The sequence below is a fragment of the Hesperophylax consimilis genome, chromosome 24 (genome assembly GCF_061612785.1).
Source record: "Hesperophylax consimilis isolate HC1 chromosome 24, BYU_Hcon_1.0, whole genome shotgun sequence".
NCBI lineage: Eukaryota > Metazoa > Arthropoda > Insecta > Trichoptera > Limnephilidae > Hesperophylax > Hesperophylax consimilis.
This window is the reverse complement of record NC_142859.1, coordinates 20,508,052-20,561,814: the sequence shown is the minus strand read 5'-3', so window position 1 is coordinate 20,561,814 and position 53,763 is coordinate 20,508,052. Positions and strand designations below refer to the sequence as shown.

General features: G+C 34.1%; 1 protein-coding gene and 1 long non-coding RNA gene across 3 annotated transcripts; one reads left to right on the top strand and one right to left on the bottom strand.

Moving 5' to 3' along the window:
* Window positions 1-2,818: 2,818 nt before the first annotated feature.
* LOC149412050 (uncharacterized) lies at window positions 2,819-38,883 on the bottom strand. The gene is made up of 6 exons (XM_089646589.1): window positions 37,849-38,883; window positions 9,621-9,764; window positions 8,205-8,300; window positions 6,896-7,038; window positions 5,323-5,462; window positions 2,819-4,659 (listed from the first exon to the last, which is right to left on the bottom strand). Exons 1-6 carry the CDS (start codon window positions 37,933-37,935, stop codon window positions 4,073-4,075), a joined length of 1,197 nt encoding a protein of 398 aa, XP_089502715.1. The 5' UTR covers window positions 37,936-38,883; the 3' UTR covers window positions 2,819-4,072.
* Window positions 38,884-50,361: 11,478 nt separating this feature from the next.
* Window positions 50,362-52,611, top strand: LOC149412049 (uncharacterized). 2 transcript variants are annotated; one of them, XR_016304701.1, is made up of 4 exons: window positions 50,362-50,985; window positions 51,777-51,903; window positions 52,149-52,295; window positions 52,480-52,611. It is a non-coding gene; the product is annotated as an uncharacterized LOC149412049 (long non-coding RNA). The 2 variants fall into 2 exon arrangements; XR_016304700.1 differs by having other exon boundaries at window positions 52,149-52,574.
* Window positions 52,612-53,763: the final 1,152 nt, after the last annotated feature.

Sequence of the window (53,763 nt, the reverse complement as noted above, 5' to 3'; positions counted from 1 at the left end):
AGTTTACTCGCATTCTTGGCCGTGCCCAGCAGGCCAGTCATTCTGCCGGTAATTACAACGCTGTAACAGCGGCTAATCGTGATAAAAGCATTGTCGAATAAAAAAACTTTTTTCGTTTATTTACTTTACCCAAAACGCTGTAAAACTAAATGTATCTTTAAAAAATAATTATTTAATACATATTTTTCAATTGTAAAAAAAAAATATGATTAAAATATAAGAAAATATCTCATCTCGACCAAAAAATTTAAAAAGTATCTGAAACTATTTTCGAAACTGATGATTTGTGCATTCGGCTCCTGGCGTCATTATTATGGTGATTAAGTTTTAGTTATAGTTTGAAAGTGCATGACAAAAGTTTTATGAATGCAAAAATTTTGTCATTACTCTATTTTACCTGTACAGGGTTTTCCAATAAGAGGTGTTATTTTGATATTCAATCTTAAATGATCAATGGTTTTGTTGCTTGTGTGGCACGTAGCGCCGTCTTGTTGAAAGTAAACGTTATCCAGATCAATACCATCCAATTCCGGCCATAAAAAATCATTAATCATCTCTCGATAGCGCAATGCATTCACCGTAACTGTTGCTCCAGCCTCATTTTCGAATAAGTAAGGTCCAATGACTCCGCCGGACCATAAACCGCACCAAACAAGTCACACGTTGAGGATAGAGAGGTTTTTCAACAATAACTCTTGGGTTTTCCGAGCCCCAGATGCGACAATTTTGCTTGTTGATGAAGCCACCGAGGTGGAAATGGGCCTCATCACTCAAGATGATTTGCATTTAATTCACTCAAGTGAATTTTAATAATTTCAATGTGTTGTTGAAGCGTGTATCGTTCCATTTTTATTAATGGCGTAGTTTCTATTTGTCAAATGACAGCTTCAAAAGTAACATCTACCGAAATAGCAGGCTATTCAAAATAACACCTCTTATTGGAAAAGCCTGTACTATTCCTAGATGTGGGGTAGTTGGAAGCGAGGTTGAAAAGGACATCTTGAAGTGTAAATATTTAGTTTTAAAGGAGTAATAAAAAAAACAAACATAATTTCTTATGATAAATGGTAACCATTTTATTTCATAAATAATATCGTCAACGGCAATCCATCACCGCTTAAATTTTCCTGCAATGCCAATTGACGGTAGCAATAAACCTAGATCGGTTGGATTAATAAGGGATTTTTTCAATGTAAGGGTAATGTGATGTTTTTAATGTCTTACAATGAAAAGGGAATCACCGCACATCTCAATTGTCTTTCTTTGGGTATTATCATCTGCAGTTTTTTATCTCTCCCGAAATGTGGCCAAATATGATTTTCTCAGTGATGAATTGCTGTCAATGATAAAAAGGATATTTTTACAAAACATTTCATTGCATTGGGTCTTTGGTTTGCATTAGTGATGCAACGGAAGTGTCTTAACGGAAGCAGAAACGGAAACAGATGTCAAAAGTAAATCTTAGCGGATGCGGAAGCGGAAGCGGAAGTGTTAATACTATGAAGAAAAAGCACAATTTTATATTTTAAGATTTGTTTAATTAAATTTGTATTTTGTACTTTTAGTACTCGAAATTAAACAGTGGTAAATTATATTTTATAAAAAGTAATTTGGCTGCCTTTTCACCTTTGAGTCTGTTTCGGTGTTCTTCATATATTAAACCAGCTGCACAATTTTTTTTTTTTTTATAGTGAATACCTCACAAGAGTCCCAACTGCTCCCGTCTGGAGCCAGTGAGACTATGGCATCCCCAATTGGGGGATGTTGTGAGGCTGAAGGTAAGTGGGGAAGGGAAAGAGGAAGGTGGGGAAGTACCTGGCTATTCAGATCTAGTCACTAAACACGGCTAAAGCCATTTGGAGCAACGTTTCAATTCTGAATGGTGGTCTTACACCAGGGCGATACTGGTAGTATCTTACACTCTGGAACGTGCCGCAAATATACATTATTTTAATATATATTATTTTAATTAATTAATTGTGAAATAACACAAATCAATCAAATAAAATTTATTTGCGCACGCCGGGTTCGAACCCGCGACCTTCGGAATGGCAGTCCAATGCGTTACCACTGGACTATGCCAGCCGTCTAAATAATTGCTCACTGGCTACACTGCTGGGGGGAGCTGATAAGTATTGGCGAACTATTGGCAACAGATGGGGGTATTTGTGCGCATTTACTTTCCACCACATAAGGGGATCCTCATTGAGAGGTAGTCTCTTCTCTTTCTTGTAATCACAAACATGTGACTTTATCTCTAAATATAAATTGTCACCATCGTCAGTTGTAGAAGAGTTCTCATTCTGGTCTTCATTTACACTTAACATCGATTCCAATATTTGTTTCCAAGTTTGACAGCATCATCTAACTTCTCATACTCTGCAAACTGTTCGGCATGAATCGATTTTAGGTGACTCGTTGTCGTGCGACCTTTTTGCGAATACACTTTTTCACAGAGTTTGCATTTGGCACTTGAGTCATCAATCTCAACAAAATAGTTCCGATTGCACTAAATACAACATTAATAAGTAGAGTAGAATAACAGAAGATTTACTAAACGTCACGACTGTCACGAGGTGCGATGATGCGCAGAATGCAAATAAACCCAGTGTTGCCAAAATACATAAACTATAAACAAACCAACTCGTTGTGTCCCGCCCCCTGTCCAGTCGTCCCCGCGCCCCCCGCCTCCGCGCTCCTCGCTGTATTCTCCGTTTAGAGTTCTGTTATAAAGTTTGCGGAACCAGAAACGGAAACGGAGGTGAAAAACTTGCGGAACTTCTGCAGAAGCGGAAGCGGAAGCAGAGCTCTGTTGCATCACTAGTTTGCATGATGCATAAAATGATTACACCTTGAAATAAATATTTTACGAACAATCTTGAAAACATTTCTTGCCTTGCTGTACACAACAATATATTTTTTATGTCTAAAAATTAATATTATTATTTCTTCATATGATATAAAAATTTTATAATGTTTTATTAAAATCAGAATACATCTATTTATTCTATTTAAATGCTTTTAATGGTAACAAAACATAAGCCATTGGTAGCATCCTTGCTTATTAAAAACGTCATGTGCCATCGGAAATAAATTTTATAAATAACTTAAAATGAAATATAACTAATATGCCACACATTCATTGAAAATTTTCACAGTTAGACCACGCCTCTTTAGTTTTAACTAATGGTAAGACAGTTTCTCTTTTTACTAGGTTAGTAAAAAATTTTGTAAACTTATAAATAATTTGATTAAAATTATACAATGACTTCAATCTGCTATGCTGGTAACAAATGAAAATAATATAATTAATTTATTGACTCGGAATGGTTTGAAATCTAACCAAACCACAAACATTACAACATTATGCAAAATATAGTTTATGAATCTTCAATCAAAACGTAAAATATTAAAAATTATAACAACACAACCAAATATTATGACTAGAGAACGGAAACTGCATGAATGCATATTTCGGCAATTATTTTCTCTTTAGTGCATGTTTTAAGGACGGGTTGTTTCGGAGAATTTGAACAATTCATCAAATTTCAACGTTCATTTTCGGGTTCTGTGAAAGTCCAATTCAAGTTCTGTTATTTTATCATTATAGGCTAGTTGCTTGACAAAACTGAAATAAAAAAAAACTTGAAAAAATCTTTCACAGTACTTGAAAATGAACGTTGAAATTTGATGAATTGTTCAAATTCTCCGAAACAACCCGTCCTAAGTGTTTCTGTAATAATTTTAAGCATTCAGTGCGTACAAAAAGTCAAACAGTTTGCAGAAAGCTGGAAGAAATTTATCACATCAAAGTCAAGTAGTAAATACTTTGAAGAGATATCCACCAATGTATTATATCAAACAGCAATTTAGCAGCGCCGTTTGAAATACATGCGCCCATTTTTAAATAATACTGTCCAGTAACATCAGTAAGTAGTTGTTATCAAATGTAATTTTCGGCAAATTGTAAGCTTTGTAACTCACATTAATCCGTTCCCTATTTATGACACTGTTAAATCCACTGAATTTAACACATCAAATCATTTCATATTGTCCTTTCATAACACCAAATCTATAAAGCAACATCTCTGTACTTCGTTAAATCGTCTGATTCGTTTCCCATTGACGTCTTACTCGAGCCATATCTACTGTCCATATACTGTCTTCGATTAATCAAACCTTCAGGTCCGTACATCATCGGTCCATAGAAAACGTGTTCCCTAGAAACGCCCAAATTAAACGGATCATGTTTGACGTCTTCAAATGAACGAGGGGGTAAAAGATTGTTACCGTACGCAGAGTACATGTTCCTATTGTTGACTTCGTGCAATTGTTGAAGTTCTACTAAAGATCCCGATCGTCCTGGAACGTTCTTTCTACATCTTCGATCGAGACTTCTTGTGTAGTGCGGAAAGACGTAGTTGGGCGGTAGGTTCGGTAAGAACATTTGATGCTGATGGAGTTGTTGTTGGTTTTGCTGCTGAAGTTGGTGTTGGAACTGCTGGTTCTGCTGGTGCAAGATCTTCTGCTGCTGATGGTGGTGATAATGCATTTCTTCCATGGAGGGTTGCCAGTATTTTGACATCTTTCCGGAGAAATCCTGCGGCGCTTTCTGGATGAACTCGTCGCGGAGGTCAGGCATCGAGTGAGCAAATTTACCTGGAATAAGTTATAAAAATATTGTTAATTACTAATAACATTTTTTTAATGATACAGAAGTCGCATACAGATGAAATCGGTTGACAATAACTATGAAACTGTAAACCTGCCAACTACAGATGGATGAGAGCTGCCAAGAATTTGTATAACTGGACACATTTGACCTGTGTCCAAAGCTGGATGCCAGAAGGCTAAAGGAGAAGAAAAAGAATACTAAATAAATAATAACCTAAATAATAGAAGAGTTATGGATACAGCGTCGTTTGGCGAATGAACAGTTCCGTTTTTGGCTAAACATAGTCATAGTCATAGTCAGTTTGAGGTACCCAAAATGAAACAAATTAATAAAATGGCTGGTAGGTATCCTAAAAGCCAGTTGATGTCATGAAAATTATGAAAGTTTGGTGAAAAAAAAAGAATGAAAGGATTGAAATGAATAAATACATTAATGAGGATGTATTCTTCTAGCAATGGATGCAAAACTTTGAAAATGTGATGTTGTATTGTACTAAATTCCATGATCAGAATTATTGCACAAAAGAATATAATCATAAAGGAATTTTGTAGCAACTATAATATATATTTATTTATTTAAAAGAATACATAACGTAGGAGTAGAAAAATAGGGTTATAAAATAAATCAGCAATAACATGTTTACTTACTTTGTTCCTTGATCATTCCATAGTTAGTATAGGCATACAGTGAAGGAGCATCAACTATATCCTCTCCAGGAACAAATGAACTGGCGTTGAATTCACTTTCGGTTAGGGCGGGCTGCAAATTGTTCACTATCTTTCCATTCCTGAAAATCAAAAAGACAGTTCATTTTACATCTTCTTCTTCTAGTGTCTAGCTGTGGACCGAGGCCTCTCTCAAGTGTCTCGAGTTTTACTGATACTTGACAGCTCTCTAGGCAAAACAGATAGTTTTCTTTATGTTTTCAGTAAATCTCATCTACCTACGGGTGACCTATGTTTGTCAATATCATAATTTATTAACTCTTCTAAGTGCACATAGATTGTGATGAAATTGTCTCCTACTACAAATTGCTTGTAATTCACTCATTTCACAAAACTTGAATTTTAACTTTGAAAATAACTGTTCAAATTGTGTGAAAAAACTGGTTCTTAGGACGGGTTGTTTCGGAGAACTTGAACAATTCTTCAAATTTCAAAGTTAATTTTCAAGTTCTGTGAAAGATATTTTTAAGTTCTGTTTTTATTTCAGTTTTGTCAAACAACTAGCCTATAATTATATAATAACAGAATTTGAATAGGACTTTCACAGAACCCGTAAATGAACGTTGAAATTTGATGAATTGTTCAGATTCTCCGAAACAACCCGTCCTTAGTTTTAATCTATATGGCTCTTTGTGGTAATATTATTATAAACTATCATCATCTTTTAAACATATTTCAATCGAGACGAATAGCCTGATAATGTTTTAATTCCTCCTACTTCCATCATTATAAGCGGAAAACATTCCCTGTGCAATGAAGAAGGACTTAGCTAGCAAAGAATTAAACCCACAATGCTTGGGTGGTAACCCAATGCATTTGTCCACTGGGCACTGACCGGTCAATCAACCTAATGTTTACCTATTTATTTCAGTTCTTAGAATTCATAATCAGTTATTTTCAAGATAAACATCAGATGTCTACATGTTTTTTTTTAAATAACATTATCTTCATTGCATGTTTTCATTAGTTGTGAGTATCTGTAGCTCAGTTAATATACATGTAGTGAATGGTATTTATAACTTTTCACATTTACAAAAGTAAAGTATTGAAAAATAATTTTTAAAAATGTGGAAGTATTTTGCAATTTATGAGAACAGTATTACGGCTAGCAGATAAAGTTTTTGAATATGGTTTCTTCGGTTTGTTTATGTAGATAGAACGGATCAACAAAGAAGTGCAAGTGCAAGCAGTATTAGAGGCGGCTTGGGAATAAAATTGCCAGAATTTTTATATTTGATGACATTTTCCACGCTCGACATTCTAATTAAGAGGAAAATCATTGTCTACATCTGATTTCGAAAAACTATGTGTAAAACACGGGCAACGCCGGCTACTCCAGCTAGTTGTAAATAAAAATCTTAAAAGGATATGAGATCTGGCACAACTTATGAAAACATATAACATAAGACGACATATAGAAACATCTGATTCCAGCAAATTGGTTATAATTAATTATTATTGTAGAAAATGCATAATGAACGTAACATTGACTTACCCATGCAAAGCTTGCTTCTTCATAACACTTTCAATAAGTTTCGAAGCATAGTAGGATTGAATGATCACTATTCCTATGACAATGGCCAATAATCTAATCAGGTAAAATATCAGTTCTGTCATCCCATAAATCGATTGGAGACCCTGAAACAATAATAATATCACATCATTATTACTTCATATTCCAGCAATCAACTAAGAACCTGCCCACGTATTAATGTTTAGATCCACTCATAAATAAACCAATCACGATCCACTGATGTTATTCTAAATGCATAGTAATTTCATAGATCATTTCATTATCTGATAGTATTGTTCTATGAACATACAGGTACAAAGTGCAAGATATAAAATAGACCCATGTGATACTGAAGTTAGTTTGTTAAATAGTGGATATAAACTTATGGTTTTTTTTCAAAGCAAAGTTCTTTGTTTTTGTTATATTGAAGGAATTTTACAAATAATCAGCTCAATTTACTCAATGCGCTTGGAAACCATTGGTTTGAAAATAAGAAGCAGTAATAAGCATCTGAACATGTGAAATTTGCACAGATCTTTCTGTTACAATTTCTGAACCCAAATGAATGCTGAGTAGATGGCATGTGAAGAAAGACAATAGAAACAAGGGAGACAAGGAAGTATATCCTATATCGATAACCATGAACCATTATTAGTACAAAACTGTGCACGCAAAAATGACATCGTTCAATCATTAGCTCTGCCGGTTTCTAGTTACCATGACGCATCTCTCTTTCATTCTATTATCTATGTTGGAATCAGAATCTCAGCATTTTCCTATGGCTTCATTAATTGGTTCTGAAGAATCTTGCTTCACTGATACACCAATTTAAAAAAAATTATGTTTTAATAGGATAATAGCAAATGAAATCATGTTTTGTCTAAAGCTTAATACCTACGCACATTTGTTCTTACTCGATCGAGAAATCGACGAGTAAGAATGAAGGCTTGAGGTGATGTCAAAACATATGGTTTTTCTCGCCAATATTGGCTCGACGTTAGCATGTCTACAGCATGAAAGAAACAGTGGCTCAAAAAAGCTCAGCACTGTGCCACTACCAACTTACTCCAAGAAACGTACATACTCTAGAATCGGGCTCAATGGCTCGAAGTAAGAAATTACAAAAGAAATTAGGAGTTCCAAATCTCTTTGTGCTGGCTCGAAGCGAACCATCGAGCCATGAGTTTTGCTGTCACACTATGATTACCGGATATTTAGTAAAACCATCGAGTAAGAATGAATTTATTTTTATAAAAAACTATTTGATTGTGTAAAAAAAACCTTTACTTACCCAATGTCCAATGCTCATGTAAAACACGAAACAGCATTCTGGAATCAATATGAGAATGACCGCTATCAGCCAGCCCAGAATACATCTTAGATTGTCCTGGAAATAAGAAGGAAGCAATTCAAATTAATGAAACTATTCATAAACACCACGTCTAAGTATTCAATTCCTTTGATCATGCCAGGTCTAACAGGGACATCTTCAACTACTTCCTACCATTTACACAATCTGTAGGTGGGCAATGGTGGCATGGCGAGAGAGAGTCAGGGAGAGTGAGGAGAAGGGGGGTGGGGGATGAGGAGAGGGAGGATGAAGGAGGGGGGGGGGGGTTAAAAAAATGTGAATGCCGCACGAGAGTCCCAACTGCTCCCAACCATCTAGAGCCTGTGGCATCCCCAATTGGTATGGAATGCCATCGGCGCGACCTTGCTGGAAGGCAAATTTGCTTCATGCAGACCAACGAAGGTAAAAATCAACGACTCTTGCTGTTTTTTGACGGCGAGATTTTTTCTTTATTTCATCATTTTCTTATTGAATTTTTTTTTTTAAAAGCAATATGTTTAACGTCAATTTTAAATCCAACCATCAGTTTCGAATGAGTTTTGGTTATTTTTTTTTTATATTAACTCCACACAGGAGGCCCTGAAGAAAATAATTTCCCTCAGGGCCTATGTCATCTTTGGGGATGCTGTGTGGAGGGTCTTTTTGTGGAGAGGAAGGAGTGAACATGGGTCTTGAAGAGTCCCATGTTGTAGGAGGGAGGAAACACAGAGGCCGGCAGTTCGTTCCACAGCCGAGCTGTTGAACTTAAGAACGAATCGTAGAAGCGACCCGTTCTCATGTGACAAATGTCAACCGTGTACAAATGTTAAGCGCGCGTTTGGCGTGTATCCCGACTACGCACCGGTGCCGAAGGGATCAATGACGCTAGTTCCTCAGAGCATCTTCCATTGTAATACCGATAGAACAAGGACAGCATACCTACCTGACGCCTGTGCTCTAAAGATTGCAGTCCGTTTGTTAAGATTGGGGAATCTATCAAACGGACCGCCCGTTTTTGCACAGAGTCAAGGGTTTTTTCAGGTATTTAGGGGCTCCGGACCAGAGATGGCTGCCAAATTCGACAGTAGGGCGCACTTGCGATTTGTACAGGGTCAGCAGTTGTGTATTATTAAAGTATCTGCGGGCCCTGTACAGTACGCCCAGCTTCTGAGAGGCCAACTTTACTCTGGCTTCGATGGAGCCCCCGTACCTGAGCTGGTCACTTATAGTTACACCAAGCATATCAATGGAAGGGAGAGTGAATCGCGATTTGTTACACAGGAAATAATCTAAATTATGTGGTAAATATAGGGTCCAGTAAATATAACGAATATGACTCAGGTGACCGCTACGCCAGACAATAATATTAGTACTCACAGTGGCTAGGCCATGTATGAGCACAGAGGTGGCCACCATGATCCCGAGGTAGCAGATAGCCAGGAAGTAGGCCGGGGGAGGCAGCCCCACCTCCGACTCGAGGATCCATAGCAGCTCGTAGGCGAAGGCTATCGTGTAAGCTATCTGGAAAACAAAACAATACATCATTTACTTTCTTTTATTTGTAATTTACACAACAAACAGGGGTTGACATAAATAAATTATCAAGAATAAATAATCACTGTCCAATAACTGTTTACAATAACAGCAAACAACGAGAAACAATAAAGTTTGGATCAAGTGAAAACAAGAGATTCGAAAAATTTAGTAAAAGTTCTTGGGTTATTGCTAAATATATCCGAGCCCGTGTAATGGCAATATGCTGTATCTCCAAAAAGTGTGCCATCGTCAAGTCCTTATGAAGTAACCACAATAACAAATAAAAGTAAGTTCATATGATGTAACTCGACGAATGAAATTGATTTAGAGCTTTAAACCAAACTGCTGTATCTATAGATACAGCATATTGCCATAACATGGGCGCCCGGTATCTTGCCACTTCAGTGGATGGTTATATAAAGTGAACACATTTGTACAAGAGGTTGGGAGAAGATTAATTTGGTACTTTGGTAAGGAATATGGATATTTTCGGGGTTTCGTAGTAGACCGTGATTGATTTTGATTTTGATTGTGGCCAAGGGGGAAGATACATGCATACAATATAAATAAATTAAAAAATTTATTTTTACATTGTAACAAAGATTGCAACCATTCAAAATTCACCTGTATTTCCGGCAAACATTTAAATCTAAATTCTAAATAAATAGTAATAAAAATCTTTTGTGGAGCATGATTAGGCCAACGTGGAGTTGATTCTCGATTCCTATTTAATTATTGATTTATTGAGCATTATTTTCAACTTGAACATCAAAACATAACGGAAACATTAACCTTTCAAAAACATACCAACCAAAATAATATTCAAGGCTGTCCCAATAAAAAGATTGCTGTTAACACCTCTTGCATGTTATTAGTTCATGTTCTAAAATTGGTCTCGATCGGTCTACTGAGCAGTCTAAGCACTCATAAAAGGAATATTGATCGAGATTATGATCTTTAAGTTTGTACCTGCGGAAATAAATCTTATAGGGTAATTCGTTTTACCTACGGCAACCTTTAACGCACATTAAAAAATATACATTTGATTCAACTCATTCAACTTAATGGCAATAAACAACAACTTTTGCGTTTACGATCATGGAAAATATTACCATTTAATATTAATTTCGTGAATACTAAACACATGCGAAAATCTATGACACACCATTTTGGAAACGGTAGTTGTAAGTAAAATTTATCATAAGTAGTAACTTATACTAGGAGCTCCGTTGTAACCTTATTTTTTTATGGATTAGATAATATCTAGGTACTTACAACGTGAGTGGTTTATTTATGCTTACACCGTTACAACAGATTGAAACCGTAAGTCAGAATCAGTAAAACTAATATATTATTGTGTGCTATTTACCAGGATGTTGAGAGAATATAATATGTATGTTAATAGTGTACTAAGGTAGGACATTTGATAAGATTGTCGAATTCCGCTGCACGCTCATACGCAAAAAAAAATAGCACATGGTTTCCATTTAATTACTATAAAAAATAAGTATTTATGTCGTGGGAGATGGTAAAAGATGCAATAACGTTCCATTTTTCTCAATCAAAGTTAAGTTTGAAGGTTAAGAAATACGCATAACTTATTAAAATAACGCAAACTAACACCCTGAAAGACTATTTTGTGCATGTTTACTCAAACCCCAGACTTAAATAGTTGTCTCCATTAGATATTAAGTGATGTTTTTTTAAAGAGCCTTTGCATGCAGCGGAATTCGACAAGGATATTTGTGTTTTATGTATGTCTTCAAACTATGAATATTACGATGACAAAGTGTGAAAAAATATGCGGTTTTTTACAAAGGAAACTAACCTCGAGTTTTGACCCGAAAGGAAATGACGATAAATAAACCACTCACGAAAATAAATTTACTATTTTTAAATTTACGGCGACCTCTATAGAAAAAAGGTAGCCACAAAAAACTCTGTTACAACAATTGAGTAGGAACCTACTTTGTTAATATAATTATGTATTTAAAATACAGAAGTGCGAGAATTAAGTGTTTATAGTAACAACTTGTCCGGGTAAGAACTTATCTAATTAGGTACTCACTTGAGTAAAGCGAAGCAGGAAGCAAACGAGAATCCTGTTCTAATCATGTGGGATTATAAATTATAATATTTACTATCTGGCACTCACTTGTAACCTGTGAAAGGGGAAAATCACTTCAAAGTATGATTATTCACTGGAATAAATGATAATGTATTATTTTAAAGGAATGATGGAAATAAATTAGGGTACCTACCTATTTATCCCCTACGTACTTTTTAATATTTTTCCTTATAATATTATTTGAATAAGTTCTTAAATTGTTCTAAATAAGATCAACTTAGTTGGTCACGGAAAAAAAATAAAAGAGTGAAAAGCCACATAAAAAATTAAGTTCGTTTTGACAGGTGGATAATTATCGGCGGGAAAGCACCCAAACACATTCTCAAGGATATTATTTTTAGCATTTTTACTGAACAGTTTTATTGCACTAACATTATGACATTAAAATGATATATCGCTCGGAATTACTGATTATTGCGGAAACACAGGAAGTTGTACAAAAACCGGGAAAATTTACATGACACTTTGATAATGCAACATTCTAACATACATAAATTTTACATTTACATTTTTGTACCCCTACCCACTTCATCCAAGATCCGAGTTAGAGCCGGTATTTCAGTTATTCTTGCTTTGCTTGAGATATATTTACGTTCGCCAAGTTGCCCCCTGGTAGGAGTAGGAACCCTGACAAGATAACCCGACCCGGTCTCTCACTTTAAAAATATATTTATATCCGTTGCATAAAAAAGTTAAAACATTAATTATCATGTTTGTTTCGAATGAATGATTTTCTTTAATATTTTGGCTATTGGCACACAAAATAATGTTAATTTAATCAGTAGTCAGTCGGAAAGGGATGATACAATTGTGGCAGGTTATACGAAACATTATTCGATTTTTTTAATTTAAATGTTTCCAATATGCGCATCACTAATATATTCAGTAGGTAGGTACTGCAAATTGCAATCGATATTAGCATTGCTATCGCACGCCCGCGTTAATAATGTAACGGTTATTTCTCAACAGGACAGGTTAACCGTTATTTAGTTGCCACCTTTCTGCATTAGGTTGACTGCCTTGCATTTGATAATAGCGACTAGTACTTCAGCCAGGATTCAATATAACTCTTTCCAATTAATTATGGAGCTACAGTTAGGCAGGTGACCGCGATGTATCAAAGGTGAGGCGATATTGAACATGGCAATGTTACGAAATCAGTTCGAAACCGTTAACGAGCTTGTTCATTCAATTATCTTAACTTATGGTTATAGTGTCTATAGTTAAAGAGATATAACATTGACGTTAGAAATGTGCAATGAGGATCGCATAAAGTTAAATAAATAATAAAGGCAATCTGCTGAACGCACGTTATAACCTTTTTCATTTTATAAAAAAAAGAAGCATTTTTGTAGGTTAGAGTTGAAGAGTTGAAGTTGTAATTAGAGTTGACCTAGGCCAAACAACACAGTACAGTACAGTACAGTACTAATGATTGTATGTTGGTATGTTTCCGACAGTGATGTGCTTGCCAAACGTCACTGAGAAACAGCATGTTGTCTTATTTACCCCTGCTTATTGTGTTTAGTGAGAGAGGGACATCATAACATTTATTTTAATTTAAAATATGTATGCTAATTCGTCCAAATTTTGACTGTCCTAAAACGGGATTTTCTCCTAGTTCGACAGTCAAAACATTTTACAAGTGTACAATATGTATATCCTGTATTAAATCTATTTAAATTAAAAATGTAAATGTTCGTTTGTTCAAAATCATAAATCTCCGATAGTTCTTGACTGATTACTTTGAAATGTTGACAACGTTGCATTCGAATACGCGTGTGTTTTCGAATGCAACGTTGTCTCAAAATTTCAAAGCAATTGATGAAGAACTTTCGGAGATTTAAGAGTTTGAACAAACGAACATTTACATTTTTATTTATATAGATAGAAGATTATTGCAGACCGGTGAAAATCATGGGTAGTTTGAATTCTTGACAAATCAGTGCCAATTTTGAAAATGACAATTAAAATAGTTTTCCGTTAAAATTACCTACTTTATCGCTTGTGTGAATTTTTCAAACAGTTCCAATTTCGAAAATGACACACACATTCAAATCACATCTGAGGTCTAGAGTTCATTGAACAAGAGTTACGCCGGATAGACACAACCGAAATTTGTATTCTTAATGGTACCTATGTTTTAAAAATGAACTTTTGCCAAATTCACTAATAGTTTGTATTCTAAAGTCGGATAACATGTTCGGAACATGCTGTAGTTAGTACTCTGGTTGCGAATGTCGCTATGCCTATTATATAATACATATATTGTTCATCGTTCATCACCATTAAAATCGTGGATCGACTCATTGTTTTGATTCGGAGTCATGGGTTCTTTACATAATTAGTGATTACTTGGGTAAGTATGTGAAAGAATGAAAAATGTTCCCGTGATTCATACACACAAAGTACCAAAAGCGTTGCTGTCAGTATCATCGCTCACTGACGGAAAAACTTATACCATTCATGTTACACGGAGAGATGGGAAGGCTGATAAACATATTGAAAGAAGGGTAAATGCAGGTAATTCCATTAATGAAGGACTGATTGCGGTTAGTGCTAATAAGAAAAAGTCTAAAGATTCGAAGCCAGCAGTCCACAATGGAGTGCTGGTATCTACCCTGATGTATGTCAGCGTGGCATGTATCTGGCAGAGGAAGAATGAAAGTAGACTAAATGCTGTGGCTTTCCTTAGGCTTATGTTTTGGTAGAACCAGGTATGGTCGTGTGAGAAATGTGGTTGGTGTAAGCGTAATGAGTGAGATTAAGAAAGGGACGTTATATTCTGGGCATGTTGAGCGAACGAACGAAGAAAGGAGTTTAAGGAAAATATATAACGATAATTTGAATGGTAGAACAAGTCAAGATCAAGTGAACCAGATACATGAGTCAGGCCTTGTAAATAGTCAAAGTAATAGAAAAGTATGTATGGATTTGAATGAGGTAAGGAATGTGTGCCAAGACCATGCGAGGTGTGGTCCGTCCTCTCTGCCTACCCCTACGGGTAAACGGCCTGATGGTTGGTTAGTTTGATTATTAGTTAGTTAGTTATGTTATACAAACTATCCATCCACCCCTAATCATGTCGAAAATCTAGGTTAGGGAAAGCAATAGATATCTACACCACGATATTTGTATCCTCTAAAATATGGATTTTGAGAAATATTTTTGGGTTTCAAAAATTCCTGCCATTTGAAAAGAATTTCAGATAACATAACGCCGAAAATCATGAACAAGTGGGTTTCCTGGTGGAAGCAACCAAGAGGCAGATAGAGGAAGATGTGGACTGACCAAGCGGAAGAATATTATAGCTTAATTAGGAGGCCTGATTACCAGAGACGAATGGCCAGGGACCAAAGCTGGTCTAAAACAATCAAACACTTAAAAAGCAAGAAAGTAAACGTTGTCATTTTGATGGAGGATATTAGAAAGTAAACGTTGTCATTTTGATGGAGGATATTAATATTATGATGAATCAAAGAGACAACGATTAAAGATAGGTACGTAAGTATTTAATATTTAATACACATCACACGAAAATAGAGTACTTACTTTACTAATACATTGGCGAGGAGAACGCATTGACCTTTCTCAAATATTGAGGAAAAAAAAACAATAGTCCAGTACAGAGCTCTATAAATGGCCATGATTTATTCGTGAAAACAAAACGCGTTCAAATATATTATTAAATCATGTCCAAAGGAGTAACATGTACCACCACACCTCTGCAAACAAAGGTTCGTTGTTTGTTGTTGTTTCGACAATGACGACACGTTTGGGAATGTAAATATTAAACTGTTTAGCATTTTCTCCGTCATTACTGTATGAATTATGTTAATGGTGTCTGTGGTAATCTTGGCATCTACCTGCTTCCAAGTTCCAAGAATGACAACCACGTTAGGTATGTTACAATCATACTACGTATTAGCGTAATTGTTTGGCGATGTGTCAGATTCAGGTATTTTCTGTTATAATATGTAGGTGGAGAGCACACAACATCGAGTGTTTTAAATTTGATGTTTTTTGATGACTCTCAACAGATGTGTATCAATCAAATTTCTGTAACAACGATTTTCAGCAAAAAATCTTCAAATGTATTTCATTACTTTAAAAATTGCTAGATACATGAGATCTTCATAAAAAATGCAAAAAGAAAACCTAATCATAGTTTCTCAATTAATTGCAGAAAAAAATAGTTGTTCTGTTATTCAGTGAAACTTTTTCCAAAAATGAGTATTGCTGATTTATTAAAAACCTTTTCCTAGTAAAATTTTAGTACATTCATAATATATCAGAACACGTGTTCGTGGACCTGCTTTTGTCCTGATAATACACAATGACGAAATGCAAAAATATTAAATGTCACGTGTTCCGACATGTTTATTAAGAAACCTAAAAATTAATTCGTTAAAGGCCTACAATCCCGCTTTTAACCGGATTACGAATAATTTGAAGAGATTCTTATTAAATATTATATCAGTAAGTTTTTTAAAATACCTCGGTAGGTAAATAAAAGATTAATATAATATTTTTGAAAAATGATGATAAATAGTATGTAGGTAGGTACTTGGGGTGTTCGTCTTAATGGGGTAGGTAAGTATTTTAAAACTAGATTCACCTCGTAAATAATTTCTGCCATAACAAGTTAAATAACAGTTCCTTGAACAAATATAATTTATGTAAATAAATTATTGAACGCTTCAAAAATTATATATATTTAAAAAAAATCTAAAATCCTACACTTATATTTTTGTTGGAAACCAATTGTTGCGGAAATCAGTGTATATGACACCACTCCTTAGAACAAAGAAGGTAGGTACCTAATTATTGACTTCATTATTTTTCATGAACTTACAAAATGTGCTTCAATCACTTTACCAATGACCTCCGACCATTAAATCTCCAAGTGTCAGCGAGAAAAAATTTGTAAATTTGTCAAAACGATGAACAATGAGGCAGAAGTTGAGCTGATCGGTCACGAAGTAACAGCTATTCCGTGGCCAAACCAATCATGACATCCTGCTTTTGTGCTTAACCAACAATAATAAAGATACATTACATCCAAAACATGATGAGATAGTTGTTTTTAAGGTTTTTCCGTAGAGTACACACCATAATGGCTTCATTAAATATATTAATGTGCGAAATTGTGTTCATATGACCTTGGCTGAAGCAACTACGTACTACATAATGGATAATCGTACAATTTATGAATACATAGCTAATAATTGTTTGAGGTAGTAGATAATGCGAAGACAGAAAGGCAGAAATGTTTTTTTTTTATTATTATTTTAAAAGAAAGACAACCATTCCCGGGTTACGAATAACCTGACAATATTTGAAAATCTCCTACTAACACCACAGTAAGCGGAAAATGTTGCTTGTGTTGTGATGGAGGACTTAGCCGGCCGAGGAATTGAACACACTTCGCCTGGGTAAGACATTTATAAAATGCAGAGTTTTAAAGTTTTCCTAACAGACCGATTTTACTGTTTTATTTTTATTCAAACCGAAATAATGGAGGTAACTCCATTAACGGAGGACTGAACGCAGTTGGCACTAACAAAAAATTGTCCAAAGAAGCGAAGTTAGCAGTCCACAATGGAGTGCTGGTACCTACCCTGATGTATGGAAGTGAGGCATGGAACTGGCAAAGAAAGGATGAAAGTAGATTGAATGCTGTTGAAATGAGATCCCTGAGGCGTATGTGTGGTAAAACCATCTATGATCGTGTGAGGAATGTGGATATCCGCAAAGAGTGCAAGGCTGATGTAAGCGTAATGAGTAAGATCAAGAATGGGACGCTTAGATGGTTTGGGGATGTAGAGCGAATGAGCGAAGAAAGGAGTGTAAGGAGAATATACGATGCAAATATGAATGGTAGCAGAAGTCGGGGGCGCCCGAGGAAGACATGGCACGATCAAGTGAATCAGATAGTCGAGTCGGGCCATGTCAAGAGTCAGAACAATAGAAGAGTATGTATGAGACGATGTATGAATGTGAATGAGGCAAGAAGTGTGTGCCAAGACCGAGTTGTTTGGCGGTCCGTCCTCTCTGCCTACCTCTGCGGAGAAACGGCGTGATGGTTAGTTAGTTAGTTAGAAATAGCGTAGTGCTACTTTTCATTTTACACAGGCCCGGCCCTATGCGGGCGCAATTGGAGCAATCCGCTCCGGGCTCCGAATTTTCAAGGCGCTGATAATAATAATAATAATTGGATGACTTGTATAGCGCCGTTTTTGTGCAAAATCACCTCAAGGGCGCTGTACAAAATAATAATACATTTCTACAGTTATCTATGTTATTACTAACTATTTATGGAGATAAAATACAGTACAATACTTACCTGGTAGGTCACTTGAGATTAACACAAAATTAAAATTATCTAACCTAACACATCACCCTTAAGATTATCTTTCATAAAATCCGCGCTACACAAAATACAAATTAACAAATTTTATTGATTACAATGTTTACCTACCCAGGCGTCAAATCGTTTTGACAAGGCGCCAAAATCTTACTCGCGCCAGGAGTCGTTTAGCTAAGGGCAGGTCCTGAATTGTACTTATAATTAAAAAGCCAAAATATGTAACTTCCTACTAAAGATGTCAAAATATTTTCAAAAAATACCAAATAAAACTGAAATCTGCGATTTTTTTTGAATTTTTAGAGAACTTTTGTGAAGCTCTAATTTTTCCTCTGATCATTTTTGGCTTATATATGATAATGGTGTAACACGTTTCGATGAGATATCAGTACGCAATAGCGCCTATATACTATCCCGTGATTTTTCACGGATCTGCGCTAGAAAATTAAAATTATTCAATTGCGTAACGACATAAAGTAATATTATTTAGTATGGGAAGTTATCAAATTGAGTTTTAGATGTTTCGCAAATCAGGAAAATGTTTTATTTCAAGCATTTCAAAATTTATTATTTCATTTATATTACAATTTAAAAATAATTTTATTTCAAGCATGAACCAATGCTGATTTTTAATGTTAACTTTAATAATTCTCTTAATAATTGATCTATTTTACGATTCGATTCGATTTAATGATAAAATACGGTACCTACCTACTGAATCACTAGCGTGAGACGATTTAAGAGACCTTAAAATCTCAACCAAAAATAACAATTTTTTTTGGAAATTATGCATTAATACTTATCGCAGCCAGAGTTGCCTCGAACACAGTACCTACTTAAACAGGTGCATTACTTGCATTCTGCATATATCAAACGTTTTACTAGGCTTCGTTAAAGCAAAGTCGTGTGAAAATAAAAAGAAAAATACATTATTAATATCTCTAGATGGTATAAAATAAAGTAGCTATCCGCTTCTGTCTGTTTATGCGTTTACTTCTTCTAAACTACGAAACGAATTTTGATATGGTTTTCACTATCATTTAGGAAATTTCTTCCGGAAGGTTTATAGAAAGTAGAGAAAAATCTATGTTTTATAATCATGTCGTATAAATATGTTTTCGGTACTTCATTGTTAACGCTGGATAAGCCTTATGAGATACATCAAAATAATGTAATCTCCCACATTCCCTTCCTCTCCCCACTACGCGCAGCCTCACAACATACTAGTGGCGTTTTCTACGTCATAATGACTTTGCAGCCAGTTTCAGAAAGTGCGGTTATAGAACGTTTATAAAATAAATAATTAGTAATGAAAATATTGATTACACATTTTTAGTACAATGATCGGAATAAGAATAATAAACTTTAAATCTTCCACACATTTTTAACAGCGTTCATACATCGTGAAAATATCCCATCGGGGATGACATAGTATCAACGGATTGACGGTTGGGATCCGTTGGGACTCTTGTACGGAATTCATGTAAAAATGAATATATAAATATATTTGTTTAGTATTGAAACAGTTTTGGATAATATCTATCATTTTTCTCATCATATACCTACTATCATTTCCTTCCTTAAATACAGCCATACCCACATTTGAAAAGAAGATGATTTTTTGTTACATTGTTAATTGTCGCAAGTACAGCTGTCGAATTCGTGTCGTGTAGCAAGAAGGTGCAATCGTAGTGTCCTCGTTGTATTATTCACATGCTTTGTGCCAAATATCAAAATCACATCTCGTTTATCTCATTTCGAAGGAAATTACATCCCGTGAACAGTGCAAGTTCATCGAGAGCCCTACTGCCCGGATTCATGGGAATTCAAGGTAGGCTGTTACTTCATTCTACTTTTTCTCGTGATTTATTCAAAACCAATTGAATGAGCTCTTCATTGTCGTATTTATTGTGGATTTGATTTACAGTTCATTTACGTGTAATAGAACACGTTACAATATTAATATACATATATATGCACCAATACATACTGTACCGGACGGTTTGTCGTGGAAATAGAAGACGAGGATGTTATGGATACTACTGTCTTCGTTTTCCATTTTCCATATGAGCGTACAGAACGTCCCTTACATACACAATCTTAACTAGGTGTCATTCGGGTCAACATTATGATGCAGAGGATTCTTTAATAGGTACATACTATAATATAATACGTATAGTCCCCACAGTAAAGACACTTTAAACTTTTTCTTTCTTCTATGATAATTATCTACCTATTTCGCAATCTCCATTACTCCAATAATTTCTAACAATCTACTCTCCCAATTCTTATGCAGCATCCATCCACGGAAGTCTGTGTCAACATTTTGCCTCGTGATGTAATCTAGTAACTCAGTAACAGATCAAGTTGTAACGTGATATTATCCTCTACTATAAAAATATCTTCAGTCTGACTGACTGTCAGACTCTGACTGACTCGTAAATAACAAGGCCTTATTAGCTGAATACGCAATCGTAATCTGGTTTTGAAAAGTAATAAGAACGTTTACGTCAAAGTAATGAATGTTAGGCTTCTACTAATTATTTATGTATTGTTATTACAGTGTAAAGATAGGGACGCTCTTGTGAGGTTTCGCATAAAAAATAATTAAAAACATATTCTACATAGATAATTAATTTATCGAAAAAGATATATACATATGTATATATTTTACATTACAGGACAGCCCGGAAAAACTCATTCTAAAACATAAATTGTGAAGTAATAACTAGATAATACTAATATATACATATAAGTTACTGCTATTTAATGACACCGTCCTTACCTCGGGGACAACACACACAACAACACGACGCGACGCACGAAGCGGTTCGAAATACATTGCTGGTGTCTGTGTGTTTACGCGTCATTCTCAATGCAGTGTGAAGTGGATTCTCTGTTTCATTCCGTATCCACGATGCTGGAAAGAGTTTGATATTGTGCCTGACTAGTTCTGCCTAGGCCGAGTACGTATCCGACAAGACACAAAAGCACAAAAAACGACTTTAATGCGTTTTAGCCTAGGGTTTTAGATTAGGGCGGGGAGGGTGTGATGTATGGTAATAAGTTGGGTATTCAAGCGATAGATGGCACGAGTCAGAAAGCTTACTCCAGAGTCCGACAGATGTCGCTAGAGTGTAGCAATTGCCTGTGGGGTATCCTTGTCAGACTTCAAGCTTCTAGAAACAGAGATTTACCAACCCTCGGGTAATGAATAGTGTAGCTAAATCCAGACTTAATTTATTGTAACGAAAATACACTTATTGTAAAGAACCTTTTACTTTATCAAGAATTCCCAACACACTAAATCTGCTAGTAAGCAGAGATATAACACGTATAGGTATAATGTACAGAATAGCATACCCGAAGCGAGTGGATTCTTTTAGTACGATTAGAAATTTGTTCACGTCACCATTTTTTGCAGTTTGGATTGAATAGCTGAAACTGATTCAAAAGTTTAACATCTTTCGATCGCTTATTTAATTAATTTAATTTTGGATCTGTAATTGATGTTGTGAAGCACAAAGAATTTATAGAGCTAATATGATGTACAATTTTTGTCAGTTATTGCATCTTGTTCATGGGCTAATCTATAGATTATTATATTTGACAGTAGGTATATAATTCAGCATCCGTTATACAAAAAGTCACCGACTGCCACTGGTACTAATATTACTTACGTTTTACAAAATTGGTATTCAATTGATGAGTACGTATGTAACCCTCTCTAATCGTTTAGATTCCAAAATTGCGGCTAGCGAAATTCTGCGAATGTTATTAAGCAATAATAATATTAACACAATAATATATTTTATTCCAGGATGTGGGAGGTTAGTCCTATCCCACACGTCCCATATATATAAACATATTGATTGTATAATAGACATGTGAATTTATAAGAAACACAAGTATGTCTGAAGATTCATATGAATAAAACCACGAGAAATAGAAGAGAAAAAAATTGCATGAATTCAATGAACTTTAAGAGATACAATAAAATCTCGAAATACATAAAAATAAGCAATTAAGAATAATTGACAATAAATTTAAACCGTTATTTACAAAAGTTAAATCTATGGCAATAAGTAACATGAGTGAAACATATTATGGCTTAAAAACATATATTGATATAGATCAACTAACTGTTTCTAAATATGTAAGTTTTATTATATATAATTACACTTATCATTAATAAATCTTCATTCAAAAACGATTAAAACGGTGAGACGCTCAAATGCACTGTGATTGGTCGGCGGGTTCTGACAGTAGGTACTTAAACAGCTACCTCACGGGTTGACCGGTCGCGTGCAATACGGACAATTTTGTGCCAAGTCGCGCTGCGTAGCCTTGCCAATTCTTTACACTGTTTTTTTTTATGCACATTCTTTCTTTTACTTTTGAATTTGGGCCTTATTTATTTATTAGGAACGCGTTGATAATGATAATACTGTTTCTTTTTGTGTTTTAGCTCTTTAATACTATATTAATCTTTTTTTCCCTTCTTTTTTTTCTATTATGAACGGTCAATTTGTTGTTGATCACAACTTATTTTCTACGTTTGTTATTTGCCTTTTTATTTGTTACTAACAAATTGGTTTATGAATAGGTTGTCGAACTGAACTCTATCGTACTGTATTGTTCATTTCCCCACCACGGGGGCGGATAGACCCTGTTCCTGCATCCAGTAAGGTGACATTAATCCGGGGCGGCTGTCCCACGAACCACGGGTGCCTCCCCCGGCATCATGAGCGGGCCTGGGGAATGTTTGCGCGAGCCCGGTCCCCTTCCGTCCTGCCTCCGGTGACCTGAGGCTCACTTCATTCCCTAGGGTCTTTGGGAGTATCTCCCCCCCCCCCCTCCCCCCATTTACATTTCTTCGAGGGTACTCTCGGAAAACTGGCTAAGGGACGCGGGTGCTTGGGATCGTTGTGGCCAGGCCGCTTGCCACGCTCATTCTTGCCGGGACCGCCCCGTGATAGTGGGGTAAACTGCCCTCGATACGCGGCTTGTATATTTTTATGTTTCAATCATACTTCCACTTATAAAATTTGTGCTCCTTATTTATTATTTAATTTTAGATGCCAAACCACCAGGCGAACACATTTCATATGTGTTCTTATTTTGTGTTACTATTAATGTAAGTATGCATACATTATTTCGTACTAACAATCATGCATGCAGGGACATTGGAGGGTCTAGATTCGTTTTAAAATAAATGTAGCTTCTTTTTACAAAAAAAAAATTAGAGTCCTGACGTGTGCGGCTAAGGAGGTTAAACAATCAGTTTCCTCACACAGCCGTCGGGAAAGGGTGGGTCCCCTCCAATGCGTAGCCTCGCACATGGGAACATGCTGCCGATCACAAATTAAAAAAAAAATAATTCACGTTTTTTGGAAATCTTGCAAAATATTTACATTGTTTGTTTTCTTACCGACTCGAGTGGGATTGACCTTACCAAATCGAGGTACGTTTGACGTCATGCGTATCCCGTCAGATTTCAATCTTTTTGGGAGACTATTGCTATGGAACCGACATTTGTAAAAAAATACTGTTATTTAAATTAGAAGGTGAACTCCATAATAAAAAATAACAAAAAAATACTGGAATTCCTTACTGTTCAATGTAATCTTAAGGTCGTGGACGGTAAGTAAAATTACTAGTTTCACCAGTAATTTCACTTTTTAAGTATTTCGGAAACAATCGGAAAAATCCCCTACTTCGTATAACGTGAGGTTGATGTAGAGTCCACCCCTGTACAAAAACCTTATAATATTTATCTGTTTGATATTTGAACGTTTGTCTTAGTATTGTTGTATTATGTTGTTATCTTTAAAAAAAACTCCCACAGGTCGTGTAAACTGAGGTAGTCGGTATTTTTATATTGTTATATTATTTATTTATACTTGTTGGGTAACCTCGTTTGACCAGGCACAAAATGTGTGAAAAACTACAAGGTCGACACTCATAACAAAACAGCCTGTAATTTTAAATATGGATATTTTGAAAACAAAATTTATCTGTTATAAAATCGTTAATTGTTTTCGTTCAATATATCCAATAAAATCTGCGACGGATTGGATTTTTACATTAATTCCACACATATTGTCTGTCATCTCTGGGGATGCTGTGTGGATGGTCTTTATACGGACAGGAAGGGTGAACATGGGTCTTGAAGATATGATATGATGTTTAAGGAAAGATAGAGGCCGTCAAATCCTTCCACAGCCGAGCTGTTGAACTTAAGAACGGGTCGTAGAAGCGATCACGTGACAATTCTCAACCGTGTACATGTTGTGCGCGTATTTGGTAGAACAGAGCCTATCTACCTGATGCCAAAGCAAAGATTTCAGAGGAGAATCTATCAAACGGACCGCCCATTTCGGTAGAGTCAAGGGCCAAGTCCATGTAATCATGTATACATATTTGATACAAACTGTGAAGAATAATAATTTATCTTTCCGATGACGAACATATCACATATCTACGCATTATAGAAAAAAATACTTTTATAATGTATTGACGTCCCGGTCAGATCTGTCCTCCAGAGGCTATAATGGAATATGATGTCTGTGGCTAGTAATGTCCTTCCGAGGCCTGAAGGGTTAAGTAAGGCCTTAAAAATTCAAAAGGTGCCAAAACGCACTTCTCCGGGTACCAATTGTGTCATGGCCTGTCTGTTACTTATTGTCTTATTATTTATTTAGTCTGATTTATAATCAAGTGTGACCTCATTTTCCAAGCAAAATATTGATTTATATACGAAAAATACAAATATAAATTTGCGCTCGTATCTCAGCCCCAGCTTTATAAATATTTATTTTACTAAAAGCCATCGAAACCTGATTTTAATTATAACTTTCGACAAAAGTAAGAGTGCTCCGAAGCACACTTGTTAAAATATCGATACCGGTTTTTGTTTGAACTGTTACTTATAAAACATGCCGAAATAAGTGAGTCACTGAGACACTGACGGAATAACATTATAGAAACTTATTGTGAGAGAATCTGTGAACTCGAAGTAAGCAAAAAAAATCCTCACTTCGATCAAATATGTAGTTCAAACATTTTCGGATAAATCGAATTTTAAATTTAATTTTTACATTATTTCAAAGTCCCGTTTAACTGCTAGATATTGTATGTGGATCCCCAACTAATGATACCATATTGTAGCGTTGATTGGACCAAGGCATAATATATTAAATATAGGTTTTTTAAAGATAAAAAATTTCTGATTCTTAAAAATACATATATCAGTTTTCTGATTTTTTTTACAATTTGACATATTTGTTCCTTCCAATTCAAAGTTTTATCGATAATTACTCCTAGATATTTGATTGTGTTTGTGTTTTTTAGTATTGTGCAGTTTTGGAGACAGTAATTTTTATTATGTATTTTGGAATTGTCATGAATGATGATGTTAAAATTTTTAGGGATGTCTTTTGTGTGTATTGCAAATGAAATTACATATGTTTTATCGCTATTTAGTGATAGCAAATTAATGTCGAAGAAATTCTTAAGAGTATTTATGTCTTCAGTGGCTTTAAGTATTACGTTTTCCCAAGTTTTTTCGCTTATTATTAGAACTGTGTCGTCGGCATACGAAGTAATTTGGCCATGTAGTGGTTGAAAGAAAATGTCGTTAACATTATGGTGAAAAGAATTGGTCCAAGCACTGTACCTTGCGGGATTCCAAAGTCAGAATGTTCTTTATCGCTATTAACATTATTTATTTTTACGACTTGTGGTCGATTTTTTAGGTAGTTTGAAATCCATTTAATCGCGTTGTCTTTTATGCCTATATTATTCATTTTTTTTAGTAGAATCTTATGCGATATGCTATCAAAGGCTTTCTTTAGATCAATAAATATACCTGCACATTTTTTACCTTTATCTAAAGATTCGTAAATGTATGAAGTTACGTTAGCAATAGCATCTTGTGTGCTGAGAGATTTTATAAATCCAAACTGGTTTTTGTGTAGTATTTTATTATTATCTAGGAAATTGACTAATTGTTTTTTTTACTATTTTTTCAAAGATTTTTCCTATATTTGAAATTTAACAGATTGGTCGATAATTTGTTACTTGATGTGGATCTCCAGATTTGTAAATAGGTGAGATTATTGTATTTTTGTAGTATAGTATTTTTATATATATTTTATCTATATATTTATATAGCTTGTAATGGTATATTTTCGGGGCATTTTGGCGTGTCGCGCTACCTCCTTCTTTAGCTAACGTTACGGACAGCGTTACAGAGTCCATCATCAGGGCAGATGTGTACATTAAATAATGCTGTCCGAAACTTTGGCTAAAGTACGAGGTCGCGCAACACGACATAACACATCAAAAATAAATCACGATAATAATATTTATAAAAACCACTAATTTTAATACTTCTTGATGAAATTTTGCACACTTGACGTTCAAAATAAGAGGAAAATATGGGGCCTTCAGCTAGTATATATTGTCATTCATTGTTTGTCTATAGCATTGTTTCTCAACCTTTTTAGTGTAGTTTTAAGCCAAAAAAGTTTAAAAACCTTACGACCCCCTCAATATATATTTTAACGTTTATCAAAGATCTACATTACTAAAGTTTTACTTCCAAACACGGCACAAAATGAAACTAAATTTCAAAATTCAATGCTCATCCAAGTTCTGAACAAAGCTGATTGAACTGGAGTTACAGACAGAGGCAAAACTGAAATTAGTATTTTTAATATCAAATTAGTTTTTTAGACTGTACCTAAACGGAAAACATTTTTATTTCTGTATGAAAACAAAACAAAATAAAACGTGCTTTGTCAAGATGCAATTTCACTATTATCGCTATTTCAAATCGGCCTTGATGACACTTCTAGAATTTTTTTGTTCAGTGCACTGAGACGACAGCGATTTCTTTTCATGGATAAAAAATAACGGATAACGAAAATCATCTTGCCGGCAGCAGACAACAAGTTTCTTTTGAGTTGATTGAACTTGGTTTCTACTGTTCTTGATAACGGATACGTTACACCTCTCGAAACGTTTACAGATGAAACCGAAATATCAATGAAAGTTGTTTTAATTCGATTTTATATTAAAAAAAACGAAAAACAAACGCTATGTTAAACGCTATGCAAACAAATGTTAAAAATATTAGGCTGATATAAGCATTATGAGTAAGATTAAGAAAGGGACGTTTAAATTCTTTGGACCTTGCAGAGCCGAGAGAATGGATGTATGACGTGTAAAAGATGGTAGAGAACGTTTGAATCAATTATTTTTTACCTAAATACTTTTAGGATACCTTTTTTTTTTATTTTTGTGTGTCTTATTCTGTTTCATTTATATTTATTAGTATTATCTTCTACTTCAATGATATATTACATTGGTGGGTATAACCTATGCAAAAGTTAAATAAAAATTATTTCAATAAATATTGAATATTCATTTAGACTTTTTTTTAAAGTCAATAGGTGTCCCATATAAATAACTATCGGACATTTTCCGAGACACTATCTAGTTTACTAAAAAAAAATAGGTAAATATTTACCTACGACTACCGTTTTTACTACTACAAAAAATTGCCCCTTTAATAACGCCTGCTCGCGTCCCCTTTAGAGTTATATCCCAGTTTTCAAGTAGTTTGTGGGCTACGCTAGGTTTGTATAGACTGGTTTGTGATTTAATTCTACCTAATCCAACCTAACCTAACATGTACGGAATATTTTCTCAAACGGTAGTCGTAGGTAAATAATTACCAAAAAATATATCTTTGTAATCATTCAAAAAGATATAATATTGTCAAATCTGAATTTGAAATATGAGATCGTGAAAATGAAAAAATAATTAAGTCGGAATCGTTAGAGACGTTGTCCCGGTAATACAGGGATCCTGGCTTCGATTCCCAGTTCTTCGAAACAGTTATCTTGCATTTTTATGTGTGTTCCGTCACGCCGATTTGCTTTTGACGGGCCGTGTGCTGACCAATAGTATGGTCAGATTTTGAACTGTACAGTTTGAATTCACACACGTCAACTATAATCACGGAGTGCCGTGAGCCGTACAATCGCATCGAAACGTTCGTCTTGTCAAAACCAATGTGTGTACTATCGCCGGTTATTTATCGGAATAATCCCTTAAACGTATTTTATCGCAACTATCGCAATCCAATTCAACATAACGAGTGCTACCGTACAACGATCACCGTTCCAGTGCTGACAGATGATTCTCGAGATGCAGATTTCGTTCGCCACCCGGTAAGCTGACTGTGAATTAACCTTACAAATTGTGTTATCGCATTCGCCTGTCAAAAGCCATAGGCTTTATCCATGCTTTATCTGTGTGGAATAGCCCTTTAAAATACGGCTTTCCCAACCCTTGTTCGTTCCCGAACAATGTGACTTGTTCTGTTTCATCTTCCATTTAGGTTTATTAGTATTATCTACTTCTTCAATAACAAATACTTTTACTAAATATATTTATTTTATCCGAGACTGGTGAAATTTTGCACACTTGCCTTTAAAATTAAAAGAAATGTAATTTTTAATGTGAGATTTCGAAAAACCGTCCCATTTCCTTTTCCCAGCCCTTAAAGAGGAATTTTTGATACATTTTGATGAAATTTCGCACACTTGACGTTCAAAATAAGAGGAAAGTTAATAAATACATCTGATTTAAAAAAAACTCTGTGTAAAGTTCGGGCAATGCCGGGGATTTCAGCTAATATCCTATATATAAGGTGAAGTATGAATGTGAATGAATCGATGACAAATGTGTGATAGTTAGCTAAGCTTTAATTCATTATTTTGTTTTGTTTTGAATATATTTTTTATAACTTTTAAAGGTTTTCCCATTGATGTATTTCTATGTAATAAATAAATCCCATAAATGTAATACTTTATCATTGAAATCTAAAGGAAACATGAAACACGCAAAAAATGTAAAGGACGCAACTGAGAATAGAAGCCAGGATCTCTGTGTTGCCAGGACAAGGCCTCTAGCCACTCGGCTATTGGGAATTGTGACCTGGATTTTTTTCCCTCATTCTTGTCTAACTAACTAACCATCACGCCGTTTCCCCGCAGGGGTAGGCAGAGAAGACGGACCGTCAAACAACTCGGTCTTGAAACATACTCCTTGCCTCATTCACATTCATACATCGTCTCATACATACTCTTCTATTGTTCTGACTCTTGACATGGCCCGACTCAAGTATCTGATTCACTTGGTCGTGCCATGTCTTCCTCGGGCGTCCCCGACTTCTGCTACCATTCACATTTGCATCGTCTATTCTCCTTACACTCCTTTCTTCGCTCATTCGCTCTACATGCCCAAACCATCTTAGCGTCACTTTCTTGATCTTACTCATTACGCTTACATCAGCCTTGCGCTCTTTGCGGATCTCCACATTCCTCACACGATCATACATGGTTTTACCCATAGACATATGAATATTAGTAGACCTGCCCTAAGTGATTAAAAGCGTATTATCCCCACTCCCCATACCGGTTCCATTGAGCCGGCTGGGCTCGCGTACGGCCTCAAGTGAAATTTGAAAACGTGACGTCATCATTCTTGTGCGAACTATGGTCGAGGCATCATCGGTTCATTTTACGAAATAACACGGCAAAATGTTTACTTGTACTATGAAAACTGGTAAAAATAGATGCGAAAAAAGAGAATAAACCCAATTGTCGTATTACATTCCATATATAAGCATTATTTTATTTTATTTTAAGCATAGTCTGGGGAGGATGCTCTAACACGATATTAGATCCATTAATTAAAGCTCAAAAATTGATAATGCGGACTATTTACAAAGTACACTATATTCACCCCACGAAGGACTTATTTAACGACTTCAAAGTACTCAACATAAAATCCTTATACGTCAAAAACATATCCTCCTACTATAAATTCAAACATACGAAAAAAAATATTTTTGAATCGACCCATAATACAAGATATTCCAACAAATCGAATTATACTATTCCCCCAATAAAAACCTCAATGGCACAAAGACAATTTAACTTTCTTGCTCCAAAAATATTCAATAATTTAACGTTAGAAATAAAATCAATAGCCAAATACGACAGTTTCAGGAAAGCGCTCGGGGATTTTTTGATGTGTGATTGTTATAGTGTTAGTAGCCTATTCCAAGTACTCAGATAGAGGTGTATATATTGTTTATATGCGTGAGGATGCGTCATATGGGTGTATGTATACATGTGCTGTTATATGTATATAGGTATGTCTGCTGCTATAAACACATGTGTGCTTGCATGCACACATATTAAAAATTATATATATAATTATGTACATTTTTACAATCTAATGCTAATTTACTTCTTTCTCCTTTCTAATTTCTATCTTCTACTTTTTATTATAATTTTTCCAAAATTTTAGCTTCATCTATAGTTACTAATTTCATATGTTTACACTAGATTTCATATTTCATACAAATTAATTACACTCAATTGGTCACCATGAAACAGGCAGCCGCCTAGTATGGTGATTCATTATATCTACTTTATGTAAATTTCATAATAATGTAACATGTATTAAATAAATAAATAAATAAAAAAAAATATTCACATCGTATAATATGAATCAGTTGTTACTATCACATCGAGAAACGTCTGGACGCGAAACACAAAGCTGGTTGGTTGCTGGGAAGTAAATTATGAACATTTATAAAAGTGTCTTAACTAAATACTCTGAAACTAACTACGACTCTGAATATAGAAGCTGCCTTACTTTGCCGAATTTGGACTTCGCAAATTTGTTCATAACGTGGCGAGTAATTTGCGCTCCCATGTAAAAATGTCTATTCATTCAAAGCAGATTTTACTTTTAAGAAGTAAATGGTGATATTATAATGCGAGATGCCTATTTACTGTCAGATTGATTTATTGACGAATCACAGTCAGCTTCCACTCCCTTCGTTCTTCAACAGTTGATTTTACCCCTCGCCTTTATCTTCTCGTCTATTAATTCCTATGTCTGTGGTTTTACCACACATACGCCTCAGGGACCTCATTTCAACAGCATTCAATCTACTTTCATCCTTTCTTTGCCAGTTCCATGCCTCACTTCCATACATCAGGGTAGGTACCAGCACTCCATTGTGGACTGCTAACTTCGCTTCTTTAGACAATTTTTTGTTAGCGCCAACTGCGTTCAGTCCTCCATTAATGGAGTTACCTGCATTTACTCTTCTTTCAATATCTCTGTCAGCCTTCCCATCTCTCGTAAACATGCTTCCTAAATACACAAACTCATCCACCTGCTCCAAGTATTCCTCATTCACAGCTATATTGCACACTGATTTCGTACTCTCTCTTTCAAACACCATTACTTTAGACTTACTTACATTCATCATTAACTCATTCTTCATGCATACTTCGTTCATCCTAGACACGAGAGATTGCAGTTCATCCATACTATTAGCAATCAGCACTTATTTATTTGTTTTATTGTTATTCTCGTCGATCTCAGAATTAACAATATTATCCCCAACGACCCCAAACTACTTTCCATATTTTTGGCTGCTGCTATGATTACAAAGTTATACACGAAATTATTTGTAACTTAGAAATACCTATCCAATTTTTATTTATACAAGGTGGAGCAAAAGTAATCACCCGATGTTCTTTTGCTGTAATTTTTTTTAATGATAAACTTTTGTACTGCTTGTCATTCCGCGTTCTAGCGGAGTAAACCAATTTATGTGTTGTCGATTTGTATTCTTCGTTTGTTTTCTTCACAAATGTCAAAACCGAATTGATATTTGGCGCCATTTGCGAAAACTATAGCGTTTCCAATAGGGTGATTACTTTTGCTCCACATGTCTTGTTGATTTGTATGCTGTGTTTGTTTACTTCACTAATGTCAAAACCAAATTGACATTTGGTGCCATTTGCAAAAGTTATAGCGTTTTCCAATAGGGTGATTACTTTTGCTCCACATGTTTTGTCGATTTGTATTCGGCATTTGTTTACTTCACAAATGTGAAAACCGAATTGACATTTGGCGCCATTTCGAAAAGTTATAGCGTTTTCCAATAGGCTTATTACTTTTGGCACACATGTCTTGTCGATTTGTGTTCTGCGTTTGTTTACTTCACAAATGTCAAAACCGAATTGACATTTAGCGCCATTTGCAAAAACTATAGCTTTTTCTAATAGGGTGATTACTTTTGCCGCACATGTCTTGTCTATTTGTATTCTGCGTTTGTTTTCTTCACAAATGTCAAAATCGAATTGACATTTAGCGCCATTTGCAAAAGTTATAGCGTTTTCTAATAGGGTGATTACTTTTGACCCACATGTCTTAGCGATTTGTATTCTGCGTTTGTTTACTTCACAAATGTGAAAACCAAATTGACATTTGGTGCCATTTGCAAAAGTTATAGCGTTTTCCAATAGAGTGATTACTTTTGCCCCATCATGTATATCTTGGGTTCGATTCTCAATTGCGACCATTCTGCTTCACGTTTCGTTTTGATTTATTAATACAAAAAAGCATTTTTTGTTCAGCTACTTATTTTGCACTGTTAACCGTTATATCTACAGTAGCAACGCCCCCTACTGCACACGGTTAAGTATCTTAATGTGAATTTTGTCAACCAACATTACAATCTCTTCCTGTATCTTATTATTTTACGATTATATGCGTTAAGAGATTGCATTCACAATCTGACTACTTACATTCTCTTTGCTTCCATCCATCCTCTATCAGTTTCACGCCTCACTAGCTCGAATAATATAAAAGGAAACTGTAAAAAGTTTTGTTCACTAAGCTTACTTTACCTATAATCAATTTTCTTGTCTGTATTCTCTTTCCTGATCTGTACTAATGTACAATACTATTTACAGTACATTGAATTTCCTGTTGACCAGTGTTTCTTAAGGCTCCTTTATAAGCGTTCAAAAAGAAGAAGAAGATGTTTTGAATTCGAAATATAACACAGAGTAAGGAATAGGTCTCTTATGACGTCAGTGATAAATTCTAAAGATCTAAGGAGAACGCTAAAATTTAAAAAAAAAATATATATATATATTTAATATTTGACGCCTGGCAGATATGTGAAATATCGAAATTTATTTTTATTGAAGGAAGTGAAAATGAAAGTAAACATGTATTTATATTTTTGACAATAAAACATCAATTTTATTTGTTATTAAAATATACCTACATAAAGAAATGTATTATAAATTTAAAATCCAATTGCAATAAAAGCGAATAAAACTCTATAAAAAAAAATTGTATTCACTTGCGAACTGCTGACAAACTGCTTTGGAAGTTTAGCGGGTGTTTATGTTGAAGAATAAATAAATAAAAAATACAAACAAAGTCAACCAAACTACATAAAATGTAATGATATATTATGTAATGACATATATTATGGAGTAGGTATCTCTTGTTATAAATATATATTTTAGATGTAAAATCTGTTAATTTTATAAATTTACTGTTGTTTAATACATAATGCATAAATATAAAGAGGAAATCTATAATTAGTTTTTCAATAGAACCAAATATACCGCACAGAGTTTTGGCGGCCGGGCGGAAAGCTGTCGGAAGGGGGTCCTTACTAATAAACGCGTATAAAACTTTACGCAACTGATACATGTACTGTACATTCATGGTTGTTTATCAATCGTGTAAAACTTAAAAGAAATTTATTAGTAAGGCCCGAAGTGTTTAAAAGAACTGTTATAAATAATGTATGTCGGTACAAATTCAGAATTTGTTACTGAGGGGGCGGAAGAAGTATTTTCTACTTGTGCATTGTGGCATTATTGTTATTATATTACGATTCTAAGAGCACAATTGTAACTTGTAAATTAAGTAAGTACACTTTTGTTACATCATCTGCTCGTTTATAAGAAAAAGGGAAAGGTTGCGTTAGAGTTATCAGCTGTGAGCCAAAAAGAGCTCTTAGCGTATTTTATTTTTCAAATTTAACCTGTTTTCAAGACGGCAAACGAACTCAAAGATTACATTTGTGGACCAAATACATATAGTCTCAAACAAGGTTCGGTTTTTTTTTCTTTTCTCCGGAATCGGATAATCTATCTATCTATATATATTATTATTTACGTAATAGTAGTGTAATAGTGTAAAACGGCCTTAGACTAGGCTTAAGGCCGGCTTTAACACACCAACGTTGAACAGGCGTGTAAGAATCTAATTAGTGACAGTCTTTAAACGCTCTAGACTCTAGACCAGTGCTCCGCAACCTTTTCTCACCTACGACACACCAAATTTCTTCCTAGAATTCCGCGGCACACCAAAAGCTAAAATATATAGATATTAAATTGATACACAAATTTTACAATAATTTCTTGTTTTTTATTTGAAAAGTATACATACATACATATATCTATAACATATTTATTTTTACGCAATCTTAATAATTATTATAAAATAATAATAAATTAATGAGCGATTAATTGTTAAATTAACCTGCGCTTGTTTCAATGAACACAAAAGTTTTATATTCGGCTCGATTTTTGACAGCGCAACCCGAAGTTCTTGGTCAAGACCTTTTAAGCATGACCGCTTATCATTTTTAATTAATAAAACCGTTGAAAAACTTTGCTCACATAAATATGTCATTGAAAATGGAAGTAGTGTTAAGAATGCTTTGACGAAAATGTGAGGATATTCTTTTTAACGTAAATCCAGAAAACATCTAATTGATCTTCGGAGAAGTCAAGTTTTAATGTCATGTCATTGTTTAAATCTGTAAATTCCACTCGAATTTGCAAAGGCAGTGCTTCCGTAGAATTTATTGCATTGGTTGCAAAAGGATTTCGAATCCAATCGTATTGTTCCGTATTAATGGAATAAAAATATTGACCAAATTTCTGATTTCTGAGGTGCTGATATAGTTTGGGCATATTTTGATTTAAAAGAAACTCACATACCTCGTGACGAAGCTCAAACAATCTAGCCAAAACTTTGCCTCGGGATAGCCAATGAATTTCAGTATAAATCAATAAGGATTCATATTCGGCTCCCATTTCTGCGCAGAGTATTCCAAAGATTCGCGAGTTTAGGGCTCTTGATTTAATTATGTTTACGATTTTAATGCATTCATTCATCGTGTTCAAAAGTTCCTCCGGTAAATTTTTGAACATCAATGCTTCTCAATGTATGCAGCAGTGTGTAAATTGTAACGTTGTATTTTTTTGTTTTACACAAGAGACAAAACCCTTTTTACTACCCGTCATTGCCGCAGCGCTAGCCGTGCAAACAGCAATGCAATTGCTCCATTTAATATTATATATTTTGAAGAAATCATCGGTTACTTGAAAAAAATCTTCACCGGTAGTTCGCTCTGGAACCTCCTTACAAAATACATAATGTTCTTTAATAAAGTCCTCGTCAACGAAAAGTACAATAGCTATCAACTGTGCTTTATTTTTTAATATCGGTTGTTTCGTTGATCTGAAGCGCAAATTTTTCAGCCAATAACAGTTTTCTAATCAGTTTCTAATATATTGTTAATACGTCTTTTAACAGCATCTGTAGACAATGAAAAATAGACAATATTATGAAAAATATTTTGTCATTGTGTATTAAATACATAATGAAATATTGTAAAATTTCAAATACATTGAATTTGACCGCGGCACACCTGTGTCCGGCTCACGGCACACCAGTGTGCCACGGCACACCGGTTGCGGAGCACTGCTCTAGACGGTTGGAAGCAGTTGGGAGTCTTGCGCGGTGTCACATAAAACAATGTCATATTCTCTCTGTTGTTATAGCTCCGATATACATTCACAAACTTGTTGAGAAACGTAGGTTTGAGAAACTCTGCCACATTCTTTAGAAGGGACAAGTTTGTTTGTTTTCAAAACATGTTTTTGTCATTAGACCGAACGAAGTCGATTGTCTTAATATAAAACGTAACTACGCACCAGACACTAATGACACTTTACAATTTACCACTTTTTTACTATAATTAATATTAATAATAATAATTGATGGATGATAAAGATCCTAACTACCTACTTTATTGTATAATTGTACCTAGGATTTCCGATTCACCCGGCTATAATTAGACATTATTGTAATCGGAAAACATTGTCAAATTAACTTCAAGTCCAAGTTTAAAATGCGAAAAGACAAAAGCCTTAATTGGTTTGATGATTTATCTACAATAATTCTAGAACTTGGATCTTGGACTTTGATAAAATAATAACAACAGAAACATAAATATTATTCAGTAACAGTTTTTCCTTTAACTTATTTTGAAATTTTACCCATCAATGTAATATATAATAAATCGAAACTAAACATGAAACAGTATAAGATACATATAAATAAAATGAAAACGGTCACAACTAGGAATTGAACCCAAGATCTTACCGGGACAGGAAATTTGGGAAAAATTAGTTTCAAGATGATATTGTTAATTCTGAATTTGAAATATGATATCGATAAATGTAACGTTTAATAAAAAGGTCCCAATGGTTGTGTGGTTTAAGACGACTGTCCCGTAAGACAAAACAAAATATATCAACTAAAAACTTAAAAAATTACATAATTTTTTTAACTCTGTATGGATTATTGGTATCCTGACATTAAAAAACATGAAATTTGCATTACAGTTTTTATCTACAATTTCTAATTCAATGCAACTATTTTCAACTCAATACATCAATTCCAACAAGAGCTATGGAGCATTGAATTGCACGTAAATTTGGCAAACCATATTAAGTACATTCATTCAAAATTGTTCAGTAGTTAGCTACCTAATATTTTTTCGTGGAAAAATGGGTTGCAATTAAGGCGAAACCAGGTAATAGTGTTAAATATACGCTTTCGTTTTAGGTAAGATTTGCAGCATCTTCAAGACAGTTGTAGAACGATAGTCCTGTTAAATCAAATAATAGCAATAACGGAATTTCAATATCCCCCACACTCAAGCAAGCCATGTCCACAACTAGTAAAGACTTATTTATAATCCGTGGGTAATCTTGATTTACGACTGCGAGAAGGGCCGTTTAAAACTAATTATTCATATTATATTATGCAACTAATAATGGCTATTATTTTGTATCGACACCATAATACCTACGTTTCTTCGTGTCGTAATTTTATAAGACTGGCTCCACACGGAGACTTGATTTCCTTCGGGGTCTATATCATCTTTGGGATGCTGGAGGGTCTTTAAGGGAAGAAAGAAGTGAAACAGGGTCTTAAAGAAACCCATGCAAAGCTTTTGAGCATAATAGGTCTAAAAGACAAACCTGTTGTGGTATGACAAATGTCAACGACTTAAAAACATTGTCAATTGGCGTGTCTTTCGGACGTGCAAAGCACCTTCCTTTTAAATATTGGTAGAACAAGCACAGTTTTCTACCTGACGTGTTTGCCCCTGTGCCTGAGCTGGTCTTCAAAGGCTACACCGGCTGAAGGAGGTTGAAGGAGACCAGTTTATCATTTAGATCTCTTATATTCGTAATCAATCGCATATTACATCTAATGAATGCTCTTATTTTATACATGCACTTAGATCACTTGAGAACGGTTTTTCGTTACGTTAATTATAATTGTGTTAATGGACTTACCAGGACATATACGGCAACAACTCCTGCAGCCACAAACACGCTACAGCAGAGGAATCTTCGCACTGCTGGCTTCATTTTGATGTCCATGACGAACTTCTCCGTAAATATGTAGGGTTCTACTACATTCTTATCGGTATGTATCCAGAAATTCTTCCGGATCACCAGGAGTAATCTTAAATCCCAAAAATTCACCACATTTTTTTACAGATACACTGAATCTTTTGAAGAAATCGTAGATAACTTTCGTATAATACAAAGCACAGATCGTAAACACTGTTGATAACTTGATAAATCCATTCAAGGACTCTTCTCACACTATTTTCTGAATCCTTCCGTAAAACTTAATGTATTAATTTAAAAAAAAACATCTGGTTTATTTTTAATGTGCTTATTGCAAGCCGCCAAAACTTGTTTATGAAACGACCTCTTGATCAAACTGGAATCAATTGAAAATGCAAATATGAGTTTCGCAATGCTTAATGATCAGCTCGTGCAACAGATGTTTCGTACTTAGCCCCTGTCAACACTGCAATTGGACCGTCAGAAAGATATCCAGCAATCACAACATCAAACACTTTTGAACACTGTTAAAAACTTAATTTGGCTTGAAGATGTCAACATAATAAGAACACCCAAAGGCAATGCGTGGAGTCCATTAACAAATCCGCACAATTCTTTTTAACAAACTTGCTCAATCGACGAAGTATTCCAACAATTTTGCGCCAGGTTTCTCACAACCTTTTATTTAGAACCTTCACGAGTCTAGAATATGTTTTTACTACCGTCACTTAACACTTGTATCGCGTATGTCACTATGTAATCTAACAGTTTTAAACTTGTTTTAACTACATTTTGATGGGCTTTTAGTCTCGTTTTGTTTTATGCTCGTGGTAGCGTTGAATGTCGTGGTTGATTCTCGCGGATTTTGTCGAAGTAAACGCGTTTCGTTACTCGTTACCGCCTCGCAGCAACCTTTTACCTGAGTGGCTTTGCGAAGTTGTGTGGCGGGAGGTGGCGGTATGGTTATGACGGCTGACGTTCTAGTCTGTCTGCGGTGAGATCATTGAAGGAGGAGGTCTGGAGGAAGAGAGGTGGTAAGGTTGCAGAACCGGCCGCAGTAGTTTCTTGATCTTTGGTGTAACTCGCTTTCCGAAGAAGATTACTTGACAATATTAAAACTAAATTAAATATTAGTAGATTTTTACTGGAAAACTCCCATATTTGCAATGATTTTGGCAAAGTTTTAGCGTAACTAGACACGCTTAATGTGATTTTTCTTAAAGAACACTTCGATTAAAATTACTTACTATAAGATACAACTATTTACGTCAGAGGAGATGAAAAAATCAGCATTTTAATGGTTATTACGTTAAAATTAAAAAAATTTGTTCACTTAGCGTCCAATTGTTATTGATGTGAAAGTTTTAAGGTCACTTTTTTCGTATCTTATTTAACAAATTTTTGAACCTAAGAACCTCTTAGATTCTTAGTTCCGATTTAATTAAAAAAGCTAACCTATTTTAATAGTATATTTATAAAACAATATTTATATTAATGTTAATGTTAATGGCACATGTTTTAACAATGTTTTTTTACAATAAAAATACAATTTTGCATGTCTATTATACAAATTTTATTTTTCATAGTAAAAAAAATTACTAATTAAAAAAAATTTTCCGTTATAAGATTTTTCATCATACAATAATAATTTCGTAATAATAAATACTAATTTCGTTTGTCAGCGTTGTGCGTTAGTCCTGCGTGACATCTAGTTCAATGAACTCAAATTTGCTTCGAATTGAAGCGTCATTTTCAAAATCGGAACTGATTGTGTAAATAATTCAGACAAGCAATAAAGCACCTACCTGTAATACAATATTTTAGCAGAAAAAAATCAAAATTGGCCTTATAATATCCCGTGATTTTTCACTGGTCCTCGCTAGTGTTAGTGTTCTAATTCGAAGTGCTATCGTGAACACTGTAAAAAAATACACTTCGCAATTTCGACCCAGTTCATTCCTGTCTACTAACCCGTATTACCTAATTGGTATTCAAGACACCTCGTTGCATATTATCTGTACATACACTGTACAGTTTACAGGTCCATTATATTATCCTAGTTTTAGGAATGATATATTTTGTTTTGAGTCCTTTATGTTTTTAATTTATCTTCGTCCTACTTATTTGGATGAAATAAGTAGGAAATATTTAAATCATAGGATCCCAACGGAGGCGATACCGCCCTCCCAGTGGGCGCTGGAGCCTCCCACACTGAGAAAAATTAGTATTGCTAATTTATTAAGAATCTCTTCAAATTATTGGTAATCCGGTTAAAAACGGGATTGCAGGATGTTATCGAATGACTAGATTTCCTGATAAACTTTTAGAAAAATACGAATATATTATATCGGAACATGTGTTCATAAATATCCTAATGTTTTCGTATTTCGTCATTATATATCTTCGACGAAAATGTATGTGCATGAACACGTGTTCCGATATATTAGGAATTTACTAGTTTATCAGGAAATGGCCTGCATTCTAGTTTTTAACCGCATCGCGAATAATTTGAAGATATTCTTAATAAATTAGCAATACTTCACGTATTTTCTTCTCTCAAATGTAAATTGTTAGCCTCGATACAGGCTTAGTCCTACTGATGTAGATTTTTATGAGTAAAAACATGATTTATGTATTGTGAGATGCAATAAATCAATACTTTTCTAGTTTTCTCCGTGCATGGGGTTCTAGCGGGTCTATAGGCAAATGGGGGGGCAAATGGGGGGGAAAATGGGGGGCAAATTAGGGGGCTAATGCGGGGGCAAATGGGGGAGCAAATGGGGGGCAATAGTTTGACTGGCATTTTATTCTTAAGGCAGTCAAAGGTGGCGGCCGTGGCAAACATATTTAAGAAATTAATAATAAAAAACTGTTTCTATGTGAGGATGTTGTGTCGGCGCTCTTTATTGGCAGCAGACACATGTCAGCGCTATATTAGCGGCGGACACATGCCTGAACGGATGACGAGCCTCGTGCTGGCACAGTTGGTGGACGGGGTAGTCTCTCTCGCTGCAGCAGCTGGTACAGTTCCTTCGCTACCTAGGATTCTTGCAGCAGAGTCTCCATCTTCTGTCTTCGTCGAGCGTCACAGCGGTGCTGCAAAGGTTTGTTGTCTATGTGAGGATGTTATGTCAGCGCTCTTTATTGGCAGCAGACACATGTCAGCGCTATATTGGCGGCAGACACATGCCTGAACGGATGACGAACCTCGTGCTGGCACAGTTGGTCTAAATAACAAATGTAGATCCGAGGAAATAAATTGTACAGCGCCCTTGAGGTGATTTTTCACAAAAACGGCGCTTTACAAATTATCCAATTATTATTGTTATTATTATTATTCATGTATTTTTTTCATCGTTTATTTTTTTACTAAACATTTTTCTAATACAGTATTTTTTTTTCTATTTCGTGATTCAATTTAGGAAATATGCAATTGAATTATTATTGTGGAGGGGGGCGTTTCAATATTTTTTCTTGTAAAGGGGCCGTGGTCCAGAAAAGTTTAGGAACCTCTGATTTAAATTATGCTTCGCTCCACGCATTTTATCATCTACTTTGGTTAACCTCTCCCATCTGAGGTTGACAGGAAAATCTTTAATCTGTAGAGAATTCAATACGAAACAACTACTGCAAAAACGTAAAAAATCCTAAAAATTAACCTGAATTACTACAGAAATGTAATTGTTTTAATCACCTCCTTTTGCGCTACCTCCTTATTTAGCCAACGTTTCGGACAGCATTACAGTGTCCATCATCAGGGAAGATGTGTAAACCTTTCTAAATGCAGTCTATACAAAGATAATAATAATTTTTAAAATATTTTTTATTTTAGTTTATTGGGGAAACAATCATTTTCCCAATTTCATATAAATAATTACATTTTACATGTTGCATAAGCCAGTGAAGTTTCCACAAAAAATTCATATTACATAAAGAAAAAAACATAAAAACACCTTAATAAGTGAGATATCTTACAATGCAACGTCAAGCAACTTTAAATCTATAATAACCCCAGTTTATTATTTACAAGAAGTAACAAAGTAAAATGTTTGCTTGGCCTATTTCAGCATATCGCTCGTCATACAGTACCATCGAGGATGCATGGCGAGTGATATGCTGAAATAGGCCAAACCACGCGAATATAGCGTGGTCTGCTACAGGCTTAAGGCGACATAAGACTCTAATAACGGAGGTTTGCTCGACGCTCACATATTAATTATTTCTGATGAACGTATTACTAAAATCTCAAATATTTCTAGAGGGATACCTACGGATGCATGTTATTTATGTATAACAAAAACAGGACTTTTTCCCCATTATTTCTGGCTTTCACCCTTCAAGGGTGTTCTTGGCCATCATTTAAAATTATTGAGAAATGAAAGGTGAATTTAAATATTAATTTTATTTAAATAGGCAAATTTCAAAATTATAATGAAAATTGGAGTCGAGTTCAGAATTAGAAGAGATGAGATGTTGAATGGAGGGGAGGCAATTTTAGATAAGGCTTGATAGAAGAGAGAATATTTGTTTAGAGAGGGACAACCAAAAAATATGTGATCTAAAGTTCCCACTTCTAGACCACAGAATGTACAATCTGGGGAGTCAAGTTTTACCATTCAAATATTTTAGATAAAACGGTTTGAAAATTTTATAAAACGTTTTTCAACTATAAAATTAGCGGTAAGCATCAGATTTTATATTTCTATGCGATTGCACCTGTTGACAAGCCAATTCAATTGTCTTAGTAGGACTTGTTTGTTTATATGTATTAACTATTTATTCAATAAAAATAAATTAAAAAATAAATTTAAAAATCAATTAGTCACTTTCCGAGGGATCCCTCTAGAAACATTTGACATTTTAGTAATACGTTTATCAGAAATAATTCAAATAAACCCCACGAAAATATCGATTTTCTATGCCTGCCAGGGCAAAGCCGAACGTTGTTCATCACTTACGTCGTTAACTTTATTTTAGACATTTGACATTTTTTATTTTACACAGAGCTACGCATCGCATATTTTTGTGCACGGCTGCTTCACAATGTTTATTTTAGGGTGTTGTCTCTTCTTAAGTCAAAAAGTGCCAGGACGGGTTGTTGTTGGCACAGAATTAGAACATCAAATTTCGAAGTAATTATAACTCATCGTCTTTTTTTTTCTTTATTCTTTCGTGTACATTATTTTCATTAATAATTGTAAAAAAGTTAGGACTTGTGAACAAAGGGGTAGATTCCTCTATTAAAATTAAACACTTTGGAGAAGTTGAAATTACACCGATTTAAAGTTTATATTGCTACCGACACTCTGTGGAGATCACTCCACCAACGGAAAGCGAATATAATTGTCACTTTGCGTTCCTTTAGCTAGAAAATATCGAAGAGAAGTAAGTTCCATAATTAAATTTGGACCTTAAATAACCTAGTTTCGCTGCCCTTAAATAAGGTGTAAACTAGCGCCATCTATATTCTAAGTCAGTTACTCTATATTAATTATAATTGGTTTGAAATTCAGAGCAAATTCCAATAATAATATTTGTATTTTGCTCAAGAGAGCAAAAAAAAGCAAGAGCACTTTCTGAAAAGGTTCTAAAAAATTATGTTAAAACTTTATTTATTTTTTATAAAGATACACAATCATTTCCGGGTTACGAATAACCTGACAATACTTGAAAATCTCTTACTACCGCCATAGTAAGCGGAAAATGTTGCTTGTGTTGTAATGGAGGCCAGCCGAGAAATTGAATACACTACGCATGGGTGGGACCCAAACGCGATGCCAAAAACTCAGGCACCGATCGGTTAAATGTATGTTTCTCCCTTACTCAGAACAGGGTGATTATTATTATGTAAGAAAAATACATGTGTAAATTATATTATTAAGAAATAAAAAATAACAGAACTTGAATTTTAGATTTGAAATTATGAATTGTTCAAATTTTGTGAAATAACCATTGTATTTGGAGTTCAAATTCTGTGAAACAACCGTCCTTTGTATTTGTAGTTCAAATTCTGTGAAACAACCGTCCTTTGTATTTGTAGTTCAAATTCTGTGAAACAACCATCCTTTGTATTTGTAGTTCAAATTCTGTGAAACAACCGTCCTTTGTATTTGTAGTTCAAATTCTGTGAAACAACCGTCTTTTGTATTTGTAGTATCTACTGATCATGGCTAACCTACGAGAAGTTGCGATAATTTTTGGCTTCCTAAAACTAATTTAGACAGTGATTTGCTTCTCATTTTGAACGTCAAGTGGGCAAAATTTCATGCTATTCACAATAGCATTCAACAATAACAAAGGTGAAACAAATAAGAAAACCATTGTCATGGACCACAACGTTCTGACATAATTGGTTACACAATAGCATCCAACAATAACAAAGGCGAATCAAATAAGAAAACCGCGATTAAAAGTAATTTACCTATCAATTTTTATTATCTGCGTAGGGCTCATTGCACAACTTTACACTCACGATACCACGATAATTTTTCATGTGAATCAGGTACTGTTAAATAAATAATTACTAATTACGTTCAATACAAATTATGTTCAAAGTGTAATATTTTTCACAATACATAGAAACAATTAAGTATCTATTTGTAATTATATTTTCTTGTGAGAAGTACTACCCGCCCCAGATAAATAAAAAATTCTATTTAATAGAATAGAACTAGAATTTAAACGCAAGAAATAAACGAATACATAATTTTATTTTCTTAAGTCATTGTTAAATTTTCAGTTGTTCATCAATCACTTAATTTGTTTTACTTTTTTGAATTAATTGCGATTCTGTTTGCAAAGTTTATTTTAAATTGTTTCCGTTGAGTCATGTCAGCAAAATTGTAGCATTTACGCGCAATAAACTTAGAACATCCCGTAAACGGGTAATTAGAAGAATGAAGAGAAACCTTCACAACGAAAATATTGTGTAAGTAAATGCAAATCGTATACCAAATACTGCCAATATATTAAATACTCGTAACGTACCAGAGAAAGCTCGTGATAACTGTTTATTTATCTAACCACGTTTAATGGTCAACAGCAAAACTAGGAGACATCGCGCAGAAATAACCGAAAAATTAAGAAAAATCAAAAGGAGAACAATAATATGTTACCGCAACTCATGGGGAAAATTCGTTAAAATTACCGGGACCCTTTCACTTAGGACGGGTTGTTTCGGAGAAATTGAAAAATTCTTCAAATTTCAAATTACTTATTTATTTCCTGTGAAATATTTTTTCCATTTCAGTTTTTATTTCAGTTTTGTCACAATTTTCAAATTAACCCGTCCTTAATATACATAAATAAAAATTCTAATAAATATGTGTATCAAAATTTTTTGGACACCATATTAAACATATACCTAAATTTAGTGTCTCCCCAATATGGTTATATATTTTTTTTTTAATGTATTTATTGAGTTATAAAAAATAAATTTTTATATCTAGTATAAACCTTTTAACAACTTATTTCTATGACATTAGGGACACTTTACAGTACACCTAGAACTCTTTTACAGTATTTAGGCATAACCCACGAAAAGCAGCAAGGCTTTTAGCTTCCTTGACATCTGTAGGTAGCTCATTAAAAATCTCAAATCCTTTAAAATCGAGATTATTTTGGGTTCCCGACGAATTTGTTATTGGAAGTCTAAAATCTCCATAGTTTTTATAGTTCTGATAGTTATTAAAAATACGGTTAAAGGGTATTTGGTTATTCCCTGTGAACAGATACATACCATGAGAGAAATATTTACGTACCTACGAAATGGTACCGAAAGTACCCTGGCACAAAGTTTATTCAAGAAGGGGGTATGCGACGCCGTTATAAACATATTCTTGAAAGATTATTACTATAGATGTAATAGTAGTCGAATTCTTCTCTGTGAAGTCTGAAAGCTGCGCTGTGCGCTACCGACGCCACCGACGCTACCGACGCTACCGACGCTACCGACGCCACCGACGCTACCGACGCTACCGACGCCACCGGCGCTACCAACCAAGCGTCGGTGGCATCACGTGACCACTAAACGTGACGCCGGAACCCGCATCTACATCCGGTTGCTACTAATAACAATAGTGCAACGCGATGCTCCCTACTGACTGCAAATGCAAACATGTTAATATTTTTGAAAGTTTTGTATGATTAAACTTTATTTTATAGTACGACACCCTAATTTTCTACTGTGAATAAGGAATGATTCATTCATTCATTAAGGACGGGCTGTTTCGGAGAATTTGACCAATTCCTCAAATTTAAAAGTTAATTTTCAAGTTATGTTATTATTTGAGTTCAGTCAAGCAACTAGCCTTTAATTATATAATAACAGAACTTGAAAAGGACTTTCACAGAACCCGAAAATGAACGTTGAAATTTGATCTCCCTGATATATCAAGGAATTCTTAATATTTCACTAACACAATGTTTTAACGTATACATTTGTCCAAAATATACATATTTGGATTAGTTAATAATGATATTTTTAAGAGCTTACTTCAGGGATTATATTTCGGTAACCGAAAGAATTCTACTAGTAATTAAACGCTCGAATGCTAATAATCTAATAGGTATAAAATACTAATAAAGTAACTGGACAATTTGATAAATTCCGGATAAATGTATTTTCTTTCTAAAATTAGCATGCTTATTTTTATTATACCGTTGTAACGACATCAAAGTAGAACTTTGCATGTAGGTTACATTCAAACACTTTCAAACTATTTATTTCTATAATGCTGCGCATTTTGTTTCCATTATAAAAATGTGTTAAACTATTATATTCAACAATATTTAAAAAAATAAACTGGGAGAACAAGATGGACATACTTAACAAAGAAAAAAACCAATGAGATGATAAAAAATCACATTTTTAATACAGAAAAGCAATCTCACTATACCCGTCGTAGCTTTACATAAAATTTTAATAGTTCGAAGATGTCCGTTATAAAGTAAAATTGATACGGTCAAAAATAATTATGGGAAAATTAGCAATAATGGCATACATTCAAAATTATTAAAATTTCTGTTATGAAGATTCCTGACGAAAGACATCGATTTTATCGAATTAAACCAACGATCACTAATAATAATATTTGGCTAACTTATATAGCGCCGTTTTCGTGAGAAATCACCTCAAGCCAGCTCACAATACTTGACTACTTGACCATTAACAAGCGTTTAATAAGAAGATTTCTTCTGGAAGCTTATCACTTTATAATAGCATTTTTCATTATTATTTATACATTTTTTTTGCTTATTTTATATCTGATTTTATATTGACATGTTTTCTATTTTCTAAAATTTCAAAATTATTTATTTGCGATGCTTTATATCCTGAGTGAAGTATTTTAAGACCTGAATTATCGAAAGTGTGATCATTATTCAAAATATGATTTGCAAACTCAGATTTACTATTTCCATTTAGAGCCCTGAGATATTCTTTAGTTCTGACTTCAAAGTTTCTATTGGTTCTACCTTTGTAAAAGAAATTACAAAGAACTCCCAATTGAGTTTTTAAACTCCTGATTTTTTTGTTTGTTTTTTGCTATCTTTATTATTAAGAATATATTTCTTCATTGTTATTAGTGTAAAACGCCAGTTTAATAGTACCAGGATTGTTTTTATATATAATTTTAGAAGTATCGTTATCCACAAACAGAATTCTACGCCATTGTTTATTTCTATCTTTAGAAATACCGTTTGAAGAGAATATGTTTAATTTTTTTATTTAGTATTTCAACCATCAATTTATTAGAATAACCGTTATTAAATGCTATTTGTCTTATGAATATATTGTTTTATGGTTATATGCTATTTGTTTTTTTCGGGTCTTAAAATACTTCACTATAAATAATTTTGAAATTTTAGAAGTTAGGAAACATGTTAAAATAAAAGCAGATATTTAACAAGAATTTTTTTTATAAACTCTCTTTTAAATATTTTCCCACTTAACTGGTCTTTCCCGTCTAACGATATTGTAATTCCTAATTCTTATAAACCCAGCCTACTCTTACCCCTCCCCCCTCCTTCCACTTCTTCTTTCCAATTGCAATCTATATTTAATTTTTGACTTCGGTGTATACACAATAAAATGTAAACATTATATTTATTGGACAATTTGCATAGCGCCGCTTTTGTGAGTTATTACCTCAGGGGCGCTATGTTGTAATAATATACCTATATATATATAGACTTTTACTCGCCTGATGAAGGTGTATATATTATATATCTAACTTTAAACTTTATAAGATACAGTAACAGTTGTAGGTAAATAATTACCACCAGTTGGAGTAAAATTAACCCCTTATTAAACCGACTGCTAATCTCATCTCACAATTACCCTCCTTTTATTCATAAACACGGGTATAATTAATCAATATTTAATAATCTATTATTTCAGTCAACTTTGTTATAACTATCTTTAATTGTGTCAAACTATACGATATTGATTCAACTTATAGATATTGACGGCTGTAACACATATTTAAGCACTGCAAGTCTCCTATGAGCTAATTAAATTAGGTACGATAACATTTAATATCAGTTGTAGACATGTAGACAATAATAGTGTTTCATTTGAAATAATCCATCACAAATACGCAAAATTTCATTTATTCAAACAACTGTCATTCTTATTATGCGTAAATTTAGCATGTTATTATTCATTAACTCCTTCCTGTTCCGTGTTTTAACAATATATACTCACCCTCTCGGGTTTTTAACTGCTAGTTACTATTACTTCTCTTATAGTTGCATCAAACTATTTTAGTATTATCACACTTATGCCTCAAGGATCTCATTTTCATTATATTCAGTCTATGCCCAGCTGCCATAAATCAGGTTTTCAGTGTGGAATAGATCACTGTACATAGGTAAACGTATAAAACTATAAACAGTCGAACTTGGTCATGCTTATAACAAGACCACAGCTGTAGCGTGGGTCCAAAATGTTTAATTTACAAATATTTCCATATGATACTCATGGTTATAAGGCTAGTTATACATACCTATTTTATAATAATATTATTTTTTGGTCGTGAATCACGACCCGTCTCCCTAGTTTCTATTATCTATGACCCAAGTGATCTTCTGCTTCTGCTGTCTTCAACTTTATCTTCTAACCATATGTATCTCTTATCTGGCTAGCAAAGCATCTTGTGATTAATTTTAGGTAGACAGTTGTAACCTATTTTGGATTTCTATCTCGTACAGAATGTATAGATTTTGGCATATTTAAATTTGTGACATTTGCGGACATGGGTTCCGGCGCCCCGGGAACAATTCATTGGATAACCATCACTACTGCCATAGATCACGCCAAGTGATTCGCTACGTTTGACAGTGGGATGGATGATTTATACGTCTGTCACTCCTCTTTTCCTTCCCAGAACTTCCTCTCCTTATTTTCCTTAAAAGACATCCATGGCCACGAAGGAAAATATTTTCGTCAATAGTAGTAGGCCTTACGGAGTTTTTTTGAATTTTTTTTTTTTTTTTTTTATTTTTTTTTTATTAAATAATTAATCAATTTACAGAGTATAATCAATAATGTTTACAAAGATTTTTTTTTAAACTTTTTTTGTTTACCCAATTTGTAGAGAAATATTCTCGGGTCAAACTGGGGAGCTAGTCTATGTGTTTAAATATATAATATATGTACAGTTACAAAATGGAAAAAATATTTTCAAAAATACTGTAAATATTACAAAATATTGTACAATAAGAAAAATTACAAATAATTATAGCAACAGAATATCAACAAAAATCAACAAAAATATAAGCAACAGAATGTATCTGAAAATCATCGATAAAAGTAAGTCAATCTTCTCTGTAAAAATACAACGAAAGTTTTTTTTTAAATTTAAAATAATTTTTCTCACTTTTTATTGTATCCGGTAAATCGTTAAATAACTTTGGGCCTATATATTCATGATGGTGTTGTGCAGCTGTCGTATTGCATCTAGGTACATACATGTTCCCAGATGTTCTAGGTCTTATACTTCGCGTTGAGGACCTTTCAGAATCTTTAAAAACTTTTAAAATAGCATTTCTTTGATATAGTTTTGAAATCGGTAGGACCTTAAATTTTTCAAAAAGTTCTTTGGTTGGAAAAATTCTTGGTTTTTTAATAATAACTTTGATTATCATTTTTTGTGTTGTTACTATCGAATACAGATTATTCTTATAGATACCTCCCTATGCGATTATTCCGTACTGCAACACTGACTGTACAAGAGCAAAGTAAACCATTTTAATATTTGAAAGATTTAGGATATTTCTTAATTGTATAAAAAAGTAAGTAAGTTTTCTAATTCTTTTTACACAGTTTTCGATATGTTTCTTAAATTTCATGTTACTTTCTATAGTGAAAATTTTGATGGCGTCTATTACACTATGGTGTTCATGGCCCATCTACACTGAAAAAAATGAGTTAGCTAAAGTGTTAAGCTAATTGAAGTTGTGTAACCATCGCCTAAAGTTCAGCTACTTTACCTAAAATACTTTATGTGCAGATACCGTCGTTGTTTAGTAAAATGTGCTTGAGCTAATACAACTAAACTTTAATAATAGCACACTAAAAGCATACTTACCTAAACAAAATAATCGGTTTGGTTAATCAAGCTAAAGTAATTTACTAAACCTATTTCACTTTAGTAACTTAAGTTTATGTGTTACTTCCCAAAGTATTTAGCTAAATTTAACTAAACATCTAGTTTGGTTAAATGTTTTGTTCATATAGCAAAACTGAGGTTGGAATATCTAAATTTGGTATTTTTACATAACAATTAGTTGCTTTGCACAAACTTAGGCAAAGTGCAACAAAACTTTAGTTAAAATCTCCCGAACTTTGGTAGATCTGTTTATCGCGCAGGTGTTCATTTACGACGCAGTTATCAGATCGCCACAGTTCGCACCATACGTGAATTGACGTTCGTTGCGCGCGTTGCGAATTTATTTTTGAATTGAATTGAATTTATGTTAACCGCTGTTCCTAGTTCCTAGTGATAATGGCAGACAAAACCGTGGAGGATTATTTAATTTCTTGGAATCTGGAGGCTTACATAGAAACATTTAAAGGTGAGTTTTCTTTTTTCATTTTTTTATTGATTTGGAATTTAGATCATGGAACTATGATATTATATATTATGATAATATCCATTCTATTTGATTTAGAAACTGGAACCTTCATTATTCCATGACTCAAGTACCTACGCAATAGATTTAGAAGATTTGTATTTATTATGTACCTAGTTTGAAGAGTGCGTGTTGACGCTACAACCAAGATTGTGTCAGGAGTCATGACACAAGTTACAGAGAGTGGTATATAAAAAAAAATAATAATTGGATCACTTGTATAGCGCCGTTTTTGTGCAAAATCAACTCAAGGGCGCCTTTATTTCTTTGTTTGTTTCCGCCAGTATTATTTTGTATTGAACGAATGTTGTTTGAAACTGTAGTATTTTCTAAGTTACAATTTTACCCTAGCCAGAAACTAGAACCAACCAAACTAGCTTTGAAATCGTATATATTATATTTTAATAAATGTGTATTGCAAATTATTAATTCGGACATAACATTTTGAACATTGAATTCTGTTGTTTTTTTTTTGGGAGGGATATTTTTTTTTAAATACAGGGTTTACCACCCATTGTTAATGTTTACATTTGAAATTTTCATATAAATGAAATAATTTCATTATTAAAACTATTTTATCTCCGCTTGATTCATGATACAGGGTGTTCGGTATCTGCTGTTGTATAAATATACATTTTTTTAATGAATAATTTTCATTCCTTTGAAAAATAAATTTTTATTTTCTTGTTTTGAAATTTTTTGTATTATCTCGTCGTTTTTTTTCTTTATTTCAGACTCAAGCCACTCCTGATAATATCTCAAGATGATATTAAAGAATTGATTCCGACTGTAGGGCACCGGGCACTGCCTACAGCACACATTAATGCGCTCAAGGATGTTATTAATCCACCTGTCATAAGTGTAAGTTTTTAAAAGCAGTAATGATGACATATTGTTTACCTAGGCCTTTTTTGGCTAACCATTTGGAAATAGTTGTACCGGACGCGATTTTGATACAAAAATAATAGTATTTAAAATAATAATTCCTGTAATTAATGAATAAATCGACTGCCGGGGGGGTCAAGCAATTTCAAAGGGATAAAAACAAAGCTTGACCTCTTCACCCTTTCTTTCCCCTTTGTGTACATACCCGCTTTTTGTTTCAGATTGAAGATATACCTTCAACTTCCAAACAAACAACGCCCATATATTATCAACACGATGACTTCCTTGTAAATGACATTTCCTTGTTGGAAAATAAAAACAAATCACAAAGAATAACGCAAGAAGCTTTTGAAGAGCAAATTTCGAATGTAAGTTAAATAATTTTAGTAAGTTTCAGATACCTAAGTAACTTAGGTTAATTGTTTTATACATTCCGATATATGTATTTTAGTAGTGGCAGCGTAGAAAAGCCATCCTGTGACTGATATTATGATGATTATAGAAGTGGTTATTAGTTATGTAATCAATATGCAATTTAATTTTGTTTTCCAGGACTTACGCAATCATCTCCTATCAATCAATGAACGGCAAGCACTTTTAATGCAGTTTGAGTCAAAGGGTCTGTTGGACAATTCTGCCAGACTGTGCAGTACTATTATAAGTAAGGAATTGCAGGGTAATCCAGATAGATCCCTTACAAGCAAGAGATTTTATGAATTTGCTTTTCAAATCACCAAAGTCTTTAATAAAAAAAGCGCAGCTGTATATTTCACCCCATATATGTGTTTTGGGCCTACCCAAAAAATTGCTGCTAAAGGTAAATTACTAGACACATACAGGCAGCGCCTAAAAGAATTTGCCAAATCAGGACACAAACATCTTTTACTATATTTAAAAAAAAATTATAATAAAAAATGATAATATAAATGTGTGTATGATCAAACGTGTTTTCTTTTTTGAGGCTTTGCTGGTAGCTGGAAACAATATTTTGAGAGACGATTCTTAACAAAATAACTTTTATATGAATGAGGTTTTTAATAAGTACTTTCTAGTCTTACAAAACATAATATTTATTTATTTAGGTTTCATCTCTCAAAAGGGTTGTAATAAACTACCTGCAACTCAAAGTATTTAACCCATGATTCTGAATTATGGGTATAATCCTTCGAGTTGATGGTGGTAACATTTACACCCTGTATTGTTTTCAGCTAAACTGCAAAGCTGCACTTCCTATTTAATTTAGATAATCTAACCAAAAAGCTAAGCTACAGTACCTAAAGCTAGCTAGCAGTAGAGAGCTAAAACACCTATATCGGTAGGGCTATTCCAACCGAAGTTTAGTTAATCAACCTAACCATTTTGTAATATTAACTAAATAATAAGGTTACTACATCTAAACAGTTCAGTTTTTCTAACCGAACACTACAAAATGGTTTAGGTATATAATTTTTAGTTTAGGTAACACAACTAAACACAAAGCTGTCTCAGCCGATTAGTTTAGCTAGAATACCTGAATCGTTAAGCTGTCATAAATACAGTTTAGGTAACACAACTAAACACAAAGCTGTCTCAACCGATTAGTTTAGCTAGAATATCTGAATTGTTAAGCTGTCATAAATACAGTTTAGGTAACACAACTAAACACAAAGCTGTCTCAACCGATTAGTTTAGCTAGAATATCTTAATCGTTAAGCTGTCATAAATACAGTTTAGGTAACACAACTAAACACAGAAAGCTGTCTCAACCGATTAGTTTAGCTAGAATATCTGAATCGTTAAGCTGTCATAAATAAACTGCTGTTTAGCAAACAGTAGCTAAAAGTTCGGCAGTCACCA

What these genes read in the sequence shown, in the direction of transcription:
- LOC149412050 (XM_089646589.1), bottom strand. Translation starts at nt 37,935, where the DNA reads ATGGACATCAAAATGAAGCCAGCAGTGCGAAGATTCCTCTGCTGTAGC. An exon ending in TTGTTGCCGTATATGTCCTG is followed by an intron (nt 9,765 to 37,848) that starts GTAAGTCCATTA and finishes TTTGTTTTCCAG; the next exon opens with ATAGCTTACACGATAGCCTT. An exon ending in AAGAAGCAAGCTTTGCATGG is followed by an intron (nt 5,463 to 6,895) that starts GTAAGTCAATGT and finishes TTTGATTTTCAG; the next exon opens with GAATGGAAAGATAGTGAACA.